This window comes from Denticeps clupeoides, chromosome 3 (genome assembly GCF_900700375.1).
Source record: "Denticeps clupeoides chromosome 3, fDenClu1.1, whole genome shotgun sequence".
In the NCBI taxonomy this organism is placed as follows: domain Eukaryota; kingdom Metazoa; phylum Chordata; class Actinopteri; order Clupeiformes; family Denticipitidae; genus Denticeps; species Denticeps clupeoides.
This window is the reverse complement of record NC_041709.1, coordinates 18,900,520-18,956,014: the sequence shown is the minus strand read 5'-3', so window position 1 is coordinate 18,956,014 and position 55,495 is coordinate 18,900,520. Positions and strand designations below refer to the sequence as shown.

At 43.1% G+C, this 55,495-nt stretch overlaps 5 protein-coding genes across 9 annotated transcripts; 4 read left to right on the top strand and 1 right to left on the bottom strand.

Annotated features, from left to right (window-relative positions):
* Window positions 1-5,192: 5,192 nt before the first annotated feature.
* st8sia5 (ST8 alpha-N-acetyl-neuraminide alpha-2,8-sialyltransferase 5) lies at window positions 5,193-16,798 on the top strand. Of its 3 annotated transcripts, XM_028973859.1 has the most exons (9): window positions 5,193-5,600; window positions 7,338-7,442; window positions 7,627-7,725; window positions 11,444-11,536; window positions 12,033-12,119; window positions 12,655-12,799; window positions 12,885-12,997; window positions 13,288-13,380; window positions 14,018-16,798. In XM_028973859.1, the coding sequence occupies exons 1-9, from the start codon at window positions 5,455-5,457 to the stop codon at window positions 14,478-14,480; spliced, it is 1,344 nt and encodes a 447-aa protein (XP_028829692.1). In that variant the 5' UTR covers window positions 5,193-5,454; the 3' UTR covers window positions 14,481-16,798. The 3 variants fall into 3 exon arrangements, with proteins under 3 accessions (XP_028829692.1, XP_028829690.1, XP_028829691.1); XM_028973857.1 differs by lacking the exon at window positions 7,627-7,725; XM_028973858.1 differs by lacking the exons at window positions 7,338-7,442; window positions 7,627-7,725.
* A 6,890-nt stretch (window positions 16,799-23,688) lies between these two features.
* atp5fa1 (ATP synthase F1 subunit alpha) lies at window positions 23,689-27,659 on the bottom strand. Its single transcript, XM_028973016.1, has 11 exons — window positions 27,504-27,659; window positions 26,727-26,802; window positions 26,473-26,642; window positions 26,217-26,390; window positions 25,555-25,721; window positions 25,107-25,407; window positions 24,724-24,948; window positions 24,533-24,640; window positions 24,310-24,454; window positions 23,975-24,125; window positions 23,689-23,887 (listed from the first exon to the last, which is right to left on the bottom strand). Exons 1-11 carry the CDS (start codon window positions 27,561-27,563, stop codon window positions 23,806-23,808), a joined length of 1,659 nt encoding a protein of 552 aa, XP_028828849.1. The 5' UTR covers window positions 27,564-27,659; the 3' UTR covers window positions 23,689-23,805.
* A 422-nt stretch (window positions 27,660-28,081) lies between these two features.
* Window positions 28,082-32,452, top strand: haus1 (HAUS augmin-like complex, subunit 1). The gene is made up of 9 exons (XM_028974379.1): window positions 28,082-28,284; window positions 28,370-28,544; window positions 29,982-30,117; window positions 30,259-30,393; window positions 30,594-30,717; window positions 30,800-30,865; window positions 31,006-31,077; window positions 31,851-31,898; window positions 32,369-32,452. Exons 1-9 carry the CDS (start codon window positions 28,204-28,206, stop codon window positions 32,450-32,452), a joined length of 921 nt encoding a protein of 306 aa, XP_028830212.1. The 5' UTR covers window positions 28,082-28,203.
* A 325-nt stretch (window positions 32,453-32,777) lies between these two features.
* On the top strand, window positions 32,778-42,547 carry ark2n (arkadia (rnf111) N-terminal like PKA signaling regulator 2n). Of its 3 annotated transcripts, XM_028974504.1 has the most exons (5): window positions 32,778-32,934; window positions 33,859-34,595; window positions 39,356-39,448; window positions 40,042-40,126; window positions 40,453-42,547. In XM_028974504.1, the coding sequence occupies exons 2-5, from the start codon at window positions 33,944-33,946 to the stop codon at window positions 40,604-40,606; spliced, it is 984 nt and encodes a 327-aa protein (XP_028830337.1). In that variant the 5' UTR covers window positions 32,778-32,934; window positions 33,859-33,943; the 3' UTR covers window positions 40,607-42,547. The 3 variants fall into 3 exon arrangements, with proteins under 3 accessions (XP_028830337.1, XP_028830338.1, XP_028830336.1); XM_028974505.1 differs by lacking the exon at window positions 39,356-39,448; XM_028974503.1 differs by lacking the exons at window positions 39,356-39,448; window positions 40,042-40,126; window positions 40,453-42,547 and adding an exon at window positions 36,618-37,660.
* A 615-nt stretch (window positions 42,548-43,162) lies between these two features.
* Window positions 43,163-51,683, top strand: ark2ca (arkadia (RNF111) C-terminal like ring finger ubiquitin ligase 2Ca). The gene is given in 11 exon segments (XM_028975030.1): window positions 43,163-43,337; window positions 43,946-44,018; window positions 46,535-46,719; window positions 48,356-48,462; window positions 48,464-48,513; window positions 48,904-49,035; window positions 49,302-49,410; window positions 49,533-49,637; window positions 49,768-49,863; window positions 50,054-50,154; window positions 50,776-51,683. Coding segments are annotated over 11 exon segments (1,182 nt in total). The 5' UTR covers window positions 43,163-43,276; the 3' UTR covers window positions 50,939-51,683.
* The last annotated feature ends 3,812 nt before the right edge of the window (window positions 51,684-55,495 follow it).

The following is a 55,495-nucleotide window of genomic DNA, read 5'->3' as shown; positions in this document are numbered from 1 at the left end:
TTTGGAATTCGGTTTGTACATATACACACACACATTTACTTTACTTTACTTTACTTTATTTAGCAGACGCTTTTATCCAAAGTTACTTACAAGAGGAAGACACCAGCAATTCTCGTTCGACTTCTATAGAATATTGAGTTTACAAACTAAGAGCCCTGATAAGGCTTAGACTTGTCAGTGAAGAGCATGCTCAGAGATTGTTAGGTGCTAGACGAAGAAAAAGTATAATGTATTTATACATTTATGTATTGTTTGTGCAATGTGTACGCATGTGCGTGTGTAAGTGTTAGATTTTTCTGTAATATTTTTTGAATAGGAGGGTTTTCACCTGCTTCTTAAAAGTGGTGATAGTCTCGGCTAGTCGTGTGGAGGAGGGCAGGTTGTTCCACCATCCAGGGACAACAACGGAGAACAGAGATGATTGGAATCGGAGACTCCGTGAAGAGGGAATTTTTAGTCTCCTTTCGTTTGCAGATCTGAGAGAGCGTGCAGAAGTGTAGCTAGGTAGTATTGTGTTGATGTAGGAGGGCGCAGTTCCATTTACAGCCCTGTAGGCAGCATCAAGGATTTGAACTCAATGCGAGCAGCTACCGGGAGCCAGTGGAGGGAGGTAAGAAGAGGCGTAACATGGTGTATTTTGGCTGATTGAAGATGAGACGGGCTGCCGTATTTTGGATCATCTGGAGTGGTTTTATGGTGACTGCAGAGGCTCCAGCCAGGAGAGAGTTACAATAGTCGAGTTTGGAGATGACCATTGCCTGGACGAGGAGCTGCGTAGCCTGTTGCGAGAGAAAAGGCCGAATCTTGCGAATGTTGTAGAGAGTGAACCTGCAGGATCTGGAGATCGCAGCAACATGATGGTTCAAACTCAGTTTGTCATCTATCCAAGCTCCAAGGCTTTTTGCAGATGCCGTGGGTGTTAACAGTAGCGAGACAATTTGAATTGAAAGGTTTTGCTGAGGGGAATTGTTGCCCGGAAAGATCAGAATCTCAGTTTTGGATAGGTTGAGTTGGAGGTGTCGCTCAGACATCCATGCCGATATGTCTGAGAGGCAGGTCGAAATTTTTGTTGCTATAGTAGCATCTTCTGGTGGGAATGACAGATAGAGCTGGGTGTCATCAGCATAAGAGTGATAGGAGAAGCCATGTGATTGGATGATGTGACCAAGTGAGCGAGTGTATATTGAGAATAAAAGGGGGCCAAGGACAGAGCCTTGTGGAACCCCTGTGGTTACCCTAGAGAGGACAGATGTCTCACCTCCCCATGATACCTTACATACATATATATATACACACACACACACACACACACACACACACACAAACTTTGAAATTCCTTTACTAATATATGGAAGTAAAACAATTTGGCAAGATGACGTGGTGGCTTAGCAGATACAGAAGTGAACCCATAATCAGAAGGTTGTGAGTTCGAATCTCGAACTGCCAAGGTGCCACTGAGAAAAGCATCGTCCCCACACACTGCTCCCTGGGCGCCTGTGCCCACTGTTCACCAAGGGTGATGGTTAAAAGCTGTGCTGCAGTGTTTCACATTGCCAATCACTTCACTTTCACTTTTTTCTTTAATGCATAAAGTTCATATAATGTCCACACTGGACACGTGACTTTTACTGAACAGAACAGAGTATACTTTGAAATAGTAAATAATGTCAATGTAGTATTTGTACAAAAGAAAAGCAAAGGGTATATATGAAGAGCTATAGCACTGGAATGAGTTAGAGATGAGGAAAGAGAGAGCAACAATTCACAGTGCATCTTCTTTTCCGTTAACTGTCTAGTTGTTACTAACCAGTAAGTAACCAGGAGCAATTCCTACAACTTGACTATTAAGAGGTGAGAATTTAGATCTTGGGTACATATGTGTCTTGCTCAGTGCTGACCAGAGGAGGACAGGTTCCCCTTTCTGAGTCTTGGTTCCAAGGTCCTTTCCTTATTTCACTGTTCGGGGAGTTTTCCTTGCCACTGTCACTATTGGCTTTCTCACTAGGGGCCTTGAGCGCTGTTCCAATGTGAGGCCCATTGTGCCAATGTAGATTGTAAGATAAGTACAGATAAAAATCGATTGCTTGATTGAGTAAGCTACACAGTGGTATTATGAGAAATACCAGCCCGCAAGACCCTGCAGCAGATAGTGAGGACAGCCTAGAAGATCATCGGAGTCTCTCTTCCCTCCATAACGGACATTTACCACACACGCTGCATCAGGAAATCCACCAGCATTGTGAAAGACTCTACACACCCCTCACATTGTTGTGGAGGATTTTGCTAAAGATTTGATAAAACGTTTTTTATTATAATATACAACGAAACAACAGAGCGTCAGTCAACAGATCTGCTAGCTTAGGCCCTCCGGGCCTTTGTTCTTATACATTTCCCTTATCATTAGTCACGTCATAAACAACAACAAAAAGACCCCAAAGACTGAAGAAATTGTGTATGTGCTTCGCAATCGCACATCTGTCATCATAATTCATTTTCTGGCAGCTGAGGCCTGGCCAGTGGCAATGATCACAATTAAGCATTGTGCATTGAGCGCCCAGCTTGTGATAGTTGGGCATACCACCCCGCCCCATAGTTTACTAGGCCTTGGCTGGGCCTTGCTAGCCTTATCTCCTTTCTTCCCATACCTCCCAAGCCTTAGTTGGCCTTCAAGCTCTAGGGAGTTTTGTGCAGGTGTGCATGTGAGCGTATGATCTCATTGAAATTAGTGTGGAATGTCATGCTCTGCGCTTGCTGCAGCGGCCCACAAACATACAATGTGATCAAAAAATATACCATAAAATGCACTCTTCACCCTCCTACCATCTGGAAAAAAGTATCGAAACATTCGGGCCCTCACTGCCAGACTCTGCAACATCCCACAAGATATCAGAAACCTGAACTTTCCACTCTGGACTGACTGACACACACACACACACACACACACACACTGTTATATTGTAATATTATCTATCTGCAATGTTATCTATTCCATTTAGCAGAACAGTATTTGCACATTTATTATTCATTTCACTAGTTCAGCGCTGTGTGTCTCATGTTTTTTTGTTAAATGTTTCCTGTTTCCTCTGTTTGCACTTTATGTAGCCCAGTTTGTCTCTGTCGCACATGTGCACTTTATGTCAGTATGCAACTTTGTCTAATCGTTCAGATGTTACATGTGGCACCAGGTTCCGGAGAAACGTTATTTCATTTCACCATGTGCTGTCTAACATGCATATGGCTGAAATGACAATAAAGCTTCAACTTCAACTTGAGTGGGTCACAGCTAGTTCATTAACTTGCAATTGCAGTAAATAAATGTGCAAATCAATACATATAGGGCCATGATTTAATAGAACTGTTATTTCTTCTCATTCATATTAAATATTAGGCCAAAGTTAATGATTTTAAACGAAACACACAAAAACAGCGACTCGCCCAATCTTGTCGCAAAAGGTGATATTGAGTAATATTGTCAAGCTCACATTTGACATAGTGTCGTTGACAATGACAATTTGCTGAATATAAAGTTAGGAAAGGAAAGCTTACAAGTGATTTTCCGTGCGTGAAGGAGGAACAAGAAGCAGTGTCAGTACGGTAATCTGCAGTTTGTGTTTACCACCAAAATTTTCAATTCATGAGACATTAATGTATCAAGAATAGATTAAAAAGTTTGTGCAACACTATTCTGAGTGGAAATGACAGGTACATAGCACAACTGTGACACTATGATGTTACGAAGTGCACAGAACCAGCTCTGCTACAACAACAAATGCTTTTCAGCAAGGATCAGGAAAAATCCCTGTTTAATCACTTCAACTGTGTTACTCTTGAGCATCGGAAATCTGTTTCGGCTCGGAAAATAACCCACTGCCTACCATTGTGTCCCTGAGCAAAGTCCCTGAGTGTCTCCAGGGGGGGACTGTCCCTGTAACTACTGACTGTAAGTCGCTCTGGATAAGGGCGTCTGATAAATGCAGTAAATGTAAATGTAAGTAATGCATATGAAAAAGAACAGTGGAATTCAACATGCACTGTCCTGTCAGCAGGGCAGAGCTGCGGTTAAATGCAAACTATTGTCAAGATTTAGCCAAGCGTCTGACTACACAACACACAGCTCGCCTTGTTCGCTTCATTTCTTGTTTATTGGCTGCAGCTGAACAGAGTTAAGTTTGTGTAGTGTTCACCAAAACATTTCATCCAGCGGAAAATAATGTCGGAGAGACCATGGCCATGCGGATCAGACTGTCTACTGGAGTTGCCCAGCATCATGTCTCTGAGGAAATTAGGTGGCATCAGTGTAAGCCGGAACGGGGTGCTGTGGGAGGCTATTTAAAACCCTAAAAGAGCGCAGAAAGAACAGTGGTGCAGCCATCATCTGTTTTCTTAAAATATCCCAGTGCTGATGAAAACTGAGATTTTACATTTCTTGGAGACGAATGTCTTCATTCGGTTTGCATAATCAAAACTTTGAACCATGATTTGGGAATCAGGCAGGTTCACCAAGGGGCTACACACAGACAGCACAATAATATGAACGAAAGAGACAAACTTAATAATAATAATTTAAAGAGTGTAATGTGAATTCCTGTTAAACACGGACATTAATAGTCAGGTATATTTGTTATTATCAATACGCTGGTAGTAGGTATCACGGTTTTCACTGTACCTTTTATATGTGTGTGAGAAAAAAAAACAGGTTCATAGCCACAAAGTGCTGAAATTTGAAAACAGAGACATTTCAATTCACGTATATATTCTGCCATGAATTAAATTAAATTAAACGTCACGATCTGAATCGGGAATTGTGGTACGGAAGTCCCTCCCCCCGTTCATGGTGTGGATGTCCCTCCTCACGCTGACCTTCTCACTGAAGGAGATCTCGTCCTCAAGCCTGCCCCACCCAAACCTGAGTGTGTGTGTCTGTTTGTGTGTATGTATGTGTGCGTATGTATATGTGTGTGTGAGTATAAGTGTGTTTGTGTGTATATGTGCGTGTGTGAGTGTGTGTGTGTGTATATATATATATATATGTGTGTGTGTGTGTGTGTGTGTATGTGTATATATATATGTGTGTGTATGTGTGTGAGGGTGGGTCTGGGGAATAGATAGATATCCGACGACACAGCAAGTGATGATGCGAATTCTGGTCACGCGCGTCAGACGCTCGCCGCGCGCGCGCGCGCGCGCTCAGAGGCGGGGATCGCGAGAGCCGCATCGCCGACGAGGCGCACGCGCGCACGCAACAATAACCGCGGGGCGTCGCGCCAATTAACCAAAATAAAGCTAAATAACGCAGTGGACGATTAAAAAAAAATATATATATATATACATATTGATCTCCCCCTCAGGACGAGCGAAGTCGCCGCCGGGGAATGGCTCGGCTCGGCTGCCGCAGTGGCAGGACGCGGAGCATGAGGCGCTGAACGCGAGGCGTTTCCACGGAGGACAGCGCAGATGGCGCGCGGGAGGATGAGCTACTCGGACCCCACGGCCGGGCGGGACCTGCTGGGGAGCCGCTCGCTCTGCTTCATCTTCATCTGCGCCTTCGCGCTGGTCACGCTGGTGCAGCAGATCCTCTACGGCAAGAATTACATCAAAAGGTATTTAGTGATCCGCCGCATTTATGACGTCACGGCGCTCAGCCTCGTTAGAACCTGTTCTGTGGGCGCCGGGTCCACGGCGGACATTACAGCGTGATTTGTGTGTGAGGCCTCAGCCCCACGTTCACTGGCTCTCCTTGCTTTGTTTCTTCTTTGTATTTCATTTGAGTTTGTTTTTGTTTATTTACTTATTTATTCCAGCCCTCGAGACTGGTCATACATCTTATGGGAACCGTGAACACATGTAAAGCCATCATGTAAAATCCTCATGTAAAACCACCGACCACCTAGAAAAAAGCATCCAGATAAAAAAAAAACAGAAGGAGTGACTGTGACTTCTAGTGTACACATTCATAAATGACTGTATATGGATAATCCATGGTGTGCAGTCATTTATCCCAGGCTACGTGCACGGAGACTGAAGGACGGCATGTTGAAACAGAAGGCAGAGTGAGGGAGATAGAGACATGGCTGAGTACAATTCACACACACACACACACACACACATCATCATCATCAGTGGGCTGGGCTGGAAGGCCCGGATAGGAAAACAGATGGAGAAAGAGACATGTGGAATAAATAATGTAAATAAAACCCGAAAGCCAATTTGGCGGTGATGAATTTTGGTGGATTTTTTTAGAGGGGGTGGGTTTTAAACAGAGCCATATGTGCTAAAAAAAATACTAAAGTGGCCGATCAGACAACCAGGTGTCAATTTTATATATTGTGTGTATAGATGAATGGCCAGATCATGCAGCGTTGTGCATGGTGTTTTAACAGAGTCGACTTTGCTATTTATGCTTCACATCTTATCAGGTTGGGCATCCAGTGTACATTCATTCCAGTCCACAAAGTAAACGCTATATTCATGCTGCACTGTGAATTATTTATGCGATAACCTTTTATCTATAATCTGTAAGGAATGAGAGGAAAAAAAAAACAGACAGAAGGATGGATAGATGATGGGACACATAATATGGAGGTATGGAAGGATAGATAGGCTGCAAATGGTCCGTAAATGAACGTGTGTTTTTTTTTTTTTTAAACAATGCCTTTTACCATTTGAATAAAATTTCTAGGCTTTGCTTTTTCAGGGTCCGCTGTCTGACAATATATTGTCTACATGTGGTTTTCAGTGTTTAAAATGGACTGCTGGAGGGATGTGCATCACCAGATATCCAACTATGGAATGTGGAATAAATGCTGGCTGACGAATGCACTTCCTCAGCAATTTCCTCCATCTTTTGTAGCGGCTGGAAACTTGGTTGCTGGGGTGTGCAACCAGATGAAAACCCTTGCACCCCAGTGAAAGACTATGAAAGCATAGTCCAACTGATATACACACAAAAAAACCCCCAAACATACCTGCATTGTGGTGTACACTCATGATGCACACACTCACCCTGAACCTTAATTTAGAGCATGCACACTCATAATGAAGAACTGGTTCAGCTACAGAGACAACCCCCCATGTCAACCATGCCAGTATTGGAGCTGTAGTTCCACTGACAGTTCGTGAAGTGAACTACAACAATGGCCAACGTCCATCCTCCCTGTGGTTCTCACATGTTTATCTCAGTGCTGCTGAAACGTTCTTCTCTTTCTCCTCCCTTTCCTCTCTCTATCCCTCCCAACAAAGGTAATGCCGTGCGGGTGACTGTGTGTTTTGGTTGCAGTGAAACCTTTTAGAAACCAAACAAGCAAGCAAAGAAATAAACTGACTCATTTTCCCGCCAGTGGGCAACAGTTTAGCCATCTTCGCGTGGACGAAACAGGGAACTGGAGCGGCATAAACCTGCCCGACGACACAGCACTGAGGCCTGCCCGCTATGGGAAGAAAAGGTACCGATTCCACACATCTAACAGAGAGAGCGAGAGACAGAAACGTTCAGAGCAGCCATCAAGTATAGCCAATCAGAGCACAGCATTAGTGAAGTGTAGCCAGTAAGAGAAAGCTCTTTCTGCTTGAGTTCTGGGGCTCTTAGTGGAAACGCCAGCGCTAACCAAGCTGTCTGCGTGTTGACAGATGTGTCCGTCAGAGTGCTGGTCAATCAGACGCTCAGATTGGTGTAATTTTCACACCCTGCCTAGCCGATATTAAGAAGACAAAAAAATCCTCTGAAAGGTAGGCCAGTGAGAAACACTCCTCCTCCATCGCTCAAACGGACCTCTTATTCTTGAAGCGGTCTGTGTGTGAGTGTGTGTGTGGTGCATTCGGCATGCTGTCGCCAGTCTCCTTACCCCACCACCGAGCCCATTGGTGTTTGCATCAGTGATCGTACTCCGGGGCCCAACCCCTTCTCTCCCATCCTCAGTTGTGCATCTCACACCCTGCATACCTCTGAGGCATTTAAGCGCTGCCATTACGATTTGTGGTGAAAGGCGCTCAGCTGGGTTCCTGTGGGATGACAGGAAGTTGTAAACAGATTTGCTAAATGAACTCACTAAGCAGCATCCATAAATTAGGGTTTGGTACAAGAGGATATTGTGAACATTTCTGAAGCTGTTTATTGCACATTGTAAAATTAATGGAAATCAGTCTGTGTGTGATAGAGTGTGAAAAAATACACGTGTAAAATGTAAGTTTCTATCTCTGATTCCATTTAAAAATGCTTAATTAGCTGCTTTGTGAGATCGGACTACTTTCTCTCAACCAATCAGGAGCTGGAAACCTATTTTTACGAGGCTTTTATGTTTAACAACATTTTGACTTAAATTCTAATGTGTTCAAATGTTTGGACTGCAATAAAACTAATTTATTCTGCTATGCTAATGTAATAGCTAAAATGATTGACATATGCAAAGTTAAATAATACATCTAAATTTACATATGAATACAAATACAATGTACACTTAATTTTGAAATCATAAAATATAACATGCTTTGCATGTTGCTGTTGACTTGTATTCTAAGTTGATATGAAATGAAAATGGTGATCTGTGAGTTTATAAGACAAATGCTACATAATGCTTTCTGTTTCTATACCATTGATTACATTTTCAGTTTCCATGTTGCATTGTCATTAATCTGTATGATTTAACAGTTAATATTAATCATTAGTTAACCAAATAGATTATATTTATACATTTAATTAATAGTGGCAAATCTATTTACAACTTCATACCAGACAGTGCTTTTGAATACAAGTCTTAATGTCAGTCTTTAAAGGCCATTCCTTATGTGTGTGTGTGTGTGTGTGTGTGTGAGAAAGTGTCTCTTTTCTTGCATCAGTACTGTGTCCATTTATATGTGTGTATGAATGAATGGTTGATTGATAGGTTGAGAGGGCAGAACCCTTGACCTCTTATAGAACCCTCACATCTTCCCAGAATCCACCACTTTGGGCCCTTGCACTGGCATGCGACATAAACCCTTTCAGGTTTCAGATGTATGTAAACTCTGTTTCCTTTTTTTGTATCTTTCTCTCTGTTTGTTCTTTATTCTCATTTGTTGTTCTGATTTCATCTGTGTGTTTTTTCATTCAGACCCTAATTCTGCTCTGATGTAGTCAAATATACACACATAATGCAAACATGGCATGTGTGCAATTGCAATCTTAAATATTTTTTAAAATTTGAATTAAACATAAAATAAAATAGTTTTGACTGGAGAGTACCTCTTTATAGAAATGTTTCATAAATGTAGCCATAGAGCTTTAAAGGTGTTACAACTTGTGCAAAAGTGCATGTGGCATGTTTGAAAACGTTTGTACAAGGTTAATATTGGTGAGAAAAGTGTCTGATGTTTGATATCTTTGATTGTGTGAGATGCTGTTTATTTCAGACACATTATAGTAAATGTGTCTGGGGTGTTAGGTGTTGTATGGACCAGTCCCTCCGGGGAATTCTTGTGACCTTAAATGACTGATTTTGTGGCAGAAAGTAAAACATTACATTTGATATAATGTATTAAAAACCACTATTCCAGTCAGAATAAAACAGCCTATATTTACTATTACAGAAAGAGTCATTTGTATTACTAAATATCGACATTCACGTCACACACGTAGCTGCCCAATCTGTGCTACCTACATGATTTATGTAGAGTGCTGTTTGGTTTACGGCCCTGTGTTGTTTGTATACTTATGCCTGCTGGACCATGCTTGGTTGACCAGAGCATATGTAAAATGTAAACATTATGTTTATATTTTCAATCCTTTATAAGATATATAAGCACAGGTAGATGCTCAACTTATGGTTAACACACAAAAGTCTGTCGAAAGGTTGCAGTGATTAGACAAAATTGCACACATTCACAGGGGTGAATCCTGGAGGGACTGATTGACACACTACCCAGACACATCTTTCTCGTTTGCATTCTAAAATTTGTGATTATGTGTAAAACGTATTGTGCCAACGTTTTGTGATGTTAGAATGCATGCTCATGCAATTAATTTTCTTTGCACCTATCTTAGCCTGTCTCAGTGTGGTTTGGGAATGAACTTGATTGGCACATAGACGTTTAAATTCTAGAGCTGATGAATTATCTAAGCTGCGTAAGAGATCTCAGTGCACAGTATTATATCATATGTTGTGTTGTGTTACAATTGGTTTGTGCTGTTTGTGCATTGCACATGCTATGGGTAGTATAGGTATTATATAGTTCATATGTATTTTAGTTCAAGGTTGAAAGCTGTAAAGTGGCTGAAAGTGGCTTTAGGGATTTTTCTTGTTTAGGCTTGACATCCACTTGTCTTTGTTCAGAGCAAAGTGGACACAGATCTTGATTATTGCCAAATCAATGTCAGTTACTGTCTGAGCAGAGGACAGAAAAAAATTCTCCAAATTTCTTTAATGTGCACTTTTACGTGCGTGTGTGTTTGTGTGTATATGTTTATGGAGCATGATTCTTGTTTTCACTCCATTATTCCATACTTTTTAAACTAAGGATGCAAGAAAACAGCATCTTGGGAAAAGAGGAAAAGAACAAATCGCAAAGGAGGTTATTTCAGTATGAAAACAAAAGTGTTGAGTTACAAAGGCACTGTAATACCAGATCAGAATATGTTATCAGGCCAGAACATACACTATGTTCCTAAAACTCATTTTCAATGAACCATAAATTGACAAATTTTCAAATGCTGTGTATCAATGTAAGTGTATGTGTGTGTTCATTAGGTGTTGGATTTTTCATTGTTGGTTAGATACGTGTTTAGTTAACTGATAACGTTTTAGCAATGTGTACTAGTTATGGCATTGTTGTGTAATGTTAAGTAATTGTTTACCAGTCATATGGGCTGTGTAGTCCATGAATTTAAGTGGACAATCACAGGAGTTTTAGTGTTACCAACCCCATTGCAATGCTCAGATTAACATGTCAGTACAGTGATATTTGAGTGTGATATGGGTGTGGCTAATACTGTACTAAGATATTAGTTGTGCATTAAGATTTTAATGAAGGTGCTTCAGTTTTAAAAACAATGGTAGTTTTGTGATGTAACAGTGTTTTGTAATGTCATGTAATTTAGCGTGCAATGTGTGTTTTATAGTTTAATTGTAAGTGTGTTATTACAGGATAAGTACTGAGCTAGATTAGACCATATAGTGCTGAGTATAGTTCTATTGGATCTTATCGTTTTTTACATTTTATTATTGTGTATAGTTGTAATCGTAGACTGTTGCACTTAAGGCATTTAATACTGTCGGAAATTTTACATTTGTTGAGGTAATATAGCAATAATATATTTTTTATCCCTCCCTAGCTCTGTCTGTCCTTCATGCAAGCTAAAGCCTGTCCAGTGTTTTAGTGTTTGGTTTTGATCCCTGCTTTCCCATGGTGTCTGTGTGTGTGTGAAGGCAGACTCAACTGTGAGCAGGCACAGATTAAATGTCTTTTCCTACAGGTTTTTGGACACCTCAGATGGCCCTCTGCAGTTTAATTCCACTTCCTGTCAGGAGCTGAGAAAGGACGTTTTGGATGTGAAAGTCTTGACCATGTGAGTCTTGCATCCATAAAGCACTTAGAAGTGCTGACTTTTTGGTGAAGTTCTTGTCATGCATTATGAAACGACATGGAGCAACGCGCCACAGGGGACTTCTGACTGCCTTTCATGGTGGCCATAAAGACAGGCGGCGTTCCAGGCTGCAGTGGCAATTTAAGCTGAGGAAAACATTCTGGCTGTGGTTTCTGATGATCATGCCCATGCACACACACACACACACACACACACACTCACTCAAGAAAGAGCGTTGTGTGTGTGTGTGATCTCAGATTACTGCAGTGCTTTTCTCCAGTGGGATTCACATATCCTAATGAACATTTTAAATCACAGGGTCAAAGTCATTATAGGACAGCTATTTTCAGAACAGCAATCATTGCTTTTTTTCATCCCACACCTCTCTGTCACTCTCTTGCTCTTTGCCCTGTGCAGGAATATAACACAAAATAATATTATTACTACATATGTTTGTGTTTCCACTTGTGCATTTTAGGGTAAAAACCTCAGAGTTGTTTGAAAGATGGAGGAACCTTCAGGTGTGTAAGTGGGAGCAGAACAAGGAGGAGACCAGTGCTTTCAAGTGAGTGTACTCTATGCAGCTAAGCACATACATGCTCAAACAAAACACATGGCTGGATACACACACACACACACACAGTGTACAACCAAACATTCAACATGTCTTTTCTGTGTCCCGTTGTCCTGCAAGTGATAAAATGATGGATTTAAGTTCTCCATGCTGACCAATACTTTATTAGCATTTACCACACTGAAATGTAATGTAGGCATTTTTGTTCAGGCATAACTGGACAAGTGGTTCTCAAACACCAGGGACTATTTACAACCTGAACCTGTTCATTAGAAAAAGGTATTTTTAGGTATCACTGCATCACATGCCCCCAAGAAGACCAAATATGGGCCCGAACTTCCTATTCTTGTTGTCTTGTCTGGTAAATCCTGTGCATCATCATCATCTGGCAAGCATCCTCTCAATTAATTTGAGTTGTTACAAATTCACTTTTATCTGCCATATAAGGAAGTGCCATTAGATGGCACTGCTTGATTGTGAATATTCATGTTATATTGGTAAAGACATCTTTTGTCTTGTCTAATAGGATGTCCCTGTCCCGTTGTTGCAATGCTCCCTCCTTCTTATTCACCACGAAGCGAAACACCCCATCAGGCACCAAACTGCGCTACGAGGTTGACACCAGTGGAATTCTTCACATCAGCCCTGAGATCTTCAAAATGTTTCCCGATGTGAGTAAATGCAACTCAGCTGAAGCAGCCGTATGCTCAGATTTCCCTGTAGTCTCACTGGGTCTCTCTGTTTCTGTGTGTGTAGGACATGCCATTCTCCAGGTCACAGTTTAAGAGGTGTGCTGTCATTGGCAATGGAGGTATAATCAGAAATAGCAGATGTGGAAGAGAGATTGATGCGTCTGACTTTGTGTTCCGGTAAGAATGATCTCTCTGTTTCTTTTTCTGTTACTGTGCCAACAGATGAGTTTCTTCACACATCACATCACCCATCTGTGTTTAGGAAAAGTAACAGGTGCAGAAAGAATTGCCAGGGTGCAGATAGTTCATGACAAAGTCAGTTGGGTATAAAATAGGTGCATGTTGTGTATCTCTTACCGCCACAATGTTTCCCATGCAATCTCGTTGAAGTTACATTTACTTGTTTCTTACATTACATTATTTGTTTTTCTCTCTTTCTGAATTATCACTGTGACTTCTCCCCACAGATGCAACATTCCTCCAATTTCTGATAAATATTCAATTGATGTTGGATCTAAGACTGACATTGTTACTATCAACCCTAGCATAATAACAGAAAGGTAGATCATGCTCTCTCTCTCTCTCTCACACACACACACACACACACACAAAGACAAAGTGAACATATGCATGCAGTGAAATAACTAGTCACAAACAATTCATTTACTTGTATTCTGCTTATTTAGTCCCTCCTGGATTTAGCAAATTAACGCAAATTCAACCAACACCAATGAATTCTGTGTGAACTTTTTGACTGATTACAGTAGGGAGTGGCTGTTTTGGAGAAAATTAGATTTGTTCTCGACATGTGCACACAGATCGGAAGGTATAGGGTTATGTTTTTGCTCCTGTTAAGAGATACACCTATGGCCATTTCAGATCGTGCAGGTTGCACAGATCGGGCAGCCACATGTGGCATGAATTATTCTCAGTAAAAGACACAGATTTTCATCTGTTTGAAAAAAAATTACTTTACATCAAAAAATAGGTAGAAACATGCATTAGAATATTTTAGAACCAGCAGGAAAAAATATATATTTTACGCCACAGCAATCCCCAACAATGGCCACAAAACCTGGAGAAAATGAATATTGCACACTTATTTCTGCGTACTACTTAAGACACTTCTCTAATACATTCCTGTGTGAATCTATTACTTTATTTGTGTATTTTATCTGTGAATTCTTTTCATGGCAGATTCCAGAAGCTTGAGAAATGGCGGAAGCCATTCTACGATGTTTTGCAGGCTTATGAGAATTCCTCTGTGGTTCTGCCTGCCTTCTATAACACTCGCAACACCGACGTGTCATTCCGCGTCAAGTACATGCTGGATGACTTCACCTCTCCGCGCGGCGCCTACTTCTTCCACCCACAGTACCTGCTGAATGTGCAGCGGTTCTGGGCTGTACAGGGCGTCCGTGCGAAGCGCCTCAGCAGTGGCCTAATGCTGGTTACTGCTGCGATGGAACTGTGCCAGGAAGTACACCTCTATGGCTTTTGGGCATTTCCCATGAACCCCAGCGGCGTCTTCATCACACACCATTACTATGACAACGTCAAGCCCCGCCCTGGGTTCCACGCCATGCCGCACGAGATCTTCAGCTTCCTGCATATGCACACACGAGGAATACTGCACCTGCACACGGGCACCTGCAGCTGATCTCACACACACACACACACACACACACACAAGCCAGCTCATAAATTATAAGCAAACGGTGAATAGGTTGCAAAGTACTGATTTCCAGTTATGGAAAACTCTCACGATTCAAAACGAGAGGGCTTTCCACAACTATGTTGTATATAACATGACATTATGCTCTGATTATGAGTTATTTATTACATTTGCATTCCGTCATTACCGTAATTCCCTGAAACTGGCTTGATGGAAACATCTTACGACTACACACATGCCTGCTCACACACACACGTATCTAACACTGAGCTCTTGAGGTGATTACTTTGTATGTTTCTCACACACTCACACATATTCACATATTCACGTTCTGCCTGAGGTTAATTCCTCCTACCAGGGAGTGCTCTCCTAACTCATCGGTTAATGTTGTGATTTTTTCCGTTCAATATGCTAGGACCGAACTGAAAAATGTGCAGACACACAAGCATGTGTCTTTGTTTATGCACTTGATGAGGAGGAATCATCAAACGGACTTAGGACTCCCACCACTAAACGGCAGTGCTGACTACATGTCTTCACTGTGTCTCCTGTCCTCACCCACCGGCAGCTGTTTTCTTCTTCTTTTCCTTACAGTAGCTGTTTTGTAAATTTATTTGAAGAGCACAGAACTTGATTATCTTTTTCGTGTGTGCCTGATGACATTGGTACTAATTTTTTTTTTAAAGGGAACAGTCATTTTTAAACAGTTAAGTGCAGCTAAAAGAGTTAAAAAAACACACACACAAAAAAAATGAAATCGTCATTCCAAGCCTCTTCTTTTTGTTTCTTGCTTTGTCGTGTCATGTGAACTCATGGTCCTCTGTGTCCACAAAGCTGTCCTCCACCTTTTCACCACTCCTTCAAATGTTTAGAAGCCAATATATTAACCTCTGTAGCACCTCTCTTTCCTGCCACAACCCTAATTCATCAGACTTTTTCTGTTCCGCCATACGTCTTCACTATTATTACATGCAAAGGTGGCCTACATGATGGTGAAGGAACACAGAGGGGCACGGGGCTTCATGAGAGATAAGCACCATGTAGACAAACACGACTGTTGCCCTTTATTGTGACTTAATGATGTTTCACCATCCGGTGCAGGCTGGCTGTTTCAGATCAAGTGCACAAATAGCCTCAATGTCTTATTTCAAACACCCGACCTGCAAACAGCCAAAACACAGCAGACCACTGGCCTTCCAGAGGCACATCCTGATGTGAGCCTTTTTTAATCGTCATCGTAGACACAAGATCGACCGAAAAGATCTTGATTGTATAGTTTGTACAGAATAACGGAGGCAGGAGGGAGTTTTGATGGGACTGGCATGTGCCTGTGTACATTTCACAGCAGCAGTATTCCGACTTTCCGCCTGGAAAAAAAGACATATATATATATCATGCGAGTGGCTCACTGGCAGTGTTGCCTTGTGAGTGGTTATTATGACTAGTGTTTTTATGTGATGTGTTTGTGGCTTCGCTGCAGATTTTAAATTTTTTAATGTTTTTTTTTTTGTACCGAAACAACTGCCGCTTGTAGCCCTCAATCAAGCCCACATCACTCACATACACACACACACACACACACACACACACATTGAGGGTGGCAGGTGGATTTGAATAATTCTGTAAATAGTTGATGTTTCAACTTCTTTTATTGTGTTTCTTGCCATGTAAGCTCCCCTGTGGGTGTGGGTGTGTGTGTTTGTGCGGGTGAGAACAATCTCGGAATTTCTCTCATATGACTGTGTTAATGTTATTGAAATAATTGAAATATTTACTCTCCTTTTCTCCCTTTCATGCTGCCTTATCTTAAATGTGTATGAGCTTTATCTTCTGAACATTGTCACACATGCCTCTCTGTTCTTTCAGAAGCCTTTGTTGAAAACGACTTGTGAGAAAAGAAGTCCAGTTATTTTTTAAATGTGAATCATGTCTGACACACTACTTTCATTTTTTAGTATCAAAAGCTAGAGTAAAAGATTGGGGTTTGAAGGCCATTTAAGGGGTCTTACTCAACGTGAACTGCTGGCTGTGTGCAGATTTCTTTTAGAACCATTCGAATGCACTTTAAGAAGACTTTAAAGCCCACTTGTTGTTCTGGGTGGGAAAAAAAAAATCTATGTTGTCACTGTATGTATGCACTCCATGTCCAAAAATACATATGCGGAGTGTACAGTTTTATCTGAGTTGCACTTCTCTCTGTGCATAAATAAAAGCAATGACACTGGAAATGCTGGCATTGGATGCTCTTGGATGTGGAAAATGACAGGGGATGTGATGTTTATAATAAAAGTTTAATAAACATTTGTAATTTGTATGATTTCCGGCACACACACACACATCTCTGCGTTATGTTAGCTATGCATGTACCTTGGTAAATTACCGCCCTGGTGAAAAAGACAAGATGCAAAGATTTGATTTAATGGGAAATGATAATGGGTCATGTTTTCAAGATATCTTACAAAGTTCTTGTCATCAGGTAACCTCTGAGCTCAGATGTTGCAAAGCCCTATTGTTTTTGCAAAGATTATTATTTGGGCCCAAGCCCTAGAAGGGCTTACATCAAAAATTAGTACTCAATTGTGTGAGGTATGCTATTTTATAAGCGATTGGAGTAAGTGCGGCCGAGCTATCAAACAGGGTCAAATCCCCATAGGAATGCATTGAATTTTAGCGTTGGAGGCATTTTAACAGCACCCCCTGCTTGCAGACTCTTTGACCGTCACGCGCATTTGGATCGTGTGATACATCCTTTGTCAGGATTGGCTGCAGCTGGAGACATCACCTGTGCCCATCAGGACAGCAGTTAAAAGGTGCCATGCAGCCGCCCATCAGCAGCAGCGGCATTCTTTGTGGACCCTGCGACTGTTTTGTTGTGTTTTGAGTTCTGGCAATCGCCACACACCTTTATGATCGCCACACAAGGTTTAATATTTCCCTTTTTGTTTCCCCTGTTTTCGGCCAATGCACCGTTTTGCTTCTGTTTATCAATAAATCCTTGTTCACTGTATGTCCTGCCTCTGCGCTTCCTTCCCCCGTCAGCTTGCGGATGTGACAGAATGTTGTAGCCCCTACCTAAAGCGCAGAGAGAGAAGGCAGAGGAAGAAGAATTTAAAGTGAGCTAATTGTCAATTGTGATACACAGCAGCACAGCACAGTGATATTTGTCCTCTGCATTTAACCGATCACCCTTGGTGAGCAGTGGGCAGCCATGACAGGCGCCCGGGGAGCAGTGTGTGGGGACGGTGCTTTGCTCAGTGGCACCTCAGTGGCACCTTGGCGGATTGGGATTCCAACCGGAAACCTTCTGATTACAGGGCCACTTCCTTAATCGCTAGGCTGCTGCTGCCAGCCAGTCGGGGTGAGTGCAGGTGCCAACGGGGAGCGCTGGATGGTCGGCCGAGGGGTCGGGGAGATCCGTGGCGAGATGCCGCAGGACCAGGATATGACCGCCACATACTGGTAGAGCGATTTCTTCTCGAGCCATGCCGAGTAGCACTGTGGTATTACTGGGACCCCTGGAATGTCCGCAAAACACGGAAGCGGCGACATCTGCGGCCAGGAACTCTGTACTCTGCTGGCAAGGCTCCCCGTGGACTGGGAAGACACGGGCGACGACGAGAGCGGTGATGACACGAGTTGGGCGGTCGGTGTTGGGATGGCTCCGCCCATCTTGCCCGGTGGTGTGAGGACCGCGATGGAGAGCCAGACAGCAAGGAGGAAGATGGCGACGCGGGGGTAAGATGGAGGAAGAGGGCGACGGGAAGTCGCCAGCCAGCAACTGCGCTGCCAGGACTGCCTCGTGGGGAATCCGCCTCTCCATCTCCAGTCGCGGAGGGCCCCCTCCTACTGTAGAGGACGTCCATCACCCTCCACACCACATGCTCACCACCATCTCCAGCAACGCGCCCAGCCCTGTGTGGGACATACCCATGGTGCCTGGACCCTTCGCCGGAGCAGCAGGCACATGCCAGTCTTTTTTAACATCATGTGGCGTGTACTTTGCTGCTCTTCCCTCCCTCTCAGATGTGGACAAGATCACCACCATCTTCACGCGTCTGACTGGATCAGCATGTGGCTGGGGCGCAGCCATGTGGCAGCAGAGAGATACAGAGAGAGACTGAGGGCAGAGTTTGATCAGTCAGAGCCTGAGCCAGCGATCAAACTCTGCCCCACGACCATCTCTTTTGTCTGTTTCTGTGTGTGTGCGTTTGTCTTGTGTCCGTATGTCGCCCCCACTTTCCCTCTTTGTGTCCACCAGATGGCGACCCAGCAGTGGAGCAGAACCACAGGGAGGACGTTCCTGACCCGACTGCACTGGTTCAGGATGAGGTAGAGGAGTACGGAGTTCAGGTTGGGGGGGTGTGGGTTGGGAAGCGATGGAGCTGGGTCCTCCGGTAGCCAGTAAGGAGGGTGGGCCAGGCATGGGCCTGGGTCCGCCTCCAGAGGGGCGGAGCACCACAGAGCTCCCTGAAAGGCATGAGGACCCAGCTGGGACAGGAATTCAAATTCAAATTCAAATTTTATTTGTCACATACACAGTCATACACGGTATGATGTGCACTGAAATGCTTTCTGCAACTGCTACAGACCACAGTATTGCAAATGTTGCAAGTAAACAATGAACCAATATGCAAATATTGCAAACATAACCAAATATTACACTTTTACTTCTTTAACATAAAATATGTGTAACTGGTAGGGTGAAGGTGTGCAAATGAGTTACAGGTTTTTGTTTTTTTTTCATTGTTTAAAGAAAGGAGAAAAAGGGCCATAAACAAGCGCAGAGTCATTTTGTGCAAAGTGGAAAGTGGAAAGTGGAAAGGAAGGAAGAGGGTCTGCTTGTCCCACCTCTGTGCTTCCTTCCCCATTAGCTTGACATCCTTGATGCATTCAAACTGTCATTTTGGACCCGCCATCTTTTTTCAAACTTTTCTGGTATCACTCTTTTCACATTGATTCCTATTCATTTTGGTTCTGTTTATGGCACTGCTTGCATGCGGTTCAACCAAAACCCACCAGATTTTTTATAGTCAAACCTGCACTAATTTTTCCAATTGTTCTGGTATCTGTTGCCCTTTTTCAGCATTTCCTTTATTGAACTTCAACGAACCCCAGAAACCACCAACACAATCATTACCAACATTGTCCTACAACAATCACAATCAGCCACTTTACTTCCTCCTCTTACTACCTCCACAAACCAACTACTTTAATACCTCCACTTACTACCACCACAAACCAGCCACTTTACTACCATATTGACATTTACATTTGCAGCATTTATCAGACGCCCTTATCCAGGGCGACTTACCCCAGAATCAGAATCAGAATCGTATTTATTGGCCAAGTAAGTGCAAGCACATACAAGGAATTTGATTCCGGTAGATGGTGTCTCTCAAGTACAGAGTAGAAGAAAACAACCACAATGTGCAAGGATGTCTTATTGTACAAGTTGTAGAATTTGTTTATACTGTTTATAAATAAATATATCTACTGAGTATAAATATATGTAAGTATGTACATAGGTCTAAAAGTGAATAGAGATTAAAACAATGTGCAATACAATAAATAGGCAAAAATCCAAATCCAATATACAAAGTGTACATAAAGTGAACTGCAACATTAGGTGTTTTGCAGTGAAACAGTTTCAGTGTTTTAGGAGGGAGATGGCGAGGGGGAAGAAACTGTTCCTGTGTCGGGTGGTCCTGGTCTGCAGGCTTCTATAACATCTGCCAGAGGGCAGCAGGTCAAAAGATCTGTGTCCAGGGTGTGATGGATCTGAGATGATTTTCCCTGCCCTTTTCCTGGATCATGAGAGGTACAGGTGATCCGTTCTGCTGTTCGTACAGTCTGCTGCAGTCTGATCCTGTCTCTTTTAGTGGCTGCTCCATACCAGGCGGTGATGGAGGAGCACAGGACAGACTCAATGACCGCAGTGTAGAACTGGATCAGCAGCTCCTGTGGAAGACTGTACTTCCCCAGTTGCCTCAGGAAGTACATCCTCTGCTGGGTCTTTTTGAGAATGGAGGAGATATTGGTCTCCCACTTCAGGTCCTGGGAAATGGTGGTGCCCAGGAACTTGAAGGTCTCCACAATAGACACTGGGCTGTCTGATATGGTGAGGGGGAGCAATGTTGAGGGATGTCTCCTGAAGTCCACTGTCATCTCTACAGTCTTGAGCGTGTTCAGCTCCAGGTTGTGCTGACTGCACCAGAGCACCAGCCGCTCAACTTCCTGTCGGTTTGCAGACACATCATCCTTAATGAGCCCAATGTGTCATCTGCAAACTTCAGGAGCTTTACAGTTGAGTTCCTGGAGGTGCAGTCGTTGGTGTACAGGGAGAAGAGCAGTGGGGAGAGGGGCACATGCTTGAGGGGCACCAGTACTGAGGGACCACGTTCCAGAAGTGATCTCCCCCAGCCTCACTTGCTTCTTCCTGTCTGTCAGGAAGCTGGTGATCCACTGGCAGGTAGCAGGTGACACGCTGAGCTGAGTTTGGAGGTGAGGAGTTGAGGCACAATGGTGTTGATCGCCGAGCTGAAGTCCACAAACAGTATCCTGGCGTAGGTTCCTGGGTGGTCGAGATGTTGTAGGATGTTATGCAGCCAGTCAGTAGTAGAGTGTTTCCAGTCCCCCCTGGAAACACTCAGGGTTAAGTGTAAGTGGGTAGTAAGTGGGATTAGAACCTGGGTCTTCTGGTTCATAGGCGAGTGTGTTACCCACTAGGCTACTACCACCTCCACAAACCAGCCACTTTACTACCTCCACTTGCTACCTTCACAAACCAGCCACTTTTCTACTTTACTACCACCTGCCACATCAAGGTCGCCTGCTTCTTCGGCCACTTTATGCCTGAAGCCGCTTTATTATTGGAGGTTTTGGGCATTTTTTAGGCCTTTCCTATGGTCAAAAACTCTTGGAATTTTGAACACTCATCTGGAATTGGGGTCAAGAGAGCCTCCAAAAAAAAAAGGGTCCTGGGCATCTCCAGGGGGTTCAACAGTGTCCTCTGAAGCGCACCCTTTTTTGGTGGGTCAGCAGTTGCACATACTTTCACATATCAGCACAAAATTTAATTGCCATGTGCAACTATGTAGGATGAACATTTCTCCCAATCACACACATTAAACACACATTCCGTACAACAGCAAGTGAGATAATATTGTTTTAATTTACCCATTCATGGAAAAAAAAAAAAAGTTCATTCTAATAGTTCAAAAGAATGAAAAATGCATGTATGAAATACAGCCTCTTTCCATCAGATATTAAGCACCTTGTGGTTTTAAGCTCTAAAACAATAAGCCGTGATTGTCCCTTTGTCCAGGCTTCCCACGCATGAAAACATGAGTACTGCACCAACAGGGCAGCTTGTGGAAGGAAAGCGTTTGAGTCAAGTCATTCAGTTTAAAGGCAATTCTACCAAATACTAAGCAAATGTATGTAAACTTTTGACTTTTAAAAAAGTAATAAAAAAAACCTCTAAAACAATCTCAGACATTTAGCAAATAGAAATGATTTTGGGAATCCAAACAGGCCTAAAAATGAAAGGGTTTTGTACGATTTATTTTTTAAGAAAAAAACTGTTATATGTCTATTTATACAGTGTATTTAAACTTTAGGTTTGAATTGTATAAACGAAATATGTTCTGAACATAAGAGGCTAGAGTGTGTGTCAGTTCAAACAGAAACTTTCTCAGCATTCCTCACTAAGGTCTTGGGGTTCTCCTCTAGATGAAGCTCCATCGATGTTCAGTGGAGAGCGGTCGCTGTGTTTTTCTGAAGTCAACAATCTCTAGTTTTCAGAAACAGACTTTTCACTTTCATATTAAAATATAAAAAGCAGCAACAAAAAAATATATATATTTAAAAAAAAAAAAGTGTTAAAAAAAAAACGTGTTAAAAAAAAGGGTATATTGTATAAGAAAAGAAGTGGTGGAGATAGAAAAATCATAATTATTGCATGAGGATTATAGCATAGTAATGATCCCATTGCACAGTCAGTAATGTTGGACTGATGGTCCAGTTTCTGTTGGATAGACTAATTATTACTGCTTCTCCCGGTCCTCTTCTGTACTTTTGTTGCTCCTCCTGCCCCCCAGCAAGGAGTTGAACAGTTTGATGCCATGTGGGACAAAGGAGTTTGAAAGTCTGCTGGTTCTGTACTTGGGAAGAAGCATGTCACTGAGCAGTGAAGTGTTATGTTTATATTGATGCAGTGAACAGTCTCTCGCCCGTGAAATCATTCCATGTCTGAAGTTTTATTTTTTTTTTTATCTTGCATAGTGGTGGAGAGGCATTAAACCCACCTGTTAGTCAGGCTTGTGTTACTCTGAGTGATAGCAAGGACAGTGGGGTGGGGCGCGGCCGTGCAGGTGGGTGCAGACATTAGAAAGAAAGGACTGGTAGGTTGTATTTAGTTAGGTTTAGTGTCATCTTGCAGGGTGCCTGCGGTTGTAATTATTATTATTGAATGTGCAAAGCCCTATTGTTCCTGCAAGGATTATTATTACTATGAATCTTTATTCCACCTGTAAGAAAATCATATTTCTTTCTTAGAAGGCATTATAATTATCTTAAATATGTAATGCATTTTTGACCTGTATTATGCTTTATCAATCTGTATTAAGTCACTCACTGAATGCAGTTTTGCTGGGCCTTGTGGAAATGCCTGCAAGCCCTTCAGTGGAGAAATGCTATAAGACAATTCATTCTATTAATGTTTACACAATGTTTCAGTGATCAATGAATGTACACCAATATTATCTATAACCAGATTTATAAGACCTTGACTCGTCTAAGACATGAAACATAAGCTTATAAGACCATGACTATAGGCATCTTTAAGTTAGAATTTAGTTGGTCACAAATTAAGTGACATCTCTAGCTAACAGTGGAACAAGGACACACTGAATAGTTAAAATTGATTTTATTATGTATACCAGGTCACGTTATGAGGCATTCATGGAAAACGCCAATAAATCCCCCCAAAACAGATTCAAGTTCACAACTGCATATACTGAAACCGCACCAGTCCAATTATATTGGAAAGAAATAAATAATGCAGTGCACAGAGACTTCAGAATAATGAAAGTGAACCCCTTCAGTCGCTAGATGTCAAGTCCACTTCCAAAGTAATTTATATGAAAAGATGGCATCAACACAAGCTGTGGTGAGGAGACGGGCACAGTGAAAATTTAGAGTAGAACACTTTATTCTCTGTTGGGGGATTTCTGTACATTAAAGATCTGAGTGCCACAGAATTTGACATGGGTAGAAATGTTTGAGCACTATGCAGACGGACAAGAACACACTAAGCATCAAAACTGGACAGGAAGTTAAGGACAACCTGCTTCAGCTTGGCGTCTGAAGCCTCTGAGATTTTACCATCGCTCCTAGGGAAGGGAAGAAAGGGGGGGGGGCAAAAACGTTAAGCCTGAATTTTTTTTATGTAGGAGTAAGGGAAGGAAAAAACAGGTTACCTAATATTGGCCAAGAGGTCTTGTTGTTGGCTGAGGACATGCTGTAAGAAGGCCTTCTCAAACTTTGTGATCTTGCTGGGCTCCATTTTGTCTAGATGCCCTCGGACACCAGCGTAGATTACGGTCACCTGTTCCTCAATAGCCATGGGGGCTATTAGAGAATAAATAAAAACAAGTGCAAATAAAAAGACAGGGGGACAGGGTCAGAATGAGCACACATAAGAAAACTGATGCTATAAAAGACTATGTAGCCAAATAGCTATTAAACAAAGAATCTCGATTCATTTTGTTCCATACATCTGCATAAAAGTGAGAAGTATACATAGCCCACTCACAGTACTGTCCCTGTTTGAGCAGCTCAGTCAGTCGCACACCACGGTTCAGCAGCTGTTGTGTGGCAGCGTCAAGATCAGAGCCGAACTGAGCAAAGGCAGCAACTTCACGGTACTGAGCCAATTCCAGCTTCATGGTACCAGCCACCTACAAAGAGGAGGCCAGTTAATTGACATTTTAAACAATGGTAACCAGCTGCTACTATATGAACCGCGTTCCACATGCCTGCTTCATGGCTCTGGTCTGGGCAGCAGAACCCACACGGGACACAGACAGACCCACATTGATAGCAGGTCGGATACCCTTGTAGAACAATTCTGTCTCGAGGAAGATCTAAGGAACAGGGGAAAAACACATTAAAACTGATCTTGCCATTCTAGGCTCAGGATAAAAACGGATTTATACCAAACACACACCTGTCCGTCTGTGATGGAGATGACGTTAGTTGGAATGTAGGCGGACACATCACCAGCCTGGGTCTCAATGACTGGCAGCGCAGTAAGGGATCCTCCTCCAAAGTTATCGTTCATCTTGGCAGCACGCTCCAGCAGACGAGAGTGCAGGTAGAACACATCGCCAGGGTACGCCTCACGACCAGGGGGGCGACGCAGCAGCAGGGACATCTGACGATAGGCCACAGCCTAGAAGGGCGCAATTCATTTAAAACATAATTAAAACCAACATATGAATTCACAAGCACAAAAGTTGACAAAACGTAAATAAGATCACATTTATTGTTATTTACTGATATCAAGTGGCAAACAGCAATGGGGAATGAGGAAGACTGCAATGCACCAACCTGTTTGGACAAGTCATCGTAAATGATCAGAGCGTGTTTGCCATTGTCTCTGAAGTACTCCCCCATGGAGCAGCCGGAGTAGGGTGCCAGGTACTGCAGGGGAGCGGCATCAGAGGCGGTAGCCGAAACCACAATGGTGTACTTCATGGCATCAGCATCAGTCAGACGCTTCACCAGCTGGGCCACTGTGGAACGCTTCTGACCAATGGCCACGTAGATGCAATACAGTTTCTTCTTCTCGTCTGTGCCTTCGTTGAAGCGCTTCTGGTTGATAATGGTGTCAATGGCAATGGCGGTTTTGCTGCAATTTAAATAAATAATAATAAAAAAAAAAACAAATTTTAAGTGAGTAATCTAAGAAATCCTTACAGCCAAATCAGCATAAATTACTCATAAAATGCAATATGTGTGTTTACAGAGACATACAAAAAGTTATACCGCTACTTACCCAGTCTGCCGGTCACCAATAATGAGCTCTCGCTGTCCACGGCCAATAGGCACCAGGCTGTCCACAGCCTTGATGCCAGTCTGCATGGGCTCCCTCACAGAGATGCGAGGAATGATGCCAGGGGCCTTCAGTCCTACACGTCTGCGAATCTTGGAGCCCAGGGGTCCCTACATAGACCACAAAGTCAAGTGTTAACAAAACTCACCACTAAACAGAGAATATTCAATAATATTATACAAGATAAATATGCATAAGATGGGAGGGCTGTGAAGACTAATTTAGCCTGTACCTAAACTGTACTCAACACTGAATCTGAGTCCACTTCAGATCAGACAGTAAGTGCACTCTGATCTGCACTTACTTCCATAGAAAGGTTTTTATCTTAAATGTAACGTTTGAAACAAATGACTGGTCAGATGAGCTTGGCCTCCAAAACCAAAATTGCATAGCAGTAGCGTATGTATGTTTATCGCCTGCATGGAATCAGAAGAGCTCAAGCACCACCTAGTGGGAAGAATGAGTTGACTTAACTGTAGCACATCTACAAACTGCAGTCTAAAAGGCTTTAATAAAAAAAAACAAAAAATAAAAATCCCATTGACCCACTGAACACTTTTGCAACAGCAGATACTGAAATCCTTCCAAACGCTCATCCGCTTTACCTTGCCATCGATGGGATTTCCCAGAGCATCCACCACTCTGCCCAGCAGCTCCTCGCCCACAGGAACATCCACGATGGCGCCAGTACGCTTCACAATGTCGCCCTCCTTGATCAGCTTGTCATTACCGAACACCACAACACCGACATTGTCCGGCTCCAAGTTCAGAGACATACCCTGTCAAGACAAGTGGACCATTATTTACGTACGTATATAATAAAAAATAAAAAAAGGACCTACTAGTAACCAGAAGACGCACCTTCAGGCCAGAGGAAAACTCCACCATCTCCTCCGCCTGGACGTTCCTCAGGCCGTACACACGCGCGATGCCGTCCCCGATGGACAGCACGCGGCCGGTCTCCTCCAGGTCCGCTCCGGTGTCCGCGCCCAGGATCTTCTCCTCCAGGATGCTCGACACCTCGGCGGTGCCTGCGCGGAGAACACAGCACACGCTAAATATAAACCGCGACCTGGAATTTATAAAGGAAAAAAAAAAGCAAAGCGGCCACGGACCTGTTTTCTGCAGCCATGGCCTGGTGGTGTGCAGGTTTCTGGCTCCGACGCAGGCGGCGGCGACGTTTTTGGAGACCTGAGAGAAAGCCGGCGCTTTAATTACTGCTGGATTGTCCCTTTCACACGAATCGCTGGAAAATACGCGCACAAAGAACTAAGGAAATAAGATAAGCGCGTTAACAGGACGCGACTGACCTTCACCGGCCATCGTGCCCGACGCGACACATGAAAACCCGATCAAAGTGCGCATCGAACTGATTATTTTTTAAAATAAATAATAAAAAAAATCGACAGAAAAATATACAGAAGGGTGCGCAACGCTGCTCGAGATTCTGAGTCCATACGGAGACCTGACATCACGTCTCCGATAGAAACGTAAATCGGAATATATTCACGCACACGCACGCCGTGCAGGGGAGCAAACCTCCCGCAGACTGCACGTCAAGGTCCGCAGAGCCGCGCTCAGCCTCGCTAAATCCTGACCTTCAGTGACGAATGTCATTCACCGGACACCGGTGACAAAAACGCAACTTTAATACCGCGAACACGACGTCGGCACGGAGGCGACTACACCACCTGCCGCACGAGTTCGTAGTAAAACGAAGCCCAGACGTGCGTGAAAGTTGTCGGCGCGGCGCTCCGGCTGGATGTTGAAGGCCGTCGGGATGCAAGATGGCGGCCCGCGTCCGTAAAGCCCTCGCCGCTCGGCGGCCCGCGGTCCTGGCTCCTCCGCGTAAAAAGAAACACAGCGCCTCCGGGACGCAAAGAGATACTTACGAATCCGGCTCTGCGGGGCAGGGTGCGGGCCAAGGCCGCGGCGACGCGAACCGACAGCATGACGACGGGGACGCTATGGGCGAGTCCTCCTACACCGACCGGCTGGAGCGCGACGAGCGGAGTGAAGGAAATGGAGGACGCGGCGGAGGCTCATATAGAAAGGTCACCGCGACCCGGAAGTGGACCGCGTGACTGCGGAGTATTATCGCGAGGAAAAATAACCTTTATTAAAATGTCAGGAGCATATCGACTTGAACTTGAAATTAAATAAAACGCTGTACAAAATAAAACGATTTATTGTCAATGAATTACTTTATTTGGTTTTTAGACCTGTGCATTTCTATATTTTTACATTCTTAAAGACACGGCGACAAATGTGACAGTACATTGTCATTAATTATTCGTTTTATTGTCGCAGAGATCAATTAAACAGAAGGTCAGACTAAAGACTGCGCGCTGAGGAACGTTACACAGTAAAACGTCTCAGTCATGTCGTCACACCAGCGTGAACATGCGGAAGCTGAAATATATCTCGGTTTAAAATACTGTAAATGGTAGACGCCATTTAATATAGCAAAGTCGGACTTCCGGGTCCATGTGATGCAGCTCGGAGAAGGTCACCACCGACCGGGCCGGCGGGCAACGTCACATCCGCCTGGGACGCTGCACGCTATTGGCCAGCGCTGTGCTGGAACAGCTAATGAGATCGCACAGCTCACGTAAACGGCGGCGGGAGAGTTCGAGTGGCCGCGGTGTCGCCATGTGCGAGAAGAATAGGAAGGTGCGTGCGGTTTTCTTCACGTTTTATCCAGAAGCCGCGTCCTCTCACCCCCTCACCCTCTCTCCCTCCCCGTGTGTGTGTTTAGGTGAGCGCATGGCTCAGCGCGGTGTTCGGGGACCAACCCGTGCCCGAGTTCGAGGTGAACACTCGCACGATAGCGCTTCTTCACCAGCTGGCGGAGAGCAGCGAGGCCCGGAGCCGGGAGGCGTCCCTGCTGATGGACGACCTGAGACAGAAGGCTGTGGAGTATCAGGCCGACGGTGAGAATATAGCTGAATAGACCTTTCCCCCACCATATACGGGGGTGGTCCTCATACATTTCCTGTCAGGATTGGATGCGTGGCCCATGGTTTAATGAGGTGTCGTGTCAGACCAATTACAACAACGACATTTATTTCTTATATAGCCCATAAAAACGTACAGTATGTCTAAATTGGCTTTTTCAGGCCCTACAGTTGACCCTTCTGCACACAAGGACGAACTCCACAAAAAAAGAAGATGGTAATTTCACTGGCAACTGGAGTTCTTATGGATCCTTGACAACATATCGCCCTTCCATTCCAGAGGGCTTTCTAAAGTCTGGACTCAAGCCCTCTGGAATGGCAATATGTTGTCATGGATCCACGACAAGTCCAGTTGCCAGTGAAATAACCTTTTTTGAGAGACCTGTGACCTGGATGACCTTCACACATACTTGGGAAGGAGTGATACAGAGAGGGACGCCCTTACAGGGTAGAGTGAGCCTGCAGTTTGTGTCAGTGCAGGGTTGGTGATGATTGGTCCAATCATTAGACCCCATGCAGGTATTACTCTATGCAAAGCTACACTATGAGAGAGGCTATTTACTATCAGTAACAATCTTATACAGGATTTTTTTTTTTTAATAATCAGTTGCCTATCTAAAATATAAAGCAATTTGCTTTTTTTGGATGATATTGGGTCTTTAGTGTTTATTGACTGGTAGTGTACGTTTATATACATTTTACATTTAAAGAAGGAAGTTCTGCAAACCTGAAGAAAACAACAAACCTTAAGTTGAAAGCACTGTTAATGCAGATGCTGTCAAAGGGTCAAATCAAACTCAAGGAACCTTCCAAATCACAGGGCCTTCCAAGTCAAATCCATGTGAGGTGAGGCAAGACGTCATCCTTGCATCTGGAGAACACGCAATGCAGCAGTCTAGCATTTTAAATGCATTTTAAATTGTCATTTAAATGCTCGCACCCTTGTTCATTTTCACTGGATTATGGGTGCTTTGCGGACCTCAAAGAGACGTGCATACATCTCACATAAAAAAATAAGAATGGGGGGAAAAACAGTGAAGTGATTGTCATTGCGATGCACAGAAAATATTGATATAACAATATATTAGATGATATTGTACAGGGACATCAAAAAACTATTTTTGTATATACAAAGTAAGTCCACTGGGTGGTGAGTTCAGCAGCGTTGAGTGTGTGACTACAACCTCTTCCCTCTAGATGGCGCTGTGCTTGGCATTTCAGGCAAAGTGAAATCGCAAAACATTACGGGCCGATCACAGCATCTTGTATTTCAGCTCGGTTTTTACATTTTCAGTGATCTGTAGAACTTCACAAAATGTACATTTCGTATTGTATCGTAAGATCCTGGCCAAAACAAACCCCTAGCATGCATCCTGGTAATTACTGAGCAAAAGTCATGCCCTTTACTTTCAGGAGCATATCACCAGGACTTGCTGTTCCAAGCAGTGGGCTTGTCCTCAGGAAGCGTTTCCAAAACCACATCTGAGCTCCTGTCTGCAGTAGAAGGTGTGGCTACAGCACTCAGAGTGAGGGACACAGCATTTGGAAGGTACAACACAAAAAAGTATTTTTTTTGTTCTTGAGTAATAAAGAACCGTTTTAATGAGAGGTTTATATTTGAGAATTTCTGGTTAGGATTATTGTCAGACTGTGGCTGTCAGGAATGCTGACTTATTTCAATGCTTTTCAGCTTTGTTCCAGCAATTAATAAACTAACCAGTGAGCTTTCGGAAGCAGAGAAGAAAGACAGGAAACTGAATCGGGACCTGAACACCCTCAGGAAGAAGATGGCATCTACTTTGGTTCTGCGCAAGAATTTACAAGAGTATAGATTTGCTCTTTTTAAATGTCACTTTTGCAGTATAAACACAATTATCAGCTACATGTGGCTGTTTCTAACCCAGTACACAAAAGTTAAGGGAGCTAGTTGGTCTAAAAAAAGAATCTTAAAAAGACCTCTCAGTGTATTAAATAATAATATAACTACTTGTTTTGTGCATGATGTCTTTTTCATGTTTTGTGTAGGGATGTGAATAAGACGAGGCAGACACAGGAGGTGGAAAGGGCAAAGGCTGATGAGAGGCTGTTGAATATGGAGTTCGTGAAGAACAAGTCTAGAGATCTGACCTACAGAAATAAGAAGGCTGAGGTGCATGCACGCGTGTGTTGGTTGTCTGAATTTCCAATAGCGTAAGGACCACATACAAAGTTTGGGTTGTTTCTCTGTACAGGAACAGTTGGCCTCCAGACAGATGAGCACCTCGCTCTCCCACAAGGCCATTTTAGAGCTGTCAGAGGTAAACACTCAATAGCTTCATCTGCAGTGCTATGAAATACTTTTATACGTAATTTTGTTCCCTTTAATTCATATATAGCTTGTCTATTCTTGTTCTCACTTTGTTCTGTAAAAGTGATTTGATGCTTCCTTGTCCCTCAGAGAGTTTCAACTCTGAAGCAGGAATTGCAGCCGCTAACAAAGAAATTGGAACCTTATGCTGACCTTAGTCCAGTGAGTAACTTTAGGGATGAGCCGATCCAGTTTTCTAATACAAACACCTTGTATTTAGATGTTGGGCGGCGCGAACTTGGAGGAAGAAACACTGTTGTTTAAGTTGAGCTTTTCATGGTTGTCAAATTTAGTTTAACAATATTTTGGTAAATTTGACTTTGTGTGTTCTTTTTTTTTCTTCCGTCACATTAGCACAGAAATTTCAGAGAACATATGGTCATAAATTTTTTTTTATTTTTTTTTTTTTTATTTTTTTTTTTATATAATTGAAAAGCCACGGATATTTGGCTATATAGCAAATGAATAAGACTATTTAACAATAACACACACAAAAATAGACTGCTTGGAATGGACTTGCTAGGGTAGTGATAGCCTAGTGGGTAACTCACTTGCCTATGAACCAGAAGACCCAGGTTCAAATCCCACTTACTACCATTGTGCCCCTGAGCAAGACACTTAAGCCTAAGTTGCACCAGGGGGGACTGTCCCTCTAAATACTAATTGTAAGTCACTCTGGATAAGGGCGTCTGATAAATGCCGTAAATGTAAATGCTTTATTAAGTTAATTGTGTTATATTTTGTGGTTCTGCTGTCATCCCTTGAAACATTGATGTGGCAGATATCAGAAGTATATCTACCCTAGCAAGAAGAATGGCCAAAGCACTCTATATACATATCACCATTTCTAGCCACAACAGGACCATTGACAGGCCAGGGGACCTTTAATGGTCCCAGTCAGTAATGATTATTCCACTCTTCCCCTCTTTCTCCAGAGTCCTTCTCTTGCACAAGTTAAAATTGAGGAAGCCAAGAGAGAACTGGTGAGTGTGAGCAGATTCTGCCAATAAAACTAAATGATTTTATCTGTGTGCGCTTAGGGTGTACAACCCCATACACCCCAATTACCGTCTAGCTATCATCAAGATTTGAGTTTGTGTTTTTTTTTTTTTTTTTTTTTTTTTATTAAAGAAATCACTGGTAATCACCAAAATGATTGTGACATGACTAATGTATAGGCAATTATGCAAAGTTTCAGGTTTTAATGGCATACAAAATAATTTCAGAACTTGACCTTGGTATAAATGAAATAGGCATGTAATACTTGTTTTAGTACTTACACATTTTTACCAGGTTCTGGTAGGTACTCTGACATTATTTCTAGGAAGATGTAATAAATTATAAGGTTCACAAACTGCATTCTCGTTATGTCTGATTTGTTGTATAGGGCTATGCGGTGTACTTTTTCTTCTGTTACTTCATGAGGCCTACATTTTCCCACTGTTCCACACAGGTGGCCCTTGATTCTGCTTTGGAACAGAAAGTTGACCTGATGAACTCTTCTTTAGCAAAAGTATCCAGCAGAACCTTGCAGTAACCTGAAGCTGAAATATGTCTTGCTCTGGTCAACATGGCTGTATATATAGAATAAAATGCTGCTTGAAGTGAAATGCATTAAAATAAGTACAATCCTATCCCGTGTCATGTGCATTTAATGTTCAGTAAATTGGTCTGCACTCAACACACGACTGGTGGTAAGGCGTACACACTACAGATTAGGACGTTAACAACGCAGCCGGGTACGGATACGCATGCGCAGCTCACGGCAGGCGCGTCTCTGACGTCTGTGCTGCAGTTCGCCTCCCGGCCTCGCACAGGCGCTGCCGTCACGCTTCAATCGCTAAAACAGCCGGAAACGCGTAAATAAAAGTCATTTCAAACTGCAGCTGGTGGGGACATTTTACGGCGGGCAGAAGTGCGCGACCGGCCCGTTTTCTCTCCCCGAGCCGCGTTCGCGTTCGACGGGTGTGCCCTCAGTAAGATGGTGGTTCGTTTAGATACTTGAGGTTTCGAACGCGGGTAAGTGGCCCGACGTGCTAACGCGGCTAACCCAGCGTTAGCCCGCGGTTCGCGTCCATTATCGCTCGCCCTTCCATTTTGAATGCGCTTTATGGTCTGCAGGTTGTGGCTTTATTTTTTATTTTTAGCTCGTGTACCGAGGGGTGCAGTTTGCTGCTCGTTGCGAAGCGGTCGTGTATGTTGGGGGGAATCTGTTAGCTGGGAGGCTAATGAAGGCCACCGTTTAGCGGGGGGCAACTTCGTTCCAGCGAGAGTCGGCGCTCCGTGTCCGCAGGTCGCCCCGTCGTGTGTTCCACGCGTTGACAGCTCGGCGCCGGAATTCCCGGAGCTTATTACGGAATTCCGCGCTCAAGGGAGAAATCGGCGACACGGGCCGGTGCGGCGTGGACGAGATGCCGGCGCGCTCGGAACCGGCTCGAGTGTCCTGTCGGTCGGGCCCCGTCGAACCGGGCGAACCGAGACGATGCTAGACGGTTTAAACCGGGAGCCATGGCTGCATGCCGAGCTGACATGAGGAGTTGCTGATGGATGTGCATACAGATGGCCCGAAATAGTCCAAGTGACGTTGCTGTTACATCTTCTGTGCAAAGATTGTGGCCGAGTGATGATAAATTGTTTGTCAGCGATTGAAAATAAAGGGTAATCTGTATCTAAGTAGTGAAACGGGGAGAGACTTCCTGTTGCAAATATGCCTTAGTGGTCACCGGACCAAGGTGTGCACCTATGCAGTCCGACCTCCTGTCATCCTCGGTGTTACGCATCACCTTACGTAGGGGTGGAAGGGCAATTTTCCGTGTGAATGTTAAAATTTAAAGAAGTACATCAAACAGAATGAACATCGAAACGGAGAATGTAACGGACCTTTAAATTGCCGCTTCCAATAAGCAGTAAAGGCTAATTACTGTCTTGCTTGTCTGTTTGTAGGCAAACTCTTCCTTGAAAGAGTCTGGGCTAGACTCTCTCGCTCGTTCTGTCTGTGAGACTTGCCCCACCCACACCCCTTTTTGGCATGAGGATGGCCAATCACGAGAAGGATGTGGAGACACACCCAGAATGTACCACAGAGGAAACGACCCAGAGGTCAGAAACCACACCCACTAGTTGCCCGTCAGGGGAGGAGCCAGCAGTGACCTCAGAATCCAGCGCAGCCGGGCTGCTGTCGATGCCCTGCCTGCTCAAGGAGCTTCGCCCACAGGCGGCGCCTAACTCGAAACTAGCGCGCCCCGCCGATGACAGTGACTCCTCCCCCTGTCTGCTCTCCCCCTCATCTTCTGGTCACCTAGGCGATTCGGACACACAGACGTCCGCTGACGAGGGCACCCGTGTTCCTGGCAGTGCCCCGGGAGACCCCGTGCCAACTGGCAGGAAGTCGCGGCGCTCGCGGTCAGAGAGTGACACGCCAACCGCTGCCATGGCGGCTAAGAAGAACCGCTGCCAGGAGCGACAGGTGAACGGGCGCGTGCGGGTCAGGGGGCAGCGCAGCCGTCTGCAAAAGGAGCGCATGCGCATGCGGCGGCAGAAGAGGGAGGCGGCTGCACGACGCAAACCCGACCTGCTGCAGGACAGCAGCACTTCTGACAGTGACATCACTGCCCATTCTTCCTCGTCGTCGTCTTCGTCAGAGAATGAGAACGCCACTGGCATCAGCTCGCACATACCAGGTAAATGCAGTTGTGTGCACACCCTCATTCACTCATCCATTTCAGGGAACATCAGCACGGCACAGCGCAGCACTAGGCAACACTACTCTCATTTTCTTTTACTTTCCTTCCTTTTGGGTTTGTGAGGGGAAAAATCAAGCATAGGTCCTGGCTGAATGAGGCCAAGGTCAGATCATCTTGAACAAATTCACGTTTTAGCAGCCAGAGAGCTGGCTTTTGGCATGGAAAACTGGTTCGAGAGTGTCACTCTGCTTGCTTTCGATCTAAGAATGATTTACATTAGGGCCTGCAGTTTTCACGTTAACACTGAGATGCAGAGTAAATGCAAATAACGAGACCAGCCCACCACTAACATTGGATCACTAGTGCAAAACCTATGTAGAAGCAGTTTTTGCTGCTTGCGCTGGTACGTGTATGTTATAATAGGAGCTTGACAAATTCATGGTTTGGTTCAGTAGGTGTTTTTCTTTGGAAATTTTAATCGGATTGTTTTCTGTAAGAAATGGAAGGAGTTTATGTATGTGTAGAATTCTGTCCCCTTTGTATCTAAAGAAAAAAAATCATGTAAAAATTCAGAGCAAATACATGGGACTGGTTGTTCACCTTTTTTTTTGTTCACTTTGTTTAAACGTAACCATTTTGACAGGGTTTATCATGGTAAAAGCTTTGGATTAGACATCTGATAATCAGGAAATGAAAAGTGTGTGCAGTCTAGTCCAGTGCCCTTCACTTTCACACCGAGGGACTGACACCCTAGCTAATCCTTCATGCGATCAACTTCTGAACCTTTCCACCTAGTCCTGGAGGTTGATGTCAAGGGCTTACGGTCTGAAGAAATGTTGGCTGACCTCGCACCTCAGGTGAAATTCACCTGTAGCTTGAGCCACCAGTTCCGTTGACCTCCAGATCCCCTCTGTGACTCACACTGGCTTTGGCCGGCCTGTGCGCTTATGTAACTTCATGCCATATCTGATAGTAGTAGTGAATTTATTGGAATTTTAAGGTTTTGTGTTTTTTTTTTTTTTTTTTTTTTTCTCCTTGTTTTATAATATTTTTGGGTAAAATGCTGTTTATTGATTTTTAATACCTTCATTTGGCAGATAGAAATATGATGTACTAGTTTTACCAGTATATGCATATATAAATAACACAATGTATCGATTTTGGGTGTCAGAATATTACACACATACCGCTTATACTGGAAGTAGTTAACAATTAATTGCATTAAACCAAAATGATTTAATAATGACAAGTTAAATAAGATGCTGAACAACTATTGTACATTTAAACTAAACACTGAATAATTTCATAACAATATCTAATTTGCATTGTTTGCAAGTAATCAACAAATTTAAATATATATGAAAAAAACTACACAGCACACTACTGTGATTTTGACCCCACTGAAACATTGCCCCAGCCTTAAAGGCCGTACATTTTCTGCCTTTCCCCCACTATTATGTTCATACATCAGAAAATGCTGAACTTCAGCAGAAGACGTGAAGGGAAGAAAGATCTTTAGATGTAGCTGTTTCAGGCAACTGGTTAAGTATAGGCAGTGATCCAAGTTGAAATACAGTGATTCCAGGTGCTTCATAGTGCAGTATAGTGGTCTAGGAATGATGTGGATATCTGGGTTTTGGAAGTTTTTGCTATAATCAATATTCAATTCACATCAGGTGAACCTAAACACATTTATTATATGGAATAAAATAGTGAAGGTGTTGAACAAACATATTTAGTGATCTTGCATGTGACTGCATGCATATGTATACCCAAACACCCACCGAGTATACTCTGCTCTAATAGTTTACATTTATATAAAATGTTGTGTATGTGGAGCATGTCACTGTGAACTTGCGTCGTCGTGTTAATCATCAATGCAATATTTGCTGGAGTACTATGCACTCACACAGACGTACACACCCTCTACAAAGCTGCATGTCTTCCGCCTCCCGCATGCTTTTGCTGTGCGTTTTGTTTGTGTGACGTGTGTTTCTTGGCTTGGCTGCTGTTTTTAAGCTCATCGCCGTCGGGTGGAATCTTCTGGAGCTTCATCGCGGGGGAGGGGCCTACTGGATGAGGGTGGGACCAACAGCAGCTTGGGCGGAGTCCTGGAAGAAGCTTTGACGCGATTTGCTGTAATGCAGCGACAGACGGAAGAGCGGTTTCGTGTTTGGATGGACCGTCTGGCCCACCTCCACTCTGACAATGACCAGTCAGACAGTGAGCTAGCAGAGGGGCGGGGCCGTGATAGCTCCTTCCTGCCTTCCTCAGAGTCCCAGGAAACCATGGCAGCCTATCAGATGGCCCGGCTCAGGTCAAGCCCCTCCCACCCCATACAGACCGCAGCCCACAATGGAAGCCTGGATGCTACTGACCCCAGTTTGCTAAATGTGTAGTGGACCCATCTCTCTCCATTTCCCCCTTTCCCTTCCCTCCCCCTTTCATCCCCTCTCGTCAGCAGTCTCAGAGTCTGTGCCTTCTGAAGTACTCTGGATCTCCCGTTTCTGGCTTGTGCACGGCAAAGCAAAACACAAACCATCGTACAGCAGAACCACATGCAATACAATGTAAAGCAAAGTTTTTCCATTGAACGATTGGACCCCCGTGATCGCCAAAGAGCCTCTCAGGGTTACTGTTCGGTTAGTTTAGATTGTTACTGCCTTTGTTCAGTAGGGTTATTTTGGTTTACTAGCTTTGCATTTCTTAGGTTAGGTTAGGTATGTTTGTTGTTTTAGTGACCTAGCATGATCTACAATACAGCATGACTTTTTTTACACACACACACACACACAGACAAATACACACTCCTACTTATACACACATGGTTTAAACTGATACACTGTTAAAGTGCACATTCACACGTGCTCCTATGTACATCCATACAGATTTAGTACGTTTTATGAATTGTGAGGTTTTTTGTTTTCTTTTTGTATTTTTTTGGAAATGCTGCTGTTATGTTTATAGAAGACTGAGTACAGAAGTGTTAAACACAATAGGTTTATATATGCTAGGCTGTCTTGTTGGAATGCCTATTGACATTAAAGACCTGTGAAAAAGTGTCGTTGGTTGTCTGAATGCCTCTACGAGAGGGAAGAGGCTTCTTGTTTCTGGGGAAAAGAAAGATCAGTCATGTCAAACCTAAGAAATGACCTCTTCATACACAGACCTGAACACACCTTACAATTACAGATGCACAGGCTTACATACGCACACCACAAAATTGTACCGATCATGTACACTGGCAGTTCATTGAATTTGCTTTGAAGTAAGCTACAAAAGCTCAATTAAACTGCGCTTCCTCAGACAGGTAAACATGTTTAATATTCTTTTTTTCTTTTAGTTATGTTTATGGCTGATGGCTCAGAAATTCTGGATCTCAAAAACACAGGACCTTAAGTACCCTGGATTCTGTGCCTCTTTACTGTTTCAGACACTAATTTCCAAATGAAATGTGTAAGTGTCCCTGAAAAGAGGACGTTGGATCACTGTGCAACAGTCCAGTTCTTTTTCTGCTCAGTTCAGGTAAGCTTCTGATGTCTCTGGTTCAGGAGTGACTTGACTAGAAGAGTGTGTCAGTTGTAGCCTTGTTTCATGGAAATGTGTTGCGATGCATTGACACCAGCACTGAAGGTCTTTTATATTCTTGAATCAACGTTTCGTCCCAATTGTGACCATCCTTGGCCAACTCTCCTTTTGAAGAGTATTGGTGCTTGTCTTCTGGACAACTGTCAAGGTAGCACTCTTCCCCCATTGTACTGAACTAGACAGAGGGGTGACATTTAGTTTGAATTGAATCATGAGCTATTATCCATGATCATAAACAAAAAAAGACTTGGAATACACTTACCTGCAAAAAAATAAATATATATGCCCAAACAGGCAAGAGTGCAGTGATTAATATATTAATGGAATCTTAACCGATGCAGCAGCCATGTCAGAAAAAACACATACTAATAGGCAAATTATTGGCCTTCATAGAGCAAATAGAACAATCAAAAGGAGTTAAAGAATGAGTTAATAAATGTCCACTGCAAGGATAGCAGAGAGCCATCATCTCAGTTTAGAATATGATCAGCATGATTGTAGATCAATTAAAGGTTTGTCAGGTTACATCACAGAAAATGGACCGTTGAACTCGGCTCTGATTAATAGTGACTCTGCAACACCAATTTATTCATGAACATCTAACTGATTTTTTAATGGTTAAAATGTGAAACGCTTATTATGTTTTATATATAAATATGCTTCATTCATAACATATAAGGGTCCGTTATCCTTTCATCAGGGAATACGTTGGAGCAGTTTAGGTGGGTTGTTTGTCAAAGCAACATCTACATAACCAGGATTTATTATCTATAATCTTTTTCTGCAATTTGGCAAGCCAGCTATTTTACTATTTGGCCCTTTAATAACATTTAATTCAAATGATTAAATGGTTGATTTTTTTAAAGGACGCACAACTTACAGAAGTTTCTATGACTTTGTATTCTGCGTTTGGGGGGATTTCACACGATATGTGTATCTTGTCCGTTTAGTATAGGCTAATTTTACCATGCAATTTTGGTTGTAAATCATTGCATTTATGAATTTGTTATAGTAAACATGTACTAAATGTGCTGATTCATTTGCTGATAGGCTGCCCCATGCATTTAGTAGCCAGTGTGTGTGAGTGTGTGTCGTGTAATAACTACGTCTCTGGAGTGTATTATAAGTGTTTGTTTTGTGTGTGTTTGTGCGCATGCATGCCCATGCAGTAGGCCCACCAGTTGTGGGGCACTACGACCTGTCAGACACACACTCAGAGCAAGACCCCCCTGCAGCAGGCCAGCATGCACCCACCCCCTCAGGTCAGTTTCCATGGTAACCAGCTCTGCCAGATTCATACACTCGGCACGCACCTTCGTGGAGTGTTTAGCTTGTACCCTATTGAGCACAGAACTGCGCACGTTCATGATTTTTTAGATTATTTTAGGCTTTGGGTGCTTCTAGCTGGTAAACATTTGGTTCCATTAGAATATTCTACAGGTTTGTGTGTGATGGAGTTTCCTGGCATCTTATTTTGTGACTGTATGGAACTCTTGTGGAAAATACAAACATGGTCTGGCAGATCCAGTTTTTCCGAGGAACACCTTAGATAGGCTTAATTAGTTCATAGTAGTTCATCTGCCCAGCAAATGCTATAGTTTCACAACAGAACAGCCTTGGCTAGGGATATAATAGTGCAGCCACCCATAAGAAAAACTAGTCAAGATAATCACATTAATTTGTGCATTAATAAGAAATATTTTTTGTTCTTTTACTTTTGTAAGTCTTTGCCTCCACGTGGACCATAAATTGTTGTATCTGATCTTAATGGATCAATCTAGAGTTTTTATTTACAGTTCATTAGTAATGTTGCCTTGACCTCTACCTCATGAAAGAAATTCAATTTGCCCTTCAGGTCAGGTAGAAGGGGAGCATCCTCAGGTGAGCCCATCCTTGTCCGACAGTGAAGTGGAGATTGTCGGAGTTCAGGAGAATGCCAGGTACATGGTTACACACACGCTCACAATGCTGGCCTTTCCAACTTCTTTCCTGTCAGTGATAAATAAGCCATGTATTTTAATAGTGTCTATTTGCACTACATGCTCAAAAACAAGAACCAACAGGTACAGCAGCCAGTGGTTTAAGTTACAGCCCAATGCTGCAACATGGTCTCTTACAATTCTGTCTAGCTGAACCTGATATGCGCTCAATTTAGCTTGAGTATGTGTATTGAGTATTGTTCGAAGTCCCAGTATAGTTCCAAAGGTTTCCGTGGAAGAGTGCATCCTTAATACTTTTAAGTTCTGATTCACTTGAATTACTGTAGGTTTCCACGGGGAGGCGTCATTCAAGCTATCTCCTCCTGGAAGGCAGGGGCCACACCTGCCTGGAACGCAAGCTCCGCCCAGTCAGGATGGACCCCCTCCCCAGAAGTGGTGGACCTAACCTTAGAGGATGACAGACACAGATACCTGCTGTAACAACAGTCCACACACAGATAACTGTTGTAACACACTGCTGAACACACAAATATCTGCTGTAACAAGCTTTTACACACACACACACACACACACACACACACACACACACACACACACAAACACCACAGATAACTGCTGTAACACACATTCTTATAAACACATAAATAGCTGCTGTAACACATGTTCTCACACACATATACACTGCTGCTGTGACACACCCTTTCTGACTGTGATGTTATACACAGAGCCTAGGGCTGGGCGACGTGCCCTTAAAACAGAAAACCTTTTTTATGACAATCACATTCAACACACTATAAACATGAACCTCGCCTGCAAACCACAAGTACAGGTTCAGACCTCAGCTTTTTTAATATTGTAAAACCTTTTTGATATTGGCAGCAGGTGACAGGTATAGTCATGTCAACCCCTCAGTAAACTTTTCTTCTTGCAATTTGGGTAAAAATATGCATATAACAGTAAGTGCAAGAAGTCATGACAATATCGCAATGCTTAAAGTTCTAAATGAATTACACATTAATTAATTTGGCACTAACAAATATATAGGCCATATCATCCAAAATCTCTGCACCCTTAAACGCTGGATTTGAAGCATTTTGCCCTTCGTCTTGAAAACATTCATGTTTGCAGAAACACACACAAACACAGAAACCTATGCTGTATGTAACCGAATAACTTTCCCTTCTCTGTCCCAGAGACCCCTGCTGTCATGTTATCTCTTATCCACATGCACAGTTCAACGCACTGCCCACACTTCTTCATTAGTTCCAGCAGGTCTTCCCTTTTAAGCAATACTGTCCCGCTTGCTGACACTGTGTGTAAGATGTCCTAACCGCTGCAGAGCGTGTGTCAGAACGGATTCCTTTGTGCCACAAAGTCACACAATAGCCATTTTTTTCCTCTACCTTCTTGGACAATGTTCCCAGTGAAGAGGGTCCATTGGTCAGTTGTAAAACTAGGATTATATTATATTTAAATATCACTTGTTTGGGCCATATGATGTTGTTCTCTTATTTTGGTCAGTGAGTAACAGATGCAGAGTCATCTTTTAAGGATAAGTTTTGTTCTCATGAAATCATAATCTGACTTTTTTTTTTTAATCTGACGTTTTGATTTCAAGGTTGGTATGTGTGTTAGAGAGAAAAAAGAGAAAGATATACCAGTGAGTGGATTTTTATTATTATTTTTTTACCCTAGAGTTAAAAAGTGATCAGCAGACCTTTGACCTATTGTGATCCATGTAAATGCGCTTTAGCTCAGGATATATAGTACCCAGGGAGTAAAGGGAATATAAAAAAAATAAAAAATAATTTAGTGTCCTAATGACACGTCAAACCATTAGATTCACAAAAGTTGCCATTAAACTGGATTTAAGAAGACTGTATGGTGTGGTTTCTATGCAATAAGTAATGCATCCAGTTACACAAAGTTACAGGCTGTCAGACCGTCCTCTGGGTTCTGAAAACCGGCTCCTGCAAGTTCCTCAAAGCGAATCGAGTTGAAATGAGTTTTCACTCTCACCGATTTCCCCGGCCTACCTTTTACTAGTGATGACTGACAGCAATAAAAGACGCTCAGTCGCAGCCTCTGGTTCACGGCCATTTACCCATCAGCGTGGCATTCTACCATAATACAACGCTTTGCGTGTGTTACAGCTTTACCTCTCACAGAGCAGCACAACCTGACGTGTGTTACAGCACTGACACCCTCACACACCCCCTCACACACACACTGATGCTAGACAGGTGTTGGCCCTGCTGCTCGGACTCTCGCTCCTTTATCCCACTTGTTTTCCTTTATCAGTATTTAATACAGTTGTTAATATTCTCTTCTGCAAGCTCATGACTTCCTTCAAATGACAAGTATGATGTAGAGTAAAATAAAACTATTTTAAAATAATAAATAAATAGTTATTTAAAAATGGCCTGCCTGTCTTTCTTTCCTGTCAACCAGCTTGTGTGTTTGCACCAACGGTAGCATAACTTAACGACTGACATTAATTATAAGGTTTATATTCATTACAAGGCTTACAGGGCTGTTCTGTTGTGTGTTGATTACAATCCACCTACACAGATGGGAAAGGGCAATGCAGAGTACGAAAAAGCTAGTATTCTACGGCATATAGTACAGATAAATTGAATGAACCAATGATCAATTTGTTTGCGTGAAATGTAAAGTGTAAAGTGGGGGAGGTAGTCAGTACAAATCGTGATGCACGCATTAATTTTTTTTTTTAAAGATAAGAACAACGCTAGTTCAGAACACGTTCGTTCTTCCGTGGTTTCAGAAAACGTACCGCGACGCGATACGCCGGGCCGCGTCCTGAAAAGATCCGGGTCATTAAAGGCACCGCGGCTGAACCTCGGAATAACAAAAGCGCTCCCCTGGAGCCAATTCACAAAACGCTGGTCGCCCGGCGCGGCCTGCGATTGGCTGCGGTCGGCAGCGTGGCCCGGGCTCGGCCCGCTCCGATTGGCCGGGCGGCCGGAAGTGGGACGTCCGGCCAGCCGCGCGCCCATTGGCTCGCCGGCTCTTTGTCTGGGCGACAGCTGGAGCTTTAGCGCATCTGAATGGTCTCGGCCGGGGCAGAAGCGACGGACTGTACGGGCCATCTGTCCGAGCAGACAGCGGCATCGCAACAAAGGACTCAGGATGGTGTTAGTGCACGTCGGATATTTGGTTCTTCCTGTGTTCGGTTCCGTAAGAAACAGAGGTATCGTGTTTTAATTATTATATCGTTTGGAATAGTGATTATAATATTATTAATAATAAAAAAAACAATGTCGGGTTCGCTAACGCCACACGGTCTTCAGCATCCTACAGCCCCTCTGAGCAGCCTTCCGTGTAGCGCGTCAGAGAACGCGGTTTTAATGGCAGCACGACGATCACGATTCCGAACGCTGTCGTGTCGGCCCGCTGCTTCCGCGCTTAACGCATAAATGCGAAATAAATAAAAAATAAAATAAAGATGCGCGTGTGCCAGCCCAGTACAGGCGTCCGCTTCCATCGTGCGGCGTCTGCGTGTCTGCGCGCAGCTGGACGGCGACGCGGCTGCAGATGCGGGGCGATACGCGGGTGCGCGCACGTAGCTGCCGTGCAGTCTGCGCTGATCTAACGGTCCCCCTTCACCCCCAGCGGCGCCGCATTGTGCGCACCGGAGCCTGTCTCATCGTGCTTGCGTTTTTTTTTACCTTCTTATTTAATGTCTTCTTTTTTTTTTATATAAATCTCTCTGTACCCCCCCCCCCTCTTTTCCTCCATAGTACGAAGGCTGCCTGTACATTGCGCATTCTTTGACCCCCCCTTCCCTCCATTGTGTAGCTAACGATCACCTGCCGCCCGCATCTAGCTGTGTGTCAACCCTCTCCTCATTCCCCCTCCCCATCCGGAGACGGCATTGGCATTAAACCGAGTTTGCTCTCATCCCGAATCCTTCTGTGTGTGCAGAAGCCTCCTCCTCCTCCTCCTCCTCCTCCTCTGCAGCAGCAGCACATGGAACTGTAGTGGATCACCCACAGTAGACATCTTTTTCCTCTCACTAGGGGCAGGTGCTGTGCTCACCTTGTAGGGAAATTGGAGGAGGCATCACCACAGCACGTCTGCCTCTAGTTACTGTCGGCCTTGTAGGTTTATTTTTCTTTCTTCTTTTCATTTTCTGTCATTGTACTAGTTCCATTCAATGACTAGATCACATTTCTGCTGTAAAATTTCTGTGAACTGGATGCTTTGAGCCACCCCACTCGGCCCCTACCCTTACCGGAAACATCTCCAAAACAGGGAGGGGCACAGATCAATTGGCTACAACATTATAAAGATTAGTCTCTCTTTTCCTTTTTTATGTTGCACAGACTGCACCTGCAGACCCTCTCCACATAACGCATGATCACATGCTTTTTCAATCTGTGCAATCACACACACCCATCTTGGGCACCTACCAGGGCACTCTGCTGTCATGGCAACAGAATGTCATCCATTTCACAGGAATGTCCGGTTGTAGAATGTCTTTTACTCTTTGGTTGTGGTTTGACCGTAATTTCTGTTTCTTTCTCTTATCCTGTAATGCATGACCGGAACTCTTTCAACTTTTTATTCTTGTTTTGCACTTTAACTCAAGCAGCAGGGTCTTGTGAGTGTATTTGTCTGTGTGTGTGAGCGTGTGAATGTGTGTGCGTGAGCTGCTTCTCTTCTGTTAACCAGTGGATCTTCATGCCCATCCGGCCTCACTGCTATGCATGGACTTCTGCTGATAATGATGATGATGATGATGATTAGAGACTGGAGTTTTTCTCACCTCACCATTTGGAGGCACAGAGAAACATGGAGAAAAACGCTTAAGATGCCTCTAATGATTATTATCACTCACTGTTCTCGCTCACTTCCACACATACTAATAATGTTTTCCAATAAAGTCTGTAGTTGACCCCTAACCTTCAGTGTGCTTCTTGCCCATTTCATCTCTATGCACCTCGTCCCTCCACTCCTCTCCCACTCTATGATGGACCGTTGCTCAGAAAGCCAGACGTCTCTCTCAGATGAACTGCAGTTCAAGAATTTATAGTTTAGTTTGGAAACGCAGAGCTTGGCAGAAACTGCAAGATTTATGTTCTTTGGAGTAAATTTGATATTTGCAGTAATGTTAGAATACAAACTTGATTAGGAACTAAACCACACAAAATGCATTACTGTTGTCTTTTTAAAGCAAACTATGACATGATTTGAGGGTTACTTTTTAGATTTGATTCAGAGTTTTCAACATTGTGAATGTTAATGGGATTGGGATACAACATGATCTTAATAAGACAAGTGTTAGAAACAGAACATCACTCCATGGGGGTGGGCCCATTGCATTAAGGGATTGATTTTTTTTGTTGTTGTATTTATCAACTCCACTGGATGACTGGAACAACCCAGCATGGTGTTGTGACCATTTTCCCTTCTACAGCTGGGATCACAAACAAGCCTGACGGTGAGCATTAAAAATGCTGATATAGCAGCACTAGGGCATGCGTCACCATCAGTGAACCATGAGGCCAGGCCAGGTTTACTGTTGGAACATAAAACAAAACTAATTCATTAGCTTGTTTCATGGGGGGTGTCACCAGATAATAATAGTTAATAGCAACTTACAGTCAGTAGTTACAGGGACAGTCCCCCTGGAGACACTCAGGGTTAAGTGTCTTGCTCAGGGAGACGATGGTAGTAAGTGGGGTTTGAACCTGGGTCTTCTGGTTGTAAGGCAAGTGTGTTACCCACTAGGCTACTGCCACCACTTGGTAACAATGATACAGCATAGTGTACATATTCATTTTGTACATGTTGGAAAGTTTTAAGTGCTCAAAGTTGTCAGGTTGAGCAAGTTATTGAGTTATTAAGGGATTTTTGCTCGAAAGAACCTTGAGTCAAATTGGCAATACATTACATTACAATGACATGCGTAACAGACAGATGCAATCATGTAATGAACATTACAGTAAAAGAAACAAACACCCCATTCTACACTCAAAGCAAAAAGGTCTTAAAATCTGTGCTTCTTCTGTAGCTCTGGCATCACATGAAATCAAATCCATTTCATTGCACATTATATCAAAAATCTGCCACTGAAAGTAAATTTGCTAAAGTGAATGGCAAGAAGTATTTACTAGTACCTGACCTGAAGGTGGAGAGGAGCCATCTGCCCATGAACAGCCGGCCCTGCGTAAAAACCACGCATCCCAGTTCCCAGTAGACTTCATCTGTATGTTTAGAGGAGATTTGTGTTATTACATTTAGCAGGCATACAGGTATTAAGGCATTAATGCAATTAGGTTATTCTACAGTTTTATAAATGTAGGGAACAACTACATTATACTTTTGCCCATAGCGTGTTTCTGTACATTTCACTGTAATTTCACTGTAATTTTACTTCTTTAGAGCTGAGGCCTGTTGGGTTACGACACAGACTTTAAGAATCAATAGACTATTGAGAGCTGAGAAGATAGCAGAGCCGGAGGAAGGCATGATCAGACCCCCCAGCAGATGTTCCAAAGCTGCAGGAACAGACAGCAGAAGGTTGGGGGATGAGGGCCTGGTTGTAGAGAGGGGGTCTTCTGAAATGGGTAAACCATGGGACAAATCCAAGTTGTGGTGCTAGTTAAAAAAAATGCAAGTCTTCATATACTTGTGGACGTGGAGAAGCCCATTTTCTGTCTTCCATACCATGTGTAACTAAAGTGAATACCCAGCTTTCTTAATTTTTTTTATAATCTGAAGTCCAGGCTTCATCTCTCTGTAGATAAGGTAAGTGTCAGGGTCATTAATTTAGACTCCATCAGAAATCAATTTTTACAAAACACATTTACATTTACATTTTATCGGACGCCTTTAGTAGTTACAGGGACAGTCCTCCTGGAGACACTCAGGGTTAAGTGTCCTGATCAGGATCACAATGGTAGTAAGTGGGGTTTGAACCTGGTTCTTGAGCTTCTAAGATGATTGTGTTACCCACTAGGCTACTGCCACCTAAATTAGATTAAGGTGCATAAAAATGGTTAAATAAACTGGCAGTAACTGCATACGAGATGAAACTGTGTTTGGAGATGTGAGGACATGTCCAACCTGACCTTTGCATTAAACTGCCTGATTCAGCACCTAAAACAAGCACATAATGGTTACAAATCTGTACAAAAACATCAGCACCAAATACTAGTATCTATACTTGGTGCTACCATGTAATGTATTGCAGTTCAGGAGAAACACATTTCCCTTTCTTAACCTTTATTAAAGTTTATTAAGGAGTCTGAGATCCAGCGAGGTAGGATATGAGGCTAAACGAAAGCACTTCATTCGCGGAGAGCCGTAATCTTTTGACTAAGCTGTAGATTTAGGACTAAGTGGTACTGCATTTCTTGCTGAACTGTAGATAATTTTTTTTCCTCCCACTATTCATGCAGGGTGGTAGTAGCCTAGTGGGTAACACACTCGCCTATGAAGCAGAAGAACCAGGTTCAAATCCCACTTATTAACATTGTGTCCCTTAGCCAGACACCCTAAGTTGCTCCAGGGGGGACTGTCCCTGTAACTACTGATTGTAAGTCGCTCTGGATAAGGGCGTCTGATAAATGCCATAAATGTAAATGTTCATGCGTTAGAAAATTTTAGTGGGAGATGGTAATGTCCCCCCCCCCCGATTTGAAAGATTTGGACGCCTAAGAAAAGCCTTTAAGCAACAGCTGCTTGTCCTCCTGCTGCCACCAACCCCCCCCCCTCACTCTTCTCTTTCGACACCCTCCAGAGCATTGTCTGCCGTCTCTCTCCTCAGACCAGCTTTTGTTCTTTTCTGTCTGCTCCTTCACCCTCTGGGGAAAGACAAGTGTGTGAGAGACTGAGCCTCGTGTGTGTGTGTGTGTGTGTGTGTGAGTTAGAGAGAGCAGGTGGTTTGAGGAGCGTAAAACTAATCCCAGCAAGGGAGGGGGCCAAAATTCCATCATACAGACTCCAGAGCAAAGAGACACGCCAGGACTGTCCTTTATAGGAAACCAGCAGCTTTTAGTTCAACTTCCTGGTGTGGGTGGATCTTCAGAAGACTGAAGTGGTTACCATTTCGTTTACCATGCTGTTTACCAGTAGTCCTCCATAACAGTTTGATTTGCTGTATGTAATTGGGAGGTGTTCCATAATTGCCTTTTTAATGAGAAAGCTTCAATGTAAAATGTCGATTCTCAGCTCCCCTGGTCTGCGATTGTTTCTCTGTAGGTGCCTCCTCCTGCCGTCATTTCCACCTAGGCGCCACAGCAACACCATTGCCAGAGTTCCCACCCCCTCTGACGTCTCTCCCCGCCCATTCGCAGTACCAGGAAGTCCCCGCCCCCCTTCTTACCTCAGGCTTTACAGCAACACTACCTCATTTACAGGTAAACACACACACACATGTTCATAGCCTACCTCATCAGTGATCACAGACATGTGCCAGAGCTGATATATTATTAATATATTTGCTTATGAATATTTAATTAAAATTTCTATGTATTTCCTCTGTTCTTTTGCTGTAATTAATCTATTCAATGGCCCTTAAAAAATAAAAATAAATAAATAAAAGATCGAATTACAGTTATTAATTGTCTATGTGAAATAAAATTTAATGATTTGTCCTGGTAAAATTGTTTCACATTGATAATGTTTGAGTTCCCTTAGGGTGTGTAAACGTCCTGCATTCGTTTTTTTACTAGCTTTCTATTGTAGATACACGCTAGTAAAAACCACCATAAAAGAAAAAAAAACTGACTACATTCCCATCTTCCCAGGCGTGCACAAGATCGAGTTCCTCTAAACACACATCGGCTCCGGCCTGGATATGAGTACAGCCCTGCTCCGCCCATACCCGTTCCTCAGCCGATAACACAGCAGCCACGGTACCTGGCAGAGGGCACAGACTGGTGAGTGAGCCCAAGATGTCTGCTGTCTAATGCTGTGTACTTGCCACATTAAGTTGTTGCTGCTGTGTACTTCATTTTTCCAATAAGTTGTGTTTACGATGTATTCATTTGTGAGAAAATTTGAGATGTGTACACATTATATCATATGTGTACACATATGATAACATAAATATTTTCAGAATTTACAATTTCATCATGCTTAGACGTTCCTGTCGATGTTAAACGAATATTCATATAAGTGCACGAATACTTTTTTTTTTTTACAGGGACCTCAGCGTTGATGCTGTTCCATACGCACTCCAGCAGCACTACCCACACTACCTGTCCACACCCAGAATGCATCACTTCCCCAGGAATGCATCCTCCACACAAGTGGTGAGTTGAGGATTGTGCATTTGTCTAACAGATTCTTCATATGCAGTAATAAATATAACATTTGCGTAACGAATGAATGTTCATGTCTGTAATATGGTTTGTGTGATTTGTACGTTTTACAGGTGGTCCATGAGATTAGAAACTATCCCTACCCACAGCTACATCTGCTAGCCTTACAGAGTCTAGCTCCTCACCGACACACACCTGCGGTGCGTGAGAGTTATGAGGTAACCTGCGTTCGCAGATATGTTCACATGCGCCATCGTAGTTTTAAAGGTGTCAAAAATTCAGTTTACTCGAGAAATCCGTAGATTAGGATTGCAGGTTCCAATGAATTGCTTGTGTTTTTTATGGCAGGAACTCCTGCAGCTGGAAGACAGGTTAGGCAGCGTGAGCCGTGGAGCTGTGCAGACGACCATTGAGAGATTCACCCTCCTCCACAAATACAAGAAGGTGAAGACATGCGCACACACATGTACACAGCGGCATGCAAAACTGTCGGGCACCCTGGTTTTAAATGGATAAGAATAAGAATATCTGCTGTGATTCCTCCCTCTTTGCAAAATATACCCCACAAATTTAGGACCCTACAAAAATGAATAGCAGCTCTGCCATGTGCTTCATGTATTTGTGTTTTGTTTAGCGGAGGCCGTTGGATCTGAAAGTGTGTGAGGAGGAGGAGTCAGATGTTGATGAGAAATGCACCATTTGTCTGTCAATACTGGAAGACGGAGAAGATGTCAGGTAAACCCCACCAAAACCCCCCCATTCACTGAGTTTGTAGTTTAACTTAAATCTTTGCAACGCAAATATACAAGGCTTTCTGTGATATATTTTGACCCCCACACTGAGTAGGAGAGAGGTGGAATATAAAGAGCTACAGGGAGATAGATGGTGTGAATGGCTGGCGTCACAAGAAATTTTTTGACATATCAGAGAATGAAAGATGATGATGTTGAAGGAGATACAGATGTCACAGAATCAGTTAATCCATCCACCAATCCACGCGATCTACATATGTTTGCAGGAAAACCCATCCATCCATATTGGTAGTAGCCCAGTGGGTTAGAAACTCAATTATGAACCAGAAGACCCCAAAGTCACAGGTTCAAACCCCACTTACTACCATTTTGTCTCTGAGCAAGACACTTGACCATGAGTGTCTCCCGGGGGGGGACTGTCCCTGTAACTACTAATCGTAAGGTTCTCTGGATAAAGGCATCTGTTAAATGCTGTAAAATGTAAATGTAAAACCCCATGGACAGCAATCAGATTCAGGAAAATTCGTATGAACTCATATAAATGTATTATTGATCTTAATTGTTTTGCTGAACTGTTTATCTCTGTGTGTTTGTCTGTTTTTAGGAGATTACCCTGCATGCATCTCTTCCACCAGCTGTGTGTGGACCAGTGGCTATCCTCCAACAGGAAGTGCCCCATATGTCGGGTGGACATTCAGACACAACTCACTCACACCCACACACACACGCACACACACAACCAGACAATACCTACTCCGGAGAGTTGAGGGGGAAAATTTCATGCATGTAATGCAGCTCGATCTCCCTCTGTAACACTTGCAGATTCCCAAACCCCCACACAGCCAGACACAACCGTACCAGACATATACATTCAGGCACACCTCTCTTACTCTGTCTCTGACTCTCTCGCTCTCTCTTACAAACCTTCACACACACTCGCTCACATAAAGCACAGAATTCATACTGGCAGCTGAGACACTCATTCATAAACAAAACTGGACAATCTGTTTCTCTCTCTCTCACACACACACACACACACACACACACACACACACACACACACACACTTTGCTTCTGCCAGAACGAACCTGAACTGGTAGCTGACACACTCATACATACACACACCTCTGAGCCTACGAGTCGTGAAAATGCATTTGCTTTAAAGAGCTTCTGTAAGACACACAAGCACACACAACTGTTAATATGACGTGCCATTTCTGAAGCCTAGGGTCTTTGTGTGCGCGCGCGTGTGGCTATAGTGTTCTAAGTGCATGTCAGTGTAGCATGTGTGTGTGTTTTCAAAGCCATTGCCTTGAGACCTCCAGATTCCACACACATACATACTCAGAAGGAACATTTAAAAAATGTCTAAAAAGGAAAGAAAAACAGTGCTATGTGTGTATGTGAGACCTACAAACCTACCTGCTGTACACTGCTTGCTTTGGCACAGCAGAACTGTTTCAGGTGTGTGTGTGTGTGTGTGTGTGTGTGTGTGCTGGTGTGCTTTTACAATACTAAGCCAAAAATGAAAAGAATAAAAAAAAAAAAATTCCCATTACTCATTGCAGCAACTGGGTTGGTCAGACCTCTTGGTCGTGATTGATGCAACAGCTCTGAAACTATAACTGAATTACTGTTGTACAGGGCTGGTGTGTTAGCAGTGCCGTGTGTGTGTGTGTTATGATTTGTGGCACTACCAGACTGATGTAGCGTGTGTGTGTGTCTATGTGTGCCTGCTTCCTGAAGCTGTGACAATATGTGACACTACCAGACTGATGTAGCGTGTGTGCATCTCTGTGAGTGTGTGTGTGCGCGTATGTATGTATGTGTCCTTTCTGACCTGCCATGACCTTGGGCCTAAATGCCTACAGAAGCACATTGCACAGCCAGCCTCTCTGTGGCGCTGTGTTGCCATGGTTTTAGCCTCTTTAGCACTGCGTTGCCATGGTTTCAGTATTTCTATATAAAAAACATGTGGTTTGTGGAGGGTTGGGTTTGTGTAAACTGTGTTTTGTGTCACAGATATTCCCTTGTGATTGCTATGCCGGTTGCTATGCTGGTTGCTATGCTGTACTGATAGATCAATAATGTAGAATGTTGTGTGACGATGGCAAAATCCACCAACCAGGACATGAGGAATCGGGGTTGGGGGGGTGGTTTTATCCTGTGAAATCTATTGGGCATTCCATTAGGCAAAATAGAGAATTCCTAATCGTTTGTTCTAAAATTGATCAAATGCACATAAACTTCAATGTCATGCAATATTGTTTTAGATTTTTATATCTTGGCTGAGATCATGTTTAGTTTATTGCTTATGTTTTATACTAACCCTTTTTTAATTTAGTGAATATTCAACCAAGTTAGCAGCCAGCTGCTGAGGGCAGGCATGTGCTGATTGGTGGATTCTGGCTGTTGCTAGGTTACACAGGGTGTTATTGCCTTAAGTATTTAACAATCATTATTTATGACTAACTGTAGATACTGTGGGTACCAATTTCATTTTACATAGTTTCATTTTGCAATGAAACCATAATTTATTTATTTAGAAATAACAGAAAATGATGAAAAACTCTTACCTCATGTTTGCGTTGGTTTGCTGAGTGTTAGCATGCGATTGGTGTGTTTGTGTATTTATCCCATGGTGCTGTGACCTCACTCACATTCCGCATTCTGCTGATTGGCCTCTGGCAGGGCTTTGTTTCTGCCCTGTGTCTATGGTGGCCCTCTCACTGGCATACGCCTCTACATGCTACTCTTCCGCATTGATAAATAACCCATAATGCCTAAAAAGCACAGGGCTTCTCTCTCTCTTTCTCTATGTCTCTCTCTCTCTCGCTCTCTATATAGACAGGTTCTACTGAAGCACAAAGTTAAATGCATGTCTTTTCTCAGGTTTGTAATGTACTTTTTGAATAGAGTTCTATGGAAAGCTAGTGCAGCTCTATAGAAACTATAAGACAGAAAATTTAAACTGCTGCTGCTCACATTTGACATTTGAAGATGAATAAGAATAGAATATGGAAAAAAAAAACAGTGCCAGTGACTGGAGCCACCATCCCATCCATTGTTCTGATGCTTTGCTTGGGTTGTCCTTTGAGTCTTTGAACAGGATCTAAGACAGCGGTATCCTTTCCCAGTCCTGGAGGACTAGCGCTCTCAAACAAAACGTTGTGCACATCTCTATCTGATTAAAATGCTTATCTGCCTATTTGCTTCAAGTTTATGAATCAGTCAAAGGTGCGCACAACTGGCATAAATATCAAATGTATGCTTCAAGGACCGTGAATGGTAACCCTGACCTAAGCAGAACAACAGATCTCTCCTGTAGAATGAAAAGCAATAGCTGCCTGTATTTGCAGTGGGCCTGGCTCTGTTATGTGTAATATTAGATTCTCTTTGGTGGAATTTTGTACTTTTATTTATTTGTACTAATAATAATGATTTTAAAGTTGCATCGCTAAACCCAAACTTGATTTAATTTTTTTGTTGTGCTTTTTTTTCCAAAGCTTGTACATGATCCTTTTGTATGTGCTTTTATAATAAAAACAGCAAAAAAAAAAACATTATGTTAATTGTTCTATTAATTAATAAATAACCATTAATTAGCCATCGGAGAATACAGATTATTCTTCTAAAGTATATTTTTAGAAAGTTTCAGACATGTGAGCAGTGGTACTGTAGGTGAAACGCATATACCTACAAATATTTATTTAACTCTCGATAACTCTTAAAACATAGTAGTAGTAGTAGAGGAGTAAATGTTGTTCAGGATGAAAATTATTACATTTCAAGCACTAGAAACATTTCCCCAGTGATATCTCTGACCTGTGGTCTTTGTGATAAATTGAGGTAAATTCTTAATTTTCACAATTAGTATTTCACAATTCGGGTGGCAGTAGCCTAGTGGGTAACACACTCGCCTATGAACCAGAAGACCCAGGTTCAAATCCCGCTTACTACCTCTGGATAAGGGCATCTGATAAATGCTGTAAATGTACATATGGATACAATTACAGAAAAAGCATCAATATTCACATCTTGGAATGATTTGGCCCAATGGAATAAGAGTTCTTATAACTTTTAAAGCAACACCCCTATGTATAAATAAACATTAAAATGTGAATTTGCAGGCAATTGTTGAATTTAAGCACTCAGTTAAAGCCATGGTCTGAACTTGTAACATAACCACCATGTGAATGAGGTCGATTAGCAGATTATCTGCTTTGGTTTATGGGTTGCTAGATACTACAGAGCAAACTAGATCTGCACTGTTTCCGTAGCTATTTAATCCAAATCTAGGTTGCAGCTGGGCAGAGCCCATGCCAAGACACTGGGCACCGGACGGGGCGCCACTTCACCGCGGTGGACCAGTTTAACCAGAGGGTCTGATACACAGACACATACACAGGTACAGTTTTCCCACCTATCTGTTGACATATATTGTGCAGCATCATAACTGATTTCAGAATGGTAGAAGCTGAGTCAAGGTCAGCCTGACATAAATATCCAGCCGTATTCTAGGATTATCCACAAGGCAGATGCGGCAATGTCCATCAAAAGTCGCACCTTTCTTTGCCTGACAAGATGGCAATATGGCATAGGCACGTCTATGACACTGCCAAAAAAACAGTCACAAAAGCCTGTACTCGCCATAGTATCCAGAGACTGTAGCCTACAGTGGACACAAGAGGTCAGTAAATTACAATATGAATGCAAAGGGGAGAAATGAAAGCAGTTCTGCTAATTCACTGGGGATATATGGTGAGATACGGCTTCCACCTCAAAAACATTTGCTTATCTGGATAAATTGTGTGCCTACACAATTGTTTATTACAACAGAATGTTTGACACCAGCTGAAAAATTATTTGACAGCAAAAAGATATTGTTAAGTATTAACAACAACAACAACAATTATAATAATAATAATAATAATTACAATTAAACATTCAACTCTAAAATGAGACTACTGAATGTCCAACATAGGAATTTCTGAATAATCAAATATTCAGGCCTATTCAATTCCATGGAAATGCTTCCAATCCTCAATCAAAGTACTGGTTGACGTACTCCAGCTTATGAGACCAAATAAACACCATTAGTTCATTCTGTCGTTGTTTTAGACACTTGGAGAAGATTTGTTAGAAAAAAGTTTATTTAAAAATTTTTTTTTTAATGCCAAACCCATACATCTGAAATGGGCACAAACCAATACATTTACATGCTTTCTGTTTCCATTCCCTTTTTGTAGACTTTCTACATCCTACAGTAGATCCCAAAGGGAAATGTGATTCAAAATGGCAAGATCATTTTAATGAAAAGACAT

What these genes read in the sequence shown, in the direction of transcription:
- st8sia5 (XM_028973859.1), top strand. Translation starts at nt 5,455, where the DNA reads ATGGCGCGCGGGAGGATGAGCTACTCGGACCCCACGGCCGGGCGGGAC. An exon ending in TCTTCAAAATGTTTCCCGAT is followed by an intron (nt 12,800 to 12,884) that starts GTGAGTAAATGC and finishes CTGTGTGTGTAG; the next exon opens with GACATGCCATTCTCCAGGTC. An exon ending in GCGTCTGACTTTGTGTTCCG is followed by an intron (nt 12,998 to 13,287) that starts GTAAGAATGATC and finishes TTCTCCCCACAG; the next exon opens with ATGCAACATTCCTCCAATTT.
- atp5fa1 (XM_028973016.1), bottom strand. Translation starts at nt 27,563, where the DNA reads ATGCTGTCGGTTCGCGTCGCCGCGGCCTTGGCCCGCACCCTGCCCCGC. An exon ending in TGCCCCGCAGAGCCGGATTC is followed by an intron (nt 26,803 to 27,503) that starts GTAAGTATCTCT and finishes GCTTTCTCTCAG; the next exon opens with GTCTCCAAAAACGTCGCCGC. An exon ending in ATTGGTGACCGGCAGACTGG is followed by an intron (nt 25,408 to 25,554) that starts GTAAGTAGCGGT and finishes TTTAAATTGCAG; the next exon opens with CAAAACCGCCATTGCCATTG.
- haus1 (XM_028974379.1), top strand. Translation starts at nt 28,204, where the DNA reads ATGAGATCGCACAGCTCACGTAAACGGCGGCGGGAGAGTTCGAGTGGC. An exon ending in AGGGACACAGCATTTGGAAG is followed by an intron (nt 30,118 to 30,258) that starts GTACAACACAAA and finishes AATGCTTTTCAG; the next exon opens with CTTTGTTCCAGCAATTAATA. An exon ending in ACAGAAATAAGAAGGCTGAG is followed by an intron (nt 30,718 to 30,799) that starts GTGCATGCACGC and finishes TTCTCTGTACAG; the next exon opens with GAACAGTTGGCCTCCAGACA.
- ark2n (XM_028974503.1), top strand. Translation starts at nt 33,944, where the DNA reads ATGAGGATGGCCAATCACGAGAAGGATGTGGAGACACACCCAGAATGT. An exon ending in CATCAGCTCGCACATACCAG is followed by an intron (nt 34,596 to 36,617) that starts GTAAATGCAGTT and finishes GCTGTTTTTAAG; the next exon opens with CTCATCGCCGTCGGGTGGAA.